The sequence below is a fragment of the Athene noctua genome, chromosome 4, assembly GCF_965140245.1.
Source record: "Athene noctua chromosome 4, bAthNoc1.hap1.1, whole genome shotgun sequence".
Lineage (NCBI taxonomy): Eukaryota > Metazoa > Chordata > Aves > Strigiformes > Strigidae > Athene > Athene noctua.
Genome location: NC_134040.1, coordinates 60,709,187 through 60,775,749, shown reverse-complemented (window position 1 = coordinate 60,775,749; position 66,563 = coordinate 60,709,187). Strand labels below are relative to the sequence as shown.

General features: G+C 44.5%; 4 protein-coding genes across 7 annotated transcripts; 1 reads left to right on the top strand and 3 right to left on the bottom strand.

The window, feature by feature from the left end:
- Window positions 1-7,447: 7,447 nt before the first annotated feature.
- Window positions 7,448-13,423, bottom strand: LOC141959747 (alcohol dehydrogenase 1-like). 3 transcript variants are annotated; one of them, XM_074904005.1, is made up of 9 exons: window positions 13,406-13,423; window positions 12,014-12,115; window positions 11,663-11,804; window positions 10,685-10,772; window positions 10,350-10,569; window positions 9,970-10,230; window positions 9,512-9,660; window positions 8,864-8,989; window positions 7,448-7,472 (listed from the first exon to the last, which is right to left on the bottom strand). In XM_074904005.1, the coding sequence occupies exons 1-9, from the start codon at window positions 13,421-13,423 to the stop codon at window positions 7,448-7,450; spliced, it is 1,131 nt and encodes a 376-aa protein (XP_074760106.1). The 3 variants fall into 3 exon arrangements, with proteins under 3 accessions (XP_074760106.1, XP_074760104.1, XP_074760105.1); XM_074904003.1 differs by having other exon boundaries at window positions 8,864-9,004; window positions 9,527-9,660; XM_074904004.1 differs by having other exon boundaries at window positions 8,864-9,011; window positions 9,534-9,660.
- A 1,240-nt stretch (window positions 13,424-14,663) lies between these two features.
- LOC141959746 (alcohol dehydrogenase 1) lies at window positions 14,664-22,165 on the bottom strand. Its single transcript, XM_074904002.1, has 9 exons — window positions 22,148-22,165; window positions 20,756-20,857; window positions 20,405-20,546; window positions 19,427-19,514; window positions 19,092-19,311; window positions 18,712-18,972; window positions 18,267-18,402; window positions 15,405-15,543; window positions 14,664-14,802 (listed from the first exon to the last, which is right to left on the bottom strand). The coding sequence occupies exons 1-9, from the start codon at window positions 22,163-22,165 to the stop codon at window positions 14,778-14,780; spliced, it is 1,131 nt and encodes a 376-aa protein (XP_074760103.1). The 3' UTR covers window positions 14,664-14,777.
- Window positions 22,166-24,656: 2,491 nt separating this feature from the next.
- LOC141960302 (alcohol dehydrogenase 1) lies at window positions 24,657-53,120 on the bottom strand. 2 transcript variants are annotated; one of them, XM_074905526.1, is made up of 10 exons: window positions 52,642-53,120; window positions 50,749-50,845; window positions 33,588-33,689; window positions 32,330-32,468; window positions 30,186-30,273; window positions 29,861-30,080; window positions 28,896-29,156; window positions 28,257-28,392; window positions 27,320-27,458; window positions 24,657-25,839 (listed from the first exon to the last, which is right to left on the bottom strand). In XM_074905526.1, the coding sequence occupies exons 2-10, from the start codon at window positions 50,749-50,751 to the stop codon at window positions 25,815-25,817; spliced, it is 1,113 nt and encodes a 370-aa protein (XP_074761627.1). In that variant the 5' UTR covers window positions 50,752-50,845; window positions 52,642-53,120; the 3' UTR covers window positions 24,657-25,814. The 2 variants fall into 2 exon arrangements, with proteins under 2 accessions (XP_074761627.1, XP_074761628.1); XM_074905527.1 differs by lacking the exons at window positions 50,749-50,845; window positions 52,642-53,120 and adding an exon at window positions 36,924-36,941.
- A 4,304-nt stretch (window positions 53,121-57,424) lies between these two features.
- On the top strand, window positions 57,425-63,018 carry C4H4orf17 (chromosome 4 C4orf17 homolog). Its single transcript, XM_074904498.1, has 8 exons — window positions 57,425-57,527; window positions 58,531-58,737; window positions 59,375-59,427; window positions 60,469-60,500; window positions 60,782-61,028; window positions 61,568-61,649; window positions 62,060-62,216; window positions 63,000-63,018. Exons 1-8 carry the CDS (start codon window positions 57,425-57,427, stop codon window positions 63,016-63,018), a joined length of 900 nt encoding a protein of 299 aa, XP_074760599.1.
- The last annotated feature ends 3,545 nt before the right edge of the window (window positions 63,019-66,563 follow it).

The following is a 66,563-nucleotide window of genomic DNA, read 5'->3' as shown; positions in this document are numbered from 1 at the left end:
CCCAGGTCCTAATACTTGTGAGGATTTCTGTAAGGGAAGTAGGGGTATTGTACCTGAAAGTGTTAAATGTATGTAATTTCACACTGAAATTGGTGATCATTTTTATATTTCATGCAACTTGTGGATGAAGATAAAAGCGTTCTCACATTTCTGCTATATCTGTGCTGTAAGACCATGTTGTACCATCACATGATACTGCTTTCTTTAAAGACTATTTTTTCCTGGCATATGCTGAGAATTGATGAGAATGTGTACTGATCTGATCAGGAATTTAACTGACATCACTTCATCTTGTTCTTTAAGTGATGTGATCCAGACTAGGACTATAATTTACTTGTTGCTGTCTAAAACAGTAGCAAATATACAAGCCAAGCAGTCTTAACTGTTGCACAAGAAAATCCAACTCAATTAAAAACATTAACAAGAGTTCGGCTGTTACAATTTGACTTATTTGCTGCAGAAGAGTCCAAATCAATGAATTAAACATCAATCGTGTCACCAAGTGTGTTTTTAAATACAAATTTTGGAGAGAGTATCTTAGTATAGTTAGGTAAGTCAGTGTGTAATTGCTCTTAATGCTTTTCTTTCTAATTCTGTTCCTTATGAAGCGTCGCTTGTATGGCAAGGTGCCTGGGTGCTCCCGGTTAGAGCAACCGCAACCTCTGGAGAAAGTCATCTGCACTAGAAGGGTTCATGCAAAATGCTCATTCACAGGTATATTAAGCGGTTGTTGATGGAAGAGTTGCTTCTGCTGATTGTCTAGATGGCTGCTAGGCTTCTTGTTACTTTAGGCTTTGTAAAACTTTAGTCACACAGCAAATACAGAAGGAAGGAAAGGAAGTTAGGAGAAATAAGTATGTGCTTAGTACATTTCCATTCTGAACTCAGAGTAACCAGCAAAGACCTTCATTGTGACACATGGCCCGGAGATGCATCACCCTGCACAGCCGTTCAGGCAGGAGCAAAGCCTGGAACAGCAGCAGATCTCTATATGAGTAATGTACACCAAATTATGTGCCTCAGGGTCTGGATAGATTTCTTACATGAAATGCTCTATTTGAATGCAAGATGAAATTGCAATAAATCTGTGTCTATTCCTTTGCTGCTGTAGAAACTGTATCATGTAGCCCTTACCAGAAACCTGACATGTTCTGTATTAAAAATAAGGGCATTTACTGCTATTAAGTTTTTTAGGATTGTTTGATCTGATTAGTCTTTTAATTTCTAGGCTACTTTTCCCAACTTGTTCCTGTGCAAACAATGCCAGTTACCGCAAAAACTTTTTCCCTTGTTTAGTGTTTTTACCCTTATTTCTGTAGACTGGGTAAGCCACACACATATATTGTGGCTTGCTTTTCTTTGTCCCTGCTAGTAGCATACCTTTGCATCTCCTTCAGTTTTAATGCATTGTCCTTGAACCAACATTAACATGATGGTTATCCAGAATTACTTTACATGTTGTTCATCATGGTGATTTTGTCTTAAATAACTGAAAACTGAAGCTAATGTGTCTGTGCAAGAGATAAATCATTGAAACGTTTTGTTGTTTGGCTGCTTTATGTAATAACTAACCTCAGTAAGTGAGCTGCTTTCTGTATTCTGTGTATTTATCATATTAGCTGTAAACAGTTAATTTCTACAATATGCACCTTCACACCTCACTAAAACCGTGGAAGAAGATATTTTGATGGACCACAGTCTGATCTCACACCAGACTGATAGTGTGGCTAAGACTAGAATCTGGCATTATAGGAAAAGAATAATGCTTCAGTAAAATGTGGTTCATAGTTTTTCCAGAGTAATTGAAAAATGTACTTGCAGTGTGAATTTCTGTTTATTTCTCTTGATTCACTTAAAATACTGGATGCCAATGTCTCTAAATAAAAACTAAAGGGAATTTGCTATTTCTGAGGTTTGAAAAGACATGCTGTCCTTTGTCTCATTGAGTTCAACAAGAGGAAGTACAATGTCCTGAAGGACTTCCTCCTGAAGGAAGAACCCTATACACCAGTACATGATGGGGGCCACCCAGCTGGAAAGCATCTTTGAGAAAAAGACCTGTGGGTGCTAGTGGACACCAAGTCAAACATGAGCCAGCAGTGTGCCCTTGTGGCAAAGAAGGCTAACGGTGTCCTGGGCTACATTAGACAAAGTACTGGCAGCAGATTGAAGGAGGTGATCCTTCCTCTCTGCTCAGCACTGGTGAGGCCACATCTGGAATGCTGGGTCCAGTTCTGACCTCCCCAGTACAAGAGAGACATGGACATAGTGGAGAGAGTCCAGCAAAGGGCCACAAATATGATTAGTGGCCTGGAGCATTTCTCCTATGATGAAAGGCTGAGAGTGCTGGGACTGTTCATCCTGGAGAAGGTTCAGGGGGATCTCATCCATGTGTACAAACACCTGAAGGGAGGGTGAAAAGAGGACAGAGCCAGGCTCTTGTCAGTAGTGCCTGCTGTTGGGCAGTGGGCATAAACTGAAACACAGGAGGTCCATCTGAATATGAGACAGATAGAGCTGTATCTGCAGTCCTGTCAGGAGCTACAACATGAGCTATCCATGCACAGTATAGGCAACTTTGAGATAATTTGCTTCAGTTTTCATACTAATGTTGTTGTTAGTTCTGCCTGGTAATTGTGCTGGGTGAACAAGGGAATTTTTTCTGTCTCTGGGAGATGTTTTTCTGCCAGTCCACCTGGAGCATGAAACTTGCATTTCCAGCCAGGCTTGCCAAGTTGTGTATTTCATAATAGGTATGGCAAAGGGATTCTGCTACCTGCTCTACATAGGAAAAATGTGTTATATACAAAGAAAATGTAAATAATGCTACTGAAAGCTGTACTGATTGAGGTGGGCAGTTCCAAGGATTTATGTTACAAAATAGATGAGATGGATGTTTCTGTGGTACTGTTCTATAAATAATTTCTGTGAAACAGAGATACTGTGTACACATGTAATTATTGACTTCTTAGTTATAACTTGGATGCCCCAAGCAGACTTTTCTTCTGCTGTAGGAGACTCTGAAATGAAATTATGAGACCTAGGAGCTTTCACAAACAAAGATGCTCCAGGATGAGTTTTGAGGATGTCTTGACTCTGATGTTGTGAGCAGCCCTTATCTCTAAAGACAGAACAGGAGGAACAAGGGATAGAGGTGCTAGAAGAAAGAAAGAACAGGGTCAGGCAGCAGTGCTAACTTTGAGGTATGGGAGGGATGTCAGCACCAAAAGAGTTGGAGGATGAACTCAAGTTTTCTCAACCATATACTGCTTATGACATGATTTTACTGTGGAAGGGTGTTTTCTACACATGCATGTGCATATAAACAACTTGCGTTCTGTCTTTGTGCACAGTATACTCATAACCAGGCATGTTTCCCAATCTGGCAATGAAGTAACCAAATTGTTCCAGCCAATGTTTCCATCACAGTGCATGGTGGTGCAAAATCAAGACATGCTTTCCACTAACTTAAATATAGATATGCATAATATATATGTACTAAACATGTACACATTTAAGAATATATCCATACTGCAACTTCACCAAAGTCCCTACTGACTGCTCAGGGTCAACACAGTTATGATAAATCATTTGCTAGTCCAAAAAGGCTTTTATTTTTATTTTCTTTAATACACTGTTGGTTTATAAAGCATGACAAAAAATAGCAGGTTAATTATTTTATCTAAGATTTCCGAGCCTCTAGGAGGAAATCATCATTTCATCTCTACATGTGCACAGAGAAATACAGATGCCCTGGTTCATGGGAGGAATTTGTTTTCTTTCTTCAGTGGATAGACGTATTTATTACTTTTGCTTCCTCATATCACTCTCCAGTTTCAGGGAACAATATTAATTACAGGGACAAGTATTTTAAAAACCTTGATTGTGCTAAAGAGACTGGAAATTCAGTAACAAGATTGTTAGATGGTCTTCAGAACACCAAACTATTGTTGAGCAATCTGCAGTACTCTAGTAATTAGATTGTGGCTAAGCAACAGATTTCCTGAGAAAAGACTTACAATGTGCAGTGTTGCTGTAGAACAGGCCCCCAATGTGATGGGGTTTGTCTGCACTGAGGTTTGGGTTTTTTTCTCCCAGTCTCACTCATAACTGCAGGGTCCTGATGGTCCCCATGGGAGCCATGACAGAAATCTTTCTGGAGAAAAATTGTTTGAATGCTCTGCTGTCCAATCTATGTTGACTCTTTTGCCACTTATCACTAATCCAGTGATCTGGAAATTAAGCACTGGATAGAGGGTCACTGGATTAAGAAAGTGCTGAGTGAGATACAATGGCTAAGTTTTCTCTGGACACTGAAGTTCATGCCACTTCAGCAACATCTGGGGTTTTTGCTGAGGGACTTTGGGATTGCAAGAAAGTATAAGTTTATGCTAGAAAATGTCATTGATCTTATATTTCTGGACAGTATTTTACTGGAACTATTAAAAAAATAAATTCAAGTGTATTCCACAAGGGGACATAACATGGGACAATCTTTCCATTTAAGATATAAATAGAATAGTGGAAAAAGTATTTATTCTTTTTTATTCTGCTGGGCAAATATGAGAAATTCAGTTCACAGTGTATTGGCTAGAACAAAAAAATAGATCAACATCATACTATGAAATGTATCTCCCTAAAGCTGTTGGACACAATCCATAGTAGAGTCACCTCTACTATCTGACTTTCATGTTGGAGTAGAGTACACTCATTAAACGTGCAGATAGCAGGAGGGTTACAAGCACACTGGAAGACAAGATTAGAAAATTATCCTGACAGTTCAGGGGAATGCCTTTAAAGAACTGGGATGCAACTGAGTATAGTGATCAGCATAGGATGGCAAGTGAGAAGACAGAAACAGTTCTGCAGGAAAAATATGTCTGCAAAGAATAGTGGATGACAAAGTGAATGTGAGTCAATGGTATCCTGCTATATGGGCATAGAGGAAAGACAACCATCATAGTGGCAGTGGAAACAGGAATACAGTTGACAAGATGAGAAGTAATGCTTCATGGTGAGAAGAGCAAGGGTAGATATACCCTTCAGGAACATAAGAAGTAGCTATAAGGTTGAACAGGAGATTTAGTCTCTCTGAGGAGACTAACAGTATGATACAGTTTGAAATGGTAATGAAATAGATCATTGTTGGAGGCCTCTGAGCACAAGTTTTTTCTCAGAAATGAAACAGAGTTGATCCTGCATTGGGAAAAAAGCTAATCTACACGGTCTCTCAAGAACCATCTGAGCTCTGTTTTCAGATGAGTTCATTACTTTAATAGTCTTGTTTTGTTATTTTACGCACAGTGGATTGTGGTTTAAAAGAAAAAGTGTAGGATGTTAAAAAAGTACACATTTGATCAGCATTATAAGAGATTTATTTGCTTACCATTTTGTTGATATGAATAGAAGAGCACATCACCATCAATTTCTCTGAAGTGATGGTGTAAATGCAACAATTTTATGATGCATTGGATTTTTATTGGAACTAGGTTGTATTTAAAATATTGATATCCCCTGCGGAAGTATTTGGCATGGCTATCACAGCATTTGTATAAGTCAGAGCTCAGAGTCTTCAACTTAAAATAAACACCAAAGGATTATTCAGATAATATACTACATTCACATAGTGCTAGTTTACAGGGTTCTAGAAGCAAAGATTGATTGACATTTGTGTTTGTGTTACTTCTACAATGTGAAAGACCTGGAAGGGGGACACTTGATGAGAAATGGTGTGTGATTGTCTTCTCTCAAGTATAAGAAAACAGTACAGTCACAAATACTCAAGCAGAAAATAAAAATATTTCAAGCAATGGTCTGTTCAGAGCTGGTTGCTCTCTACATTCACCTCTAACAGTATGTAAGCATCAGCAGAGAACAATGTTTGATACTCCGATGCTTCATGTATATGTTATGGAGCAAACCCATTGGTTTCCTTCCGATTTTTCCTATCTCATATATGGGCTCGTTGCCCATATAAACTGTTTGTTAGGACACAGTAGTAAATATTTTTCTGGGTTAAAATATATCTTGCATAAATCTACTGTTGTTTTATTGATAGTAGTTTTAGACTGCTGAGTCTGCATTTACATTCTAAAAGAGACAGTCTTTTTGTTATTTTGAAGAAACTGAGCAGTAGAATTGATTAAAATAGAGTTGTAGCTGAAATAGATAAGCTAAATAATGGAAACCACTCCAAAGAGTAATGTGTCCTTCCCATCGCTACTCTGGAAAGAAATGTCACACATTAAAATATTGAATGCACATGGCTATTATGTGTAATTTGGCAACCAGCTAGAATCACTAGATATCATATACTCAACTTTAAGCTGCTGCCAAGGAGAGACTGATAAAAGGAACAGATGATGGATGAAAAGGTTGAAAATGGAGATGATATTGTTAAATGCCAGTAAAGAGAATCACTTTTTCCTAGTCACACATGTGAACCTGACCCCAGTGTGTCAAAAATGCCATATATTGATTATAGCTTTGAAATATTGCATTTTCTTAGAAAAAGCAATGAGAGCTCTTTTGAACTTAAAATAAAAATCTTTGCTCAGGTGTGTATCCTTCTTATCTTTAGACCTGTGTTCTCTCCCTATCTCTCTTCTCTATGCTTCCCTTTTTCTTCACCCTTAACTGCTTAGCCCAGCACTAAAAGACAGTTCATCCTTCTGCCAGTCCCTCTCCCATTCCTGGGCCTGCCATGTAAGAACTCATGTTGTATGTAATGAAAGTAAGTTTTCACATGCCTAATTCAGCCGTGGTAACCTTCATGATGCCACCAGCTCTAGCCTAGAAGGAAATGATAGAATAAAAAAGGCCTGTCCACTAGAAAGGAATCTTTCTTCCACGTGGCTGAAAGGACATTTTTATATACCTAAGGAATAGAATAATTTCCTACAAGACTACCAATAACGACATAAACTCCTTCTTGGATCAGGAACCATTTAGAATGTTATATATAGTCAGCAGAACCCAACTCTTAAGCTGCTGAACAAAATGATAGATATACTAATATTTTTAAAGAATCGAAATCTGTTAATGTTAGGATACAAAAAATGCAGCATTCATGAATCAGCATGGCTTTACATTGTAGGCTCATGATTAGGACACCCAGCTCTACAGTTGATTCACATATCCTTCATGCCTGCTATCCTGTCAGTTCACTCAGAAGATTTGGTGGAGCAAAGATGTGGTTCTTCTCCAGGATTAGGTGCTTTCATGTGCTTTGTAATCTTCACCCCACTTTCAAAGTAGACTGATGGTTAAGTGCTTAGATGAAAACAAAAATATTCTTTAAGTTGTTCAGACAGACCCACTTTACACAGCCTTTGGGCCTTATTTTATTGGGTTTTGATTACCATTCCATTTTTTACATTGTGCAAGAGCTGGAGAGCTCAGAGTTGCTGTACTGGTCCCTCCGCTCAGCCTCTTGTGGCTGTGTCCTTCAGAAGAGCAGGACACTGCGAATACTGAAAAGTGGAAAGGAAGGGAGGAGTTAGAGGTGCTGTGGTTCAGGAGCAGGCAGTGGGACAGGCAGGTGTGCCTGAGGACTGGCCACCTTCATTCTCATGCAGAGGACAAATGCTGTATTGCTGATGTCCTATATGGTTGCTAGTGTTTAAAGTTTAAAACAAATACTGTGACCGATAATGAAATAATTCAACTGCTTCCTAGATAACATTCCATATGTATGGTGTATGTTTTCATCTCACACCTAAGGACATAAACGTGAACAGTGCTACATGTACTGATATTTCATGCATCTTAGGACATGTCCAGTCTCTGCTGTTGAGCTTATAGCCTACAAAATGGTTGTAAATAGGTCTTTCAGATGTGTAATATTCTTTTTCCTTAAAACATCCACGTGATGCTCACCTCCCTCAAACTTGCAAACCCAATATTGAAGTGAAGACAACATAGATATCAGAATTGCTGACTGACCTGCTTGCAGTTGTGAAGTGCCATGAGTAGCTGGCATTTCTGCAAAGCATTTGAAATATATGTGAATATGAGGGGAACTGATTCTGAGATCTTGTTGCTGTGCAGCTTTGTGTATACCTTACAAAAGGAGGATTATATTTTCCTTATCCAATTAATAGACGGAAAATAAAATCAATCTTGTATGTCAGTAGGCATGGATTTAATGATTAACTTTTTTAATGACAGATACTGTGTATCTGCATTCAACAATATTTCATATCCTGACTTGCTATACATGTTTACGTATAAGACAAGATCTAATAACTGATCAATTAGGCCAGACGTTTATACAGATAGGCACAGGACTCAAGGTCTTTGTCTTCATCTCGATTGTCAGTGTTCTGGCCCCCTTTGTGTCTTATGTTTGTTTCCTGTCTGTATCAAAGTGGTAGAAAAATGGAAGAATATTTGACAGAAATCACTTTGTGGAATAGACTATGAACTGCACTTACAAGGGCTAAGTACAAATCTTATCTTTTCCACTGCCTGCAGTAGTTCAAACCCTTTGAAAATTTTTAATTAAAAGACAAAGGCATATATTAATGCCTTTACTAATGCCTCACTCAAACTCGGCCCATGCAGTGCATTCAATCAACAGAGGACCCATGTGGCAGGAGGAACTCCAATGCAGCACAGGGGCCGCGGGATCTCTGCTGAGCTGAACTGTGAACAGGAGTCTTCCCTGTGCTGAGCGTGGGCTCTTTGCTCCAGGTGGATTCTCCCAACAGATGGCTCTGGTCCCTGCTTCCTCAAAAGGCTCAAATGCTTTTTGAGAAGGCAGTGTTGCATAATCTCTCTGCCTGCCAGAGTGTTCGGGCTGTTTGAATTTTAGGTGGAGGTGGCATCTGCTGTACCTCTCTCCTGATAGTCAGGGTCTCACCTTTTTCCGGCACGTAACAACTCAAATCCTTCATTTACTTTAGCAATCGGCAGCGTGTGCGTGATCAGTAAGTCTGAGTTGAATTTCTTCTCCAAATAACTGGAAACTAATTTGGGGATAGAATCTTGCATCTTCCAACCCAGAAATGGGAGAAATAACCTGCAGTGAATAATCAGAGAAAAGTTGTTTTGCTAAGGTAATGTTGCTGTGAGGGTCAGGACTGAGTGACCAGTACTGGTGCCTTTATCATGTGAGAAATATTCATCTCCTTCAGAGGAGATTGGGTTAGCGCAGACAGTTGTGTGAATTGAACTGTATGAAGCTGTTACAGGTTTATTATCGTGTTTCATTTCCTATGTATACAGTGGAAAGGCTGTGCTCCTCTTTAGTTGTGTTTTTCTTGAAAACCCTCTCAAACAGGGCTTCTGGGACATTGCCAAGCTTGAAATATTCTGTATGACCAAGAGGTTAGACAATAATGACTTCAAGGAAAAGTGTCATTTGTCCTGCAGCTGAGGACATTGCTCAGATGGCAAAATTGATTTTCAAGGGGAGAGTTATTCATATGCCCTGAAGGGTACCTGTTCCAGAGATATTTGGAAAGTACCATGAAAGGAGAAGGCTGAAAAACACATCTAAAATGTTTTCCTAAGTTTCATACCTCCAAGCACAGTTCCTTTCCATGTACGCCCACACAGCAGAAGCACAGGATCAATGGGAATCACTGAACCAGAAGCTGGTTCCCCAATCATAACGCAGATGCCAGTGCTCATATTGCAGGAAGCCAGGGCAGCAATCTGATGAGACAGACAGGCGAATTGGAGAACGTTCTAATGAGTTTGTCAGAAAAGCGTTCTTTCTGCGCAGTCATCTCCCCTCCCTGATAATCTGAAAACACCTACTGCCTCGTGCAGCAGGCATGGAGAGCTCAGTGCCTGTTTTGAGACTTGTACGTCACTTCCTGCCACAGCCCGTAGACTGCCTTTCTGAGCAAAGATGTGCCCAGCAGTGCAGGCAGCAGGATCTTCCTGCCAGGGTGAATTTTGCCCTGATGGGGGGCTGTGAAGGAGCTGGGAGGGAGGACACGTGCTGAAATGCCACCTTACCATGGTATCCGCTTGCCCGATGACCTCAAAGGAGTAGTCCACACCATGGCCGGTCATCTCAGTGAGCACCTCCTGGATGGGCTTCTTGAAGTCTCGAGGATTGATGCAGTCAGTGGCTCCCAGCTCCTTGGCCTTGGCAAACTTGTCCTTGTTGATGTCAACGGCAATGATGCGGGAAGCTCCGGCCGCCTTGCAGCCCATGACAACAGAGAGGCCAACTCCTCCAAGGCCAAAGACAGCACAGGTGGAGCCTGGTTTTACCTGCACAACATGGGGCCCTGTGAGTCTCCAGCGTGAAGAAGAGGTTTCTGTTGTGCAGGGTTGGTGAGGATGCGAGGGTGGCCGTAGGGTGCTTGTGCTCGACACGCCTGAATACCAACCTTGGCAGTGTTGATGGCAGCCCCATAGCCTGTGGAAAACCCACAGCCGAGCAAACAGACTTTGTCCAGCGGTGCAGCAGCATCTATCTTGGCAACGGTGTACTCTGGGATCACAGTGTATTCTGCAAAGGTGCTGACCCACAGGAAATGGTGGATCTGTTTCCCTTTGCAGGTGAAGCGGCTGGTCTTGTCAGGCAGCAAGTTTTGTGATTCAGAGAAGCTGTTGGGAGGCACAAGCATTTGTTCTGCACCAAGTAAAGCACCCGTGGGGGTGTCAGACTTGCTGAGAGACAGCCAGCCCCATGTAGGTGTAGGGGAGGGTGAGGCAAACTCACTGGGATTTCAGGCAGTAGTTGGATTCGGGATTCAGGCAGAAGCTGCATTCCCCGCAGTGAGGCAGGGGAATGGGGATGACTTTGTCTCCTGCAAAAAAGCAGATCCTGGTTAGGTGCCTCTCACTCAAGCAGGCCCTGAGGGTGGTGGTGCCTGTTGGAGCACCGCTGCTGAGCCTTCCGATGGCAGCACCCTACCATGAACCCTCTGGTTTTCTCTGTCAGCGAGGAATGCTCAGAGCACCACTCGTTGCACAGGGAGTAGACCAGGAACGAGTATGTGACAGTCCAGTGCTACGAGTGTGCACTCACTCAGGTTTTGAGCCCCTGACGCAGGAGCAGGGGGGAATTTCTGAGCTTTGGGCAGCCTCATCTGCTTTGAGAGCTGATTCCTGAGCACGTGTCTGTGTGTGTGTCAGTCCAGGTTTCAGCTGGGATAGTGTTAATTTTCTTCCTAGTATCTGGTACAGTGCTGTGTTTTGGGTTTAGTATGAGATATTGTTGGTAACACACTGATGTTTCAGTTGTTGCTAAGCAGTGTTTATACTAAGTCAAGGACTTACCAGCTTCCTGTGCCCTGACAGCGAGAAGGCTGGAGGGGCACCGGAGGCTGGAGGGGACACAGCCAGGACAGCTGACCCAGACTGGCCAGTGGGATATTCCATACCATATGACATCATGCTCAATATATAATCTAGGGGAAAAATGGCCGAGGCCATTGCTCAGGGAATGGTTCGGCATCGGTTCTCGAGTGGTGAGCAGTTGCATTGTGCATCACTTGTACTGCATATTCTAATGCTATTATTTATTTATTTTCTTTCCCCTTCCTTCTCTGTCCTATTAAACTGTGTTTATCTCAACCCATGGATTTTACTTTTTTTTTTTCCAATTCTCTCCCCCATCATGCTGGTGAGGGAAAAGTGAGCAAATGGCTGGGTGGTTGTTAGCTGCCTGCCAGGTCAAACCATAACTGTGTCTTACCAGGTTTCACAGTGGTCACTCCTTCTCCAACACTTTCCACAATCCCAGCTCCTTCGTGGCCTGGGATAACTGGGAAATCCACATTAGGAAAACAACCTTCCAAAACGTGGTCATCTGTGCGACAGATGCCCGTGGCCACAATCTGTTTGGAGAGGAGAGAGTAGATGATGAGGTTTAGAAATGGCCTGGCCTCTGTTTAACTCTGTTTGTGGAAGGGCTTTTCACAGGGCTTCTCTGGACAGTTAAGGCCTGTTGGCAGACACAGGCCCCTGTCAGGTGTATTCAAGGTATAGCCATAAGAAGAGCAGTTCCCAAAAAGCAGAAAAGAAATAATGAAACGTGTGCGTTTACCTTGATACGGACTTCACCCGCCTTTGGAGGTGCAACCTCCACCTCCTCAACAGAGAGTGGTTTGCCCACAGCCCAGGCAACAGCAGCTCTGCATTTGATAACCTGGAAGCAACAGAGGGGATTATGCTGCTGGGTGGGCATGTTTGCCTTTGGCGCACGGCTGGGGACTGTCACCTGCGATCACCTAGAGTAGAGCTGCACCGTGCGTCTCCGCGCCCTGGAGCACGCGCTGCTGGAGCTACACGGCTGTGCTGTGCGGTTTCCTGGGGGACTTACTGGGTGGGTGGGATGTGGTGGGAGAGCAGAAGTGCAGGAGGGCTCAGCTGTATGTGAAGTCAAGTGATGTTCGGTAAACACAGGCCTAGTGTGAAGTGTGAAATGCAAAGGTGAAGTGACCGGTCGGTAGAGGGCAAGGCTTGTGTTTTCCCTGGGAGTGTGGACCTGGAAAAGCCCGCTTGCCTTGTGTCTGCAGGACGGGGCTCTGGGGGTGACCCCGGGGCCGCAGGGCTGAGCTGCTGCAGCACAGGAGAGGCTGCAGGCCCTGCTGCGGGGGGCATCCTCCAAACAGCACTCGGTGTGTTGCCCTGCCCGGCCTTTGGCTGGTCTGTGCTAAGGGGAAGGCGAAGAGAGCTCTGGCCCCTCTCCTGTTTGCCACCTGAGCACCAAGCGAGTTCCAAGTGGTACGTGATGTGGAGCAAGATCCGTGAGGGGCAGACACTGGTGTACTGGGCAGGTTTGGCAGCAACACATGCACTTCTGTATCTTCAGGCCACAAGGACAGCACGTTCAGTACCGGTGGAAATGCCTGTTAGGAGCTTTGCTGTCGGTGTTGTAAGACATTGGGCTGCAGGTACCTAAGAGGGGTTATGGAGCAATCCCCGTCTGGCCAGCAACTGGATCATTTTTTCCCTTGCCAAAGGGATGATTTGTGTGTGGCATCTCCCAAACCCCAAGCCAATCAACCCGAAGATGTTTTGATGTCAGCAGAAGTCAGCTTGCAGCTTGAAAAGTGTATGGCCAGGGACAAGGTTGGATGTGAGAGAGAAGTGGCCGCAAGGTTGCACCTCTGAAGAACGGTGTTTCCCTGCCAAAGTGGGAGCGTGGAGTGGGGCTGAGCGGGAGGATTTTTTTCATAGCGGTATGATTCGGTATTTTCATTCCTGAGCTGCTGGGCAGAGCAGGAGAGGAAGGCACTGCCTGGCACAGGTACCAACAGGCGCAGTTGTGTGAAAGCAGGAGCTGATGTAATTCAAAGGGGTTTGGATGAGTTGGGGGAGCAAGGTCAGAGGGATGAGGGTGCGCAGTAGAGGTTTGCAGGCTGAGCCATTGGCAGAGTATTTCCCCAAGAGCAGGGCAGCGTGGAAAGGAAGAAAGGAAATGTGTTGTCCTTACTTTTCCAGAAGTGGCCATGTGGTCTTAGCAGAGCTGTAGCTGTCCCTGCAGCAGGCTGGAGGGAAGCTGCCGGCCGTCCGTCCAAATCCCCACGTTGCGAACCAGCCCAGGTGTGGAGCCAGAGCACTCCTGGGCACCCACTGGCCACAGCTGAAGGGGGAGGTAAGGACGTGGTGGGTGTCCTGGCGTGGGACGGTCACTGGAGAGCAGGGAGCTGTGGTTTGTCTGAGTCCAGAGCAGGACGCTGTGGAGCCAATGGGCGGCAGTCAGGTTCCACAGGGAGTGGCACAAGTTCTCCGGGGAGGCTTTTATTGGTGGCTCTGCCTTTGGGCCGTGCCCTGCCCTCTGTGCCTGACAGAGAGGTCTCAAGATATTTCTCCTCTGGTTTCTTCTGGTGGGCGTGGAGGGAGGAGATTTACAGCACTGCCTGGGCTTTCTAGAGGTCCCCCTTGTTGCCAAGGGTTAGCATCTGACCTGGCAGCAGTTCACCTCCAGGTATTTGCAAAAGGATTAAAAAAGGAAAAAGTACATAGCAAACATTTTATGGTGTACAAACGCACCTGCCCTTTTGGAGTGAAGGTTAACTGTCTGTGGTGTTGCAGCTATTTTCACCTGGGTAGTAAGGGGAGAATGTGTCAGAAGGGGGGATTTTCCAGGGACACTTTTGTTTCCCTTGTGTGTAACCAGGTCTGTGAGGGGGGTTCATTCCCCCGGGCTCTCCTGGTTTGCACAGAGGTGCTTTCTGCCAAGGCACCGGGCAAGGTGATTTACAGGAGATTGGATGAGGGGGACCTTGTTGGAGGACCAGACTAAGAGGTGTGACATAATTTCCTCAGTTATGTGTACAGAGGACTGGCTGAGAGGTTTTTGTTTGCACTTGCTGGCCCTGTGATGTGCCAGTGGCTCCAGCTGCATGGAAGTGCTGTTGGGCAGCCTGTTTCCCAGCCTTGCTGGGCAGGCCCACCTTCTGTACGATGAAGGCCAGGGGCTGCCTCGCTCCTGTCATGGGGGTGAGAAGCAGCAGCAGTGGAATTGGCAAAGGCAGTTTCTTGCTGCTGAGACAAGGGCTGTGGTGGAGGGACCTGCAGTATGAGGATGAGCTCCTCCTGCCCCATGGGACCTCTGTTGATTCAATGCACTGCATGGGATGAGTTTGAGTGAAAACCTTTATTGGTCAAAGCATTTTCTCAGGCAAGGCATCCTTTGGGGTCTCAGCCAGGCGCAGGAGTGCTGCGAGCGGCACCGACATTGGCAAGTTGTTCGTTGTCATCTCCTTGTGCCACACAAAGTGAGGTGCTGGGCAAGAAGGGCCTGTGCCAGGAGAGCATCTGCTGTGCTGGTCCCTCCACTCAGCCTCCTGTGGCTGTGTCATTCAGAAGAGCAGGACACTGCGAATACTGAAAATGGAAAGGAAGGGAGTAGTTACAGGTGCTGCGGTTCAGGAGTAGGCAGTGGGGCAGGCAGGTGTGCCTGAGGACCGGCCACCTTCTTTCTCATCTGGCTCTTCCTATCGCAGCTGTGTGAGACATGCAGCAATGGAGCAGCCTTCAAAACCCTGCTGAAGGGAACCCCTGAGGAGCTAAGGCACCTTGTTCCTCCCCAAAGCCCTTGTGCTGTCACATTCTTCTTTCCTTTTGCTTTCATGCTGTTGTCACCAAGGATGCCCCTAACTCCTTGTGCTCCATCACCTGTGTAGTGCTTTCATTACATGAGATGGGGTGTCTGAGGGCCTGTGCTGGCTCCAATGCAGCACAGGGGCCGCGGGATCTCTGCTGAGCTGAACTGTGAACAGGAGTCTTCCCTGTGCTGAGCGTGGGCTCTTCGCTCCAGGTGGATTCTCCCAACAGATGGCTCTGGTCCCTGCTTCCTCAAAAGGCTCAAATGCTTTTTGAGAAGGCAGTGTTGCATAATCTCTCTGCCTGCCAGAGTGTTTGGGCTGTTTGAATTTTAGGTGGAGGTGGCATCTGCTGTACCTCTCTCCTGATAGTCAGGGTCTCACCTTTTTCCGGCACGTAACAACTCAAATCCTTCATTTACTTTAGCAATCGGCAGCGTGTGCGTGATCAGTAAGTCTGAGTTGAATTTCTTCTCCAAATAGCTGGAAACTAATTTGGGCATAGAATCTCTCATTTTCCAACCTAGAAATGGGAGAAATCACCCACAGTGAATAATCAGAGAAATGTTGTTTTGGTAAGGTAATGTTTGTAGAGTTTGCTGGTGCCAACATTGTAGCAGCTCTCCTCTGAGCAGAGTATTAGAGCTGACCAGGGGCTTGTTCCCTCTGCCAGGCTGTGCTGACCTGTAAAATACAGTTGAGGCTGTGCCCTTGTAAAGTGTGATAGCTACTTCTTGGAATACATCAAAATTAATGAGGCTAAAAATGTGAGAGGGTCCCTTGTTTGGGCTGGGAGTATAGCTGGAGGGCATGAAAAGATCTCTGAGGTGCATCTGCCCCTCCTCTGGCAAAAAGACTGAAGCACTTAAATTGTAGTGAAATGCAAGGTGAGATCAGTTGCTTGGGCCTGAGGGGAGTGTGTATGAGAGTGGCTACTCCTGAAAGGTCAGGTAGAGGTTATGTGTGTGATGGAGGGTCAGGGGTGAGAGAAAGCAAGAGGGTGGGAGAGGGAAGAAGAGTCTTATAGTGGAAGAGCAAGGTGCAACAGGAAGGTGTTAGAGGGACTACAAGGAGTTTCCTTCATGTGACACATCTATGATCTTCCTACACATACTGTAGGGTCAGGACTGAGCGACCAGTACGGTTCCACTATCTTGTGATCTTTCCTCTCCTTGGGAGGAGGAGAGTGATTTTGTCCTTGTTTTAGTCTCCAGTTAGCATAGACAGTTTTGTCTGCTGAACTGTATGAAACAGTTGCAGGTTTATTAGCACATTTCATGCCTATATATACAGTGGAAACGCACCACTCCCTTTTTTTCTGGAAAGCCCTCTCAAAGAGGGTTTCTGGGACACTGCCAAGCTTGAAATATTCTTGATGACCAAGTGGTTAGTGAGTAATTAGTATGAGGAAAAGTGTCTTTTATCCTACAGCTGAGGACATTGCTCAGATGACAAAACTAATTTTCAAGGGGAGAGTTATTTACATGCACTGAAGCGTACCTGTTCCACAGACACACTAGTGGCAAGCGACATGGAGAAAGCTGAGGTACTCAACAATTTTTTTGCATCAGTTTTCAGTGGTAATCTCCCTTCGCACATCTCTTGAGTGGGAAGGGACTGTGGGAGTGAAGTCCCTCTCATCAGAAGTGAAGATCAGGTTCAAGACCACCTCAGGAACCTGAACATACCTAAGTCCATGGGACCTGACAAGATGTCTCCTGCAGTCCTGAGAGAACTGGCTGATGTTGCCGTGCCACTCTCCACCACATTTGAAAAATGGTGGCAGTCAGGCAAAGCCCCTAGTGACGGGAGAAAGGGAAACATGACACCTGTTTTTAAAAAGGGTGAAAGAAGGACACTGGCAACTACTGACCAGTAAACCTCACGCCCATGCCTGGTAAGATCACGGAACAGATCCTCCTCTAAGTTATGTTGGAACATATGGAAGACAGAGAGGTGACATGGTGCACCAAGGGCAAATCACGTCTGACAAACCTAGCGGCCTTCTACGATAGAGTGAGTGTATTAGTGGACAAGGGGAGAGCTATAGATGTCATCCACATGGACTTCTGTAAGGCCTTTGACACAGCCCCCCACAACCTTCTTGCTGCTAATTTGGAGGGATACAGGTTTGATGGGTGGACAAGTGGATAAGAAATTGGCTGGATGGACTCATCCAAAGAGTCAATGACTCAATGTCCAAGAGGAAACCAGTAATGAGTGGTGTTCCTCAGGGTTCCGTACTGGGACAAATACTGTTTAATATCCTCATCAGTGACATAGACAGTGGGATTGAGTGCACCCTCAGCAAGTTTGCAGATGACACTGAGTGGCGCAGTTGAGGGAAGGGATGACATTCAGAGGGACCTTGCAAGGCTTGAGGAGTGGGCTCATAGGAACCTCATGAAGTTCAACAAAGCCAAGTGCAAGGTCTGGCACATGGGTGGGGGAAATCCCCAGTATCGGTATTGGGTGGAGGATGAATGGATTGAGAGCAGCCCTGCAGAGGACGTGGGAATAATGGTTGGTGAAAAATTGGATGTGAGCTGGCAATGTGCACGTGCAGGCCTGAAAGCCAATCATGTCCTGGCCTGTGTAAAAAGAAGCATGACCAGTGGGTTGCAGGAGGTGATTCCCCCCTTCTACTCCACTCTTGTTAGAGAGTGTACTGTATCCAGCTCTGGGGCCCTCAACACAAGAAAGACATGGATGTCTTAGAGTGGATCCAGAGGAGGGCCAGGAAAATTATCAAAGGTCTGACACCTCTCCAATGAAGAAAGGATGAGAGAGTTGGGGTTGTTCAGCCTGTGGAGAAGAGAACGCTCTGGGGAGACCTTACAGCGGCCTTTCAATACTTACAGGGGGCTTATAAGAAAGATGGAGAGAGACTTTTTACGAAAGCCTGTAGCGACAGGACAAGAGGTCATGTTTATAAAATGAAATAGGGTACATTTGGACTGATCACAAGGAGGAGGTTTTTTTCAATGAGGGTGGTGAGACACTGGAGAAAGTTGCCCAGAGAGGTTGTGGATGTGCCATCATTGGAAGTATTCAAGCTCAGGTTGGACAAGGCTTTGAGCAACGTGTTCAAGTACAAGATGTCCCGCTGCACAGCAGAAGGGTTTGACTGGATGATCTTCAAAGTTCCCTTCCAAATCAAACCATTCTGTGATTCTATGATTTGGACACTACCATGAAAGGAGAAGGCTGAAAAACACATCTAAAATGTTTTCCTAAGTTTCATACCTCCAAGCACAGTTCCTTTCCATGTACGCCCACACAGCAGAAGCACAGGATCGATGGGAATCACTGAACCAGAAACTGCTACCCCAACCATCACACAGACGCCAGTGCTCATATTGCAGGAAGCCAGGGCAGCAATCTGATGGGACAGACAGGCGAATTGGAGAACGTTCTAATGAGTTTGTCAGAAAAGCGTTCTTTCTGCGCAGTCATCTCCCCTCCCTGATAATCTGAAAACACCTACTGCCTCGTGCAGCAGGCATGGAGAGCTCAGTGCCTGTTTTGAGACTTGTACGTCACTTTCTGCCACAGCCCGTAGACTGCCTTTCTGAGCAAAGATGTGCCCAGCAGTGCAGGCAGCAGGATCTTCCTGCCAGGGTGAATTTTGCCCTGATGGGGGGCTGTGAAGGAGCTGGGAGGGAGGACACGTGCTGAAATGCCACCTTACCATGGTATCCGCTTGCCCGATGACCTCAAAGGAGTAGTCCACACCATGGCCGGTCATCTCAGTGAGCACCTCCTGGATGGGCTTCTTGAAGTCTCGAGGATTGATGCAGTCAGTGGCTCCCAGCTCCTTGGCCTTGGCAAACTTGTCCTTGTTGATGTCAACGGCAATGATGCGGGAAGCTCCGGCCGCCTTGCAGCCCATGACAACAGAGAGGCCAACTCCTCCAAGGCCAAAGACAGCACAGGTGGAGCCTGGTTTTACCTGCACAACATGGGGCCCTGTGAGTCTCCAGCGTGAAGAAGAGGTTTCTGTTGTGCAGGGTTGGTGAGGATGCGAGGGTGGCCGTAGGGTGCTTGTGCTCGACACGCCTGAATACCAACCTTGGCAGTGTTGATGGCAGCCCCATAGCCTGTGGAAAACCCACAGCCGAGCAAACAGACTTTGTCCAGCGGTGCAGCAGCATCTATCTTGGCAACGGTGTACTCTGGGATCACAGTGTATTCTGCAAAGGTGCTGACCCACAGGAAATGGTGGATCTGTTTCCCTTTGCAGGTGAAGCGGCTGGTCTTGTCAGGCAGCAAGTTTTGTGATTCAGAGAAGCTGTTGGGAGGCACAAGCATTTGTTCTGCACCAAGTAAAGCACCCGTGGGGGTGTCAGACTTGCTGAGAGACAGCCAGCCCCATGTAGGTGTAGGGGAGGGTGAGGCAAACTCACTGGGATTTCAGGCAGTAGTTGGATTCGGGATTCAGGCAGAAGCTGCATTCCCCGCAGTGAGGCAGGGGAATGGGGATGACTTTGTCTCCTGCAAAAAAGCAGATCCTGGTTAGGTGCCTCTCACTCAAGCAGGCCCTGAGGGTGGTGGTGCCTGTTGGAGCACCGCTGCTGAGCCTTCCGATGGCAGCACCCTACCATGAACCCTCTGGTTTTCTCTGTCAGCGAGGAATGCTCAGAGCACCACTCGTTGCACAGGGAGTAGACCAGGAACGAGTATGTGACAGTCCAGTGCTACGAGTGTGCACTCACTCAGGTTTTGAGCCCCTGACGCAGGAGCAGGGGGGAATTTCTGAGCTTTGGGCAGCCTCATCTGCTTTGAGAGCTGATTCCTGAGCACGTGTCTGTGTGTGTGTCAGTCCAGGTTTCAGCTGGGATAGTGTTAATTTTCTTCCTAGTATCTGGTACAGTGCTGTGTTTTGGGTTTAGTATGAGATATTGTTGGTAACACACTGATGTTTCAGTTGTTGCTAAGCAGTGTTTATACTAAGTCAAGGACTTACCAGCTTCCTGTGCCCTGACAGCGAGAAGGCTGGAGGGGCACCGGAGGCTGGAGGGGACACAGCCAGGACAGCTGACCCAGACTGGCCAGTGGGATATTCCATACCATATGACATCATGCTCAATATATAATCTAGGGGAAAAATGGCCGAGGCCATTGCTCAGGGAATGGTTCGGCATCGGTTCTCGAGTGGTGAGCAGTTGCATTGTGCATCACTTGTACTGCATATTCTAATGCTATTATTTATTTATTTTCTTTCCCCTTCCTTCTCTGTCCTATTAAACTGTGTTTATCTCAACCCATGGATTTTACTTTTTTTTTTTCCAATTCTCTCCCCCATCATGCTGGTGAGGGAAAAGTGAGCAAATGGCTGGGTGGTTGTTAGCTGCCTGCCAGGTCAAACCATAACTGTGTCTTACCAGGTTTCACAGTGGTCACTCCTTCTCCAACACTTTCCACAATCCCAGCTCCTTCGTGGCCTGGGATAACTGGGAAATCCACATTAGGAAAACAACCTTCCAAAACGTGGTCATCTGTGCGACAGATGCCCGTGGCCACAATCTGTTTGGAGAGGAGAGAGTAGATGATGAGGTTTAGAAATGGCCTGGCCTCTGTTTAACTCTGTTTGTGGAAGGGCTTTTCACAGGGCTTCTCTGGACAGTTAAGGCCTGTTGGCAGACACAGGCCCCTGTCAGGTGTATTCAAGGTATAGCCATAAGAAGAGCAGTTCCCAAAAAGCAGAAAAGAAATAATGAAACGTGTGCGTTTACCTTGATACGGACTTCACCCGCCTTTGGAGGTGCAACCTCCACCTCCTCAACAGAGAGTGGTTTGCCCACGGCCCAGGCAACAGCAGCTCTGCATTTGATAACCTGGAAGCAACAGAGGGGATTATGCTGCTGGGTGGGCATGTTTGCCTTTGGCGCACGGCTGGGGACTGTCACCTGCGATCACCTAGAGTAGAGCTGCACCGTGCGTCTCCGCGCCCTGGAGCACGCGCTGCTGGAGCTACACGGCTGTGCTGTGCGGTTTCCTGGGGGACTTACTGGGTGGGTGGGATGTGGTGGGAGAGCAGAAGTGCAGGAGGGCTCAGCTGTATGTGAAGTCAAGTGATGTTCGGTAAACACAGGCCTAGTGTGAAGTGTGAAATGCAAAGGTGAAGTGACCGGTCGGTAGAGGGCAAGGCTTGTGTTTTCCCTGGGAGTGTGGACCTGGAAAAGCCCGCTTGCCTTGTGTCTGCAGGACGGGGCTCTGGGGGTGACCCCGGGGCCGCAGGGCTGAGCTGCTGCAGCACAGGAGAGGCTGCAGGCCCTGCTGCGGGGGGCATCCTCCAAACAGCACTCGGTGTGTTGCCCTGCCCGGCCTTTGGCTGGTCTGTGCTAAGGGGAAGGCGAAGAGAGCTCTGGCCCCTCTCCTGTTTGCCACCTGAGCACCAAGCGAGTTCCAAGTGGTACGTGATGTGGAGCAAGATCCGTGAGGGGCAGACACTGGTGTACTGGGCAGGTTTGGCAGCAACACATGCACTTCTGTATCTTCAGGCCACAAGGACAGCACGTTCAGTACCGGTGGAAATGCCTGTTAGGAGCTTTGCTGTCGGTGTTGTAAGACATTGGGCTGCAGGTACCTAAGAGGGGTTATGGAGCAATCCCCGTCTGGCCAGCAACTGGATCATTTTTTCCCTTGCCAAAGGGATGATTTGTGTGTGGCATCTCCCAAACCCCAAGCCAATCAACCCGAAGATGTTTTGATGTCAGCAGAAGTCAGCTTGCAGCTTGAAAAGTGTATGGCCAGGGACAAGGTTGGATGTGAGAGAGAAGTGGCCGCAAGGTTGCACCTCTGAAGAACGGTGTTTCCCTGCCAAAGTGGGAGCGTGGAGTGGGGCTGAGCGGGAGGATTTTTTTCATAGCGGTATGATTCGGTATTTTCATTCCTGAGCTGCTGGGCAGAGCAGGAGAGGAAGGCACTGCCTGGCACAGGTACCAACAGGCGCAGTTGTGTGAAAGCAGGAGCTGATGTAATTCAAAGGGGTTTGGATGAGTTGGGGGAGCAAGGTCAGAGGGATGAGGGTGCGCAGTAGAGGTTTGCAGGCTGAGCCATTGGCAGAGTATTTCCCCAAGAGCAGGGCAGCGTGGAAAGGAAGAAAGGAAATGTGTTGTCCTTACTTTTCCAGAAGTGGCCATGTGGTCTTAGCAGAGCCGTAGCTGTCCCTGCAGCAGGCTGGAGGGAAGCTGCCGTCCGTCCGTCCGAATCCCCACGTTGCGAACCAGCCCAGGTGTGGAGCCAGAGCACTCCTGGGCACCCACTGGCCACAGCTGAAGGGGGAGGTAAGGACGTGGTGGGTGTCCTGGCGTGGGACGGTCACTGGAGAGCAGGGAGCTGTGGTTTGTCTGAGTCCAGAGCAGGACGCTGTGGAGCCAATGGGCGGCAGTCAGGTTCCACAGGGAGTGGCACAAGTTCTCCGGGGAGGCTTTTATTGGTGGCTCTGCCTTTGGGCCGTGCCCTGCCCTCTGTGCCTGACAGAGAGGTCTCAAGATATTTCTCCTCTGGTTTCTTCTGGTGGGCGTGGAGGGAGGAGATTTACAGCACTGCCTGGGCTTTCTAGAGGTCCCCTTGTTGCCAAGGGTTAGCATCTGACCTGGCAGCAGTTCACCTCCAGGTATTTGCAAAAGGATTAAAAAAGGAAAAAGTACATAGCAAACATTTTATGGTGTACAAACGCACCTGCCCTTTTGGAGTGAAGGTTAACTGTCTGTGGTGTTGCTGCTATTTTCACCTGGGTAGTAAGGGGAGAATGTGTCAGAAGGGGGGATTTTCCAGGGACACTTTTGTTTCCCTTGTGTGTAACCAGGTCTGTGAGGGGGGTTCATTCCCCCGGGCTCTCCTGGTTTGCACAGAGGTGCTTTCTGCCAAGGCATCAGGCAAGGTGATTTACAGGAGATTGGATGAGGGGGACCTTGTTGGAGGACCAGACTAAGAGGTGTGACTAAATTTCCCATTCTGTGTACAGAGGACTGCTTGAGTGGTTTGTGTTGGTGTTCATTTCTGTATGCCCCAGCCCTTTTTCATGGGGTGAGGGGGAAGGTCAGCAGTGGCAGCAGAACTTGCTATTGGCAGGCTGAACCCCCAGCTCTCCAACCCTCTTGGCCCACCTCCAGCTTCACAGATGTGAACTGGCAACTCTACAGTGCCCCAGCACAGTTATTGCCCAGGACATGGTGGCCCTGGGGTGTGCCAGTGGCTCCAGCTGCATGGAAGTGCTGCTGGGCAGCCTGTTCCCAGCCTTGCTCGTCAGGCCCAACCGCTGTGTGATGAAGGCCAGGGGCTGCCACGCTCCTGTCGTGGGAGTGAGCACCTGGCACTAGGGCGGCCATGCACCTGTGGGGCATTTGACTGGCATTTCATGTGCACAGGGACATTTATCCGTTTTTCCCAGGAAACTTCTACTTTTTCCTGCTTACTTTGCACACCTTTGGTTGCCTCCGTCAGACTGTGAGTGCTGGTGATGTATCATTTCCCAAGAGTAAGGAATTTTAGAATGAACTTTTTAAGGTTTTCAGTATTCAACCTGGTCTGCCTGCTGCATTTAAAAAAGAAAGGAAGAAAAAAAAGCCTATCCTGACTTGTGATACGATTTGTGTTTCTTGCAAGAGAAAAGTTTGTTTCATTTGTCCTGAGCAGCCGTAGATATGGCAGCCCTTGAATGCAACATTAGCCTGTCATCTCCCAGTGCTCTGTGCAGCACAGTGGATTTATTACTGAGCTCTGTGCTCCGCATCTGATAACCTGGAAGCAACGGAGGGGAATATGCTGCATGGGAATGATCATTTGCCTGTGATGCAGAGTCAGGGAGGGTGGTCTTAGAGGCTTGTAAAAATAGAACTGCAGAGCACCTGTCTGTGCCCTGGAGCATGCGCTGCTGTAGATTCACAACTGTCCTGTGCTGTTTCCTGGGGGACTTGCTGGGTGGGTGGGTGGGATGTAGTGGGAGAGCAAAAACACAGGAGTGCTCAGCTGTATGTGAAGCCAAGTGATGTGCAGTGAACACGGGTGTAATTTGAGGTCTGAGGGCACACTATTTGTGCTTTGTCAGACAAAGAGTTTGTCTCCTGGGAAATTACTGGATTTTTCATGGCTTTTGTGGCTTTTTCATAGTGTCCTCATGTGCTAATGGCCAGGTTGTGCTCTGATGGGCAGCGTGGACCCTACTCATTCACAGGAAGCTCCTAAATGGAGGCTCACACAGAGCCGCTGCATATGGCCCTGAACCCACCCTGCAGTACCCACGAGTCAGAGAGCCACTGGGCAGGTCTGTCAGAAACACATGTCCAGAGCTGTGCAGTCACACAGACACATTAATCTTCAGCTGAGTGTGGATGGGGATGTGCAGGGAGAGGTACTCCACGACAGCATGAACTGTTTGTTGTTCTCCTATCAGAAGCCACTTCATTCCTCCATGCAAAGACAGAACTAGATTGCCGCCTCACATAAGAGATCAGAACTCTTCAGCTGAACTGCAACTGGAAAGAATGATTTTATGGCCCACCAAAAGTCTTCAGAGCCAACTGCACAGGTAACCCCACAGAAACAAATGATTGAATTTTGGATCTTAATTGCTGTGTAAACTGTGTTTATTATACATGCACACATTTAAGAATCTTCTTCTGTTAAAGTCTAATCTCTTGGTAAACATCCTCAAATCATTAACCCAGCGGGCTGCTCAAGGACTCTTTCTGCTGACACAAACAAGGCATCATGAGGACACAGTCCCCTTACTTCGCAAGTTCTTCTACCTGGCTACTGTGCCTGCAAGCTCTGATCAATACTTTCAAAAGGTAGGCCAATGCTGACCATGTTTGCCAGGACAGAAATAGCCTCTGTTCTGGTTTCCATGTTACAGATACAGAAAGCAGACAAATGCTTTATGTTTGATTTCTTGCAAAGTGTTACCAGTCACCTATTTCCTCCCATTTACTCTGTGTTCACACTTAAAGGTTAAGACACCTCCCCTTTATTTAATGGAAACAAATAACGATACTTGATGCACATTTGTATTTCTTCACATTGTTTCCCAAACATCACATGCACATGCGTAAATTGGCCAAAGATCTAAAACCATACCGATGAAAGAACTAAACCATCCCCAAGAAAGAGGTGCAAAGGTACAAAAACCCCAAACCACAACACAGGCCACCACCACAGCAAATTTATATAAAATGCTTGGAAGGGTTAATGAGGTAAAATATCCAGTGGTGAAACATTCTGCAGTACCAAAGTCTATGATTTACTTATCCTTTACTGAAATTATTAATTCAAACACATAGTCACCTTAAATTTTAATCTCTGCAGTAATGTCCTTGCCTTCAGGTAGCAAAATGCTGAAATCATTCAGGTTGGATATGTAGTTCTGACCTAGAGTTTTACTGTGCTGAGCTGCATGCACAAAGCCATTAATCTTGCAGTGTTATGAAGAAACAGTTTCCTTCAATTTTAAAAGATTGCCTATTAAAAGCCATTTTAGAAAATCCAAACCTTTCTCAACAGCTGTGACAGCAGCAAGTCCTGTAATTCATAATTGGCTATTAAAAGAAAACTGCAGCACAATACAGAGGATTTAAAGCAAGAATCAGGAGGAAGAGGTAGGAGGAAAAACAGTGTTTCACTTATAAACACTGTGCTTGAAGTCTGGGCTTTGTGCTTGATCCTTTCATTAAAGAGTGGTGGTGGTAGACCGTTCAGAAATGTCTTGGTTTGTATTCCATATCAGTTGTATTGGAGGACAATGAAGTTTGTGCTGGTGCTGAGCCGTCTGCTACATAACAACTGGGAATCCTAAAACACCAGGACACTGCGAATACTGCAATGTAAAATGACAAGTTAGTGACTGCAAAAGAGCCTCTGCACTAACATCAGCAAAACACTGCTGTTTTCTCTGAAAATCTAGGCCACTGTTGTTAACTAGGGTCTCCCTCCCTGCTCCTGCCCGTGCCCCCAGCCCAGCTTGCAGCAAAATGACGATCAGAGGTGCAAACCTTACTGCAGATGCAGAGAACAAAACTCATACAAGACTGCAAAGCCTTCACTTGGGAAGCTCGGGGCTCCTGGCAATTAATCACCCAGTATAACCTGGGAGGTCCTTGGAGGGGGGCTTATCACATCTTTCCAGTGACAAATGGCTCTAAGGGTAACCTCTGAATGGAACAGTTTATTCTGGGCTGAAGCACTGAAGTGTTTCACTTAGCAAAGATGGTCAGCTGCACCATGGCTTCTGTCTTCAGGTTGACTGTCAGTATTTTAGCAAAGCTGATGGTGTCTCTGTCCTCACCGCTTTCCCCTGTTTGTTACACTAAAATCTAAAACTAATGTTTACAGCACATCTAAGCTAAGGACAGTCAAAAAATGAGGTGCGTGCTGCATAGTCAGAAGCTGAGAACAAACCTCAGGGGCTCAATTCTTCTGTTACGTGCTTCTTATATTTAGAGAAAGGAACACTAAAATAACTGCTAGCAAATGTCAATGAAAATAAAACATGAATGTAACTCTCCAGACTGTGTAACTTACAAAGAGCTAGAACTTTCCAAAAGGCAGTCCCCACACATACTAAGATACACAAATACATTTCCTACTTCTGCCAAGGGGAATTTTCAGTTATTCCCGTGGTGAATCTTGCCAAATGTCTCTGGCAAACAATATTTCCAGTTTCGACACCTTATGAAAATAGAGTCTGAGCTGAAATCTCACAATATTTGAGGAATGCACGAAAGCTAAATTTTGAGGTTGCAATATATATATACACTGAGTAATTTCCTTTCTGAAAAGCTCTGAAGTTTAAGGTAAACTGACTTGAGGACTAGCTGCCCTGGGACTCTGTTCCCTAACTCACAAGAGGAGTGGCGAGTTGCTCTTCCAGTAAACACAGCCTATTGCTTGTTCCTCCTGCTCCCCATCCTAAATCATTTCTTGGAATGCGATGTAGCTAACCCCTGGCACTCTGCATCCTGGCATTCCCGGGCTCCCTTGGTTGTGTGCTGTTTTCCAGTGGGTAGTGGGCAGAGACTTCCTCATTTGTGTTGTCTTTCTCCCTCTGCCACCCAGAGTCTTTGCTCAAACCAGAATCTGAAGGTTCCTCTGTAAGGAAAGACAGGGCTCGCTGCATTTCAAAAGCTAAAGCTTTGCTGGCTTTAGTACTACAGCTGCCACCCGTGGACATACACTGGGCAATACTGAGGGACATAGTGGTTTCCTTCCCCATCCTCTGCTGGGAAGACATACTCTGTGTTACTGTACAGCTCCTTTAGCTTATTTATATAGAACCTTTACAATTAACCAACGATTACCTCTTCCCTGCCCTTAGCAGATCAAATCCCTCATTGATTTTAGTGAAAGGAAGCGTGTGGGTTATTAATGGATCCAGAACAAATTTTTTCTTCATGTAGTCAGCAACCAGTTTAGGGACTGAATCTTTACTCTTCCAGCCTGAAAAAACACACAGACAATGGATAATGAAACATTAAATGCTTGCGAAAATAGACAAAGCCCATGGCAGCTTAAACTTTCCGATAAACTTTCTCAGTTTTCTCAGAGCTCAGAAAACAGAAAGAACTGGCAGGGACTGACAGCCACTGGCAAGCAGCAGATCTGGGGTCTGACCTATGTGGAAATCAGGTTGTTCTGACCCCCATGTCCTTTAGGGTCTTGACTCTCCATCTCGCACTCTCTCTTTTTATTCCCACTCTTTCTGTCTTTTCATGCCTTTCATTCTCCTTTTTGCTCTTGCTCTTTTTCTCCCCTTCTGTCTCTCTCCTCTCCCCCCCACCTGCCCTTATTTTTTCCTTATTTGCCTTTTTCTCCTTTTATCTTAACTTTTCCTTATCTCTTTTTCTCTTCTCTATTTTAATCTCTTCTACTTCCTCCCTCCTTTCTTCATTCTTCTACCTTACTCTCTCCCCCTTTTTTTTTCTCATTTTTTTCTCTTATTTTCTTTCTCCTCTTTTCCCACCTTCTTCTCTATTTTTTCTTTTTATGTCTTCCTTTCTTTCTCTGCTGCTTCTTCTCTCCCCTTTCTTTCCCCCTCCATCCCTCTTTTTCTCTCCATTCACTGTTAACTAACAGTTCCCATAATTGATTCCCTTTGTGCTTCCTTGTCAGCAAAACAGCCATCAATATTACTTCCAACAGGACAACCTAAGCAATGAATTTAGATATAGTCTATTTCATTCAAGATGATCTACAAGCTTCCCAAGCCAGCTAAATCACATCTTTCCAAGGCCTTACCTCCAAAGACAGACCCTTTCCAGTTGCGACCAGTGAAGAGGAGCATGGGGTCAAAAGTGATCTTTTGTGCTGCAGGAGGCACTCCCACGATCACACTGACTCCATAGTTGTACTGGCAACAGGCCAGGGCTGAAACCTGCATTTGAAACACAGGGACACCCCAGAGTCATGCAACATCTACCGGTAGGGCACAGAAGTTTGAATTCCTCCTCCTCCTCTCAGAACTCAGCTTGCAATTCATTTTTTGTAACTGAAACTACATCAAACAATTTCTGTTGTAGCTGGTCACACCACTGTATCTATCTGCTGTCATGGGTTAAGTATGTCTTAGCTTTGTTCTCCTTCCCCATTTTGTCTTAGTCATTACTGATAAGCCACTGTTGGAAAGCACATAGTGGGCTATGTGAAATTCAGCCACCCTGGTTAGGCCAGGGGACTACACTGAAGTTTCATTTCCTAAGTTTTTGAGCATGCTTCTGTCTCTGCAGCTCAGCGGCAGACAGCTGGATTTAACAGGTCTGAAGTGAGCTTGATACTTTGCCAGTGGCTCTCAGCTCCTCACCCTTGGTGTTCAGTGGATTAGCAAAGAGAGAGCTAACAAGCTAATGCCTCATTTGACCACATCTTTTGGTTGCATACCATGGTTTCAGTACGGCCGATGGCCTCAAAGGAGTAGTCCACACCTTGGCCGGTCATTTCAAACAACACTTCATGAACAGGCTTCTTGAAATCTTTAGGGTTGATGCAGTCAGTGGCTCCCAGCTCCTTGGCCTTGGCAAATTTGTCACTATTGATGTCAACAGCAATGATGCGGGAAGCTCCAGCTGCCTTGCAGCCCATGACAACAGAGAGGCCAACTCCTCCAAGGCCAAAGATAGCGCAAGTGGAGCCTGGTTCCACCTGTAATAACCATGTAAACATGTGATACTGTTACAGTCTAGGTAAAGTACAATGCACGTTTTTATTATCAACATGTTTTCACTTAAGCCACTTCTTCTAATTTAGAGATTACCTGCTGGGAAGGAATTTGCACACACATAACTACTAGTGCAGTAGCCAGCTATACTGTTATAATCCCACATGTGACTAAGATAAATTGTCCCTAAAATACATTTCTGAGACCAGGTTTTCATTACATGTCTCATCTTCAGATTTAGAGACACATGTTTTAATGATGCTTTATATTCCAGTGATGTTAAGATCTGTAGTGTCACTCCACTGGAGACAGTGTCAGCTGTAAAAGTCACATTCATGTACTGCTACAAATTATGAGTTGCATATATAAGCTTCCATGTATTCCTAGACTTAAGTTACTTTAGGTGATGAATCAAATAACCTCTGTTGTAATATTTTATTAGAGGTGATAAAGCTATGAGAGAAAACTTAATAGATAGTAGTAAGTATTTTTACTGGATTTTGAATTGAAGACTTCTTGGTACCTTAGAGACAGAGAAACTGAAGTAGGCAAAGAACTAATATCTTCTTTCCACCCTGAACTCAACAGAGTCTATACCTCCTGGCTGCCATTCTGATGACCTGCTTTCAGGCCACGCAGTCCTGAACAGACCACATGAGATACCAGAAACACCCACCATGATACTTACCTTGGCAGTCTGCACAGCAGCCCCATAACCAGTTGAAAATCCACAGCCAATTAGACAAACTTTTTCCAGAGGAGCAGCAGAATCGATTTTGGCTACAGCAGATTCATCCACTACTGTGTATTCAGTGAAGGTACTTGTACCAACAAAATGGTGAATTGTTTTTCCTTTGCAGGTGAATCTACTGGTGCCATCAGGCATTAATCCAACAGCTGAACCAATGCTGTTTGAAAGATCAGAAATAATGGCAAGTGAAATCTGTTGAATGTGATCATTTTTGTATAAATAAAAATCGGGTAAGGGTTGTAGGTAACCCAGGAAAACTCACTCATTTTTATTGCACAGATTACCCTTGGTGCTTAAGCAATTGCTGCACTCCCCACACTGTGGAGCAAAGAGTGGAATAACCTTGTCTCCTAGAAAAAGAACAGTAATGACAGAGAATTAAAAACGGCAAACAAGAAGTATGCAGGTAAAAACATAAAGCAGGTGTATTTAATCCCTAGACAAATGTGCACTAGGAGTGAAGTGCTGGTTTTATTTCCTTCTGCTGCCCTTGGAAGGTAAACCATCTCTCTGTTATAAAGGACATCATTAGGGCAAAGTTATTACAACTAATTTCAATATGCAAAATTCCTGGTGTCTTTCATAGAACTGACTCTGCGCCACATTATAAAACTGTGTTAGCTACTCATGTTCCTGAAGTACTCATTCAGCAGTTTATTGCATCTTCTTCTTAAAAGGAAAATACTAATACACAGAAAAAGAAACTGAGATAAAAATTGACATCCACTAGGACAAGCGTCAAGATAACAGGGCTGTAAACTGCGCATACAAAGGATGGAAATTAAGCATTAATTTGCTATCCCTCTTGTGTCTCTTTCCTATTTGCAGTCCTGCTACTGTTGCACCGGAGTAAAGGTAGGTAAAATATTTGTCAGAGAAGCAGTGACACACAGAGGCTAAGACCACATTTCTAATTCTTTAGCACAATTATATGAATAACAAAGAAGCATACAGCTTCCCAGTGCAATTTTTTACTGCTATGCATTTTCCACAGCAATGATGTATGGTAAATCCCTAATAATCTAAACAGGTAACCCCTAACACAGATTGATTTGTTATGTGGCAGTTCTAAAATGTGGCTAAACCCTGACATGTTGAAAGTCAAGGGAAATCTTTGATTTCCACTACAAAATGGAAAACGCCTACAGAACATGAAATGCCCCCATTACCCTGACCCTCAGTTAATTTCGAACTGTGTCATGGGCTTAGTAATCATTCAGCTAAAGAAACTTTACGCATCTTGGAGCTTTTTTAAAGCTCAAGAACATCTGAGAAATGTGATTTTGTGCATGCGTGTGTTCAGGCCTGCTGTTTCAGCTCACCTGGAAACACTTGGCAGTCAGAATTAGACCACAGAGTGATTTATGAACCCAGACATCATAGAAAAAGCAGTTAGAGCTATCACTGAAATTTACAATATACAGATCTGTTTGGAGTTAAAGCAGATATTGCTAATAAAACTTTTTCGTGTCATACATACCAACCTGTGTTAGACAGACTTCATACTTGTTGCCAGTATGAACAAGGACACTGGAAGTACAGAGGTGTTAAAAGTGGACTACTTAGGTATTGTAACAAACTGCCTGGATAAAATTGAACATTTCTATGCAGATTTTGTTCACTGCGTATTTTGTCTTAATAATTTAGCCCTTGTTAGAATTTGTTCGGTCCCATAAACGTGGATAGAAATCCCATATCATCTTGCAGCATTTGGAGGAAACTCAGCATTTTTCACTGACTTCCCTACCTACCAGTTGTGGTTCAAAGGGAGTGCAGCAAGAGGAGCAGCTGATCCCAGTAAGCGTCCTCAGAGCGGTCCAGCCGTAGTGAGCAGCGCTGCCTCACTGGCGCTGGTGCTGCAGCCAGCAGAGCCCGCAGCAGGGTGGGCACCCAAGTCATGCCCTGATACTTTTAAAGTGAAGTAATTGAACACACAGACTTAAGTTCTGGCCTACTGAGGTCAGTGGATTACTTAGCTTTTAGGAGAATTTAAAGAAAGTGCTTTGACATGTAGTCTCGTGCATTGCTTTGCCTTATTCTTGAGAGAGATCAGCTGTGTAAACTGTATTTAAAGAACTTGCAGTTAATACCTGATTTCCTATAACTAGCAGAAAAGAATCTATGTTCTTAATTCCATGACCGGAAAAGGGCTATGCAGGTGGAAAGCAAGCTGCAGATGTTTTTGTGAAATCCAAAAGAAATTGAATAGAAAATCTGAAAAGAAATAGAGATTGGGAACACAAAAAAAATGCAAACAGCATGTAGTGTCCTTTAAGGTATCCTTGAAAGAACTCAAAGTTGGAATATTTTCCTCTGCAATACAAGTACTCACACATATAATCATCTTTGACTTAAACAGGAGTCTGGAAACTCAGCACAGTGTTTGTGTTCACTGCTGATTCATACCTGGTTTGACTGAAGTTACTCCCTGCCCAACACTCTCCACAACACCAGCTGCTTCATGTCCAAGAATTATTGGGAAAGGCATAACCAGTGCACCAGTTACCACATGGTCATCAGAGCGACAGATCCCTGTGGCCATGATCTGATTTAGAGGAAAGACAAGAGTATTTCAGCATTTAACTATGTCATATGCGGAAGTGAAATTATATTATATATTTGGTCAAGTCACTTGCTTCCCTCCAAAATCATCTATACATGCAATAAATCTACAGGTAAAACACTTTCGGGTTGTGTGATTCATGATTTTAATGGTTTGTATTAGTCTTTAATCTACAAAGTAACTGCGCACTACTGAGCAATATAGGGAGTCTCACTGATTATCTGGCAGAACCAATGTTCTAGCAATATAATTACATATGAAGAACAGAATAAAATAAATTATTCCTAATATGCATATATAAATACATAGAGTTTTTAATATAGAAATATTACAAAATTATGTAAACATAAATTAACTCACATATTTATAAACCTTGAAATATCATGTTTTAGATTCCTTATATTTAGATTATATTATAATATATCATATAATATATATAAAATATGTATTATACAATAATTATTGATATATTTAAAATATATGTATATGTTATATATACAAAAAATTAGGCTACACATAGTATTTTAGATCATATTTTGCCCTTTCTTGCAGGTAGCACAGTAGTATTTCTTCTGAAACAAGCAGGTATAACTTTACAACTTCTATTCTGACAAATGGAGTCATCAAGCCCATGTGAGGGCTCTCCTCACTTGGGTAACACTTGAAAGTTCTCTAAAATGAAAACAGGTGTTGAATTCCACTAAGCAATTTTCTGAAATGTAACAGATGCTCAATACTCAGTTAAAAAAGGAAGCTTCCAGTCCTACTGAGCTATTTCTTAGCACAGATTCAAACAGGGAAAAAGATAATTTCTTGCTACAGGAGATTCAGATTTTTGCCTTGTACTGTAATTTTTTCAGCCTATTAGAAGCACAGGCATCTTAGTAAACAAAAAACCCAGCCCTAAAAAACTTTTTTAAAAAAAGAACCTCATGATCAAATTTAGGACTTGAAGCATGTTTCATAGGAGCTCACTGAATGGTAACTACTCACCGAGTGAATTTTTTTCTGACTAGATCCTACAATTCTATAGAAATAATTCTGATAAACAGCAAGATAGAATTCAAGTCATAATAGTTGTTTTCAATTTTTTTTTAGTACCTTTATGCGAACTTCATGTGCTTTTGGTGGGGCAACCTCCACTTCCTCAATAGAAAATGGTTTATTGGCTTCCCACATTACTGCTGCTTTGCACTTAATAACCTGCAAACAGCAAAGAGAAAGGGAATGGCATTTGCATTTCAAGTCACCACGCAAACAAATTCTTACATTTCTGCATATGAAAATCCAGCTCATATTTTGGGGAGGAGAGGGAAAACTACAGGAAAAAAGACCCCAACCCCAAACCCCAACAAAAAAGCCAACACCAAAGCGCAGTGTAAGCCCATTCTTTTCCCCCACCAAGATCAATTGTCTGACTTAGTTCATATTTCTGTCATACAGAGTTTTCAGCAATAACATGTATAATAGTCTCCTAGGATAACTGGATACTTTATCCATCCTCATTGCTCCTTCTCTGTTTCTAACTTCCTTGGAGGAGTATTTTTGCTGTGTTGGATTACTGGTGTATATTTGTGTCTTCTTGGAGATGGCACACTAAATGGTGCCATGTATCAGGTTGCAACTAAGTCTGTATTGCCTAGAACTACCTGTGTCAGGAACTGACAAAATTGTTAAAAATGGAATTCAGAGCCTAATACAGGTGTATTATTTTATTACAGCCCAAGTTCAGCTATGAGGTGATGGCTGAGAGGACATTTATGTAAAATGACATAGTACTATGCAGAGGTAATCTTGAAGAAGCAACAGTCCCTTTAGTGGAAGATTACCCATGCTAAAGTACCTTGCTTCTCAAAGGGATATTTAACTCTGCTGGGGTTACTCCCAATACCCAAGACGTTTTTTTTGTCTGTTAGACTAAAGTTTGTGCATTAGCTCCGCAGGCTTTGTCCAGGTGCTGACTGGCCTCTGGGCTCCTCTGATCATCTGCCACTGAGAGAAAAATGCACTCAGAAGAGAGAGAAGTGTTGTCCACTTCCCATCCCAGGCTCTCAGACAGCAGACTTCCCGCCTGCAAGCTCACTCCTAGTGTATTCAAAGGTCGTGGTCCTCTCTGTCCCCATATTCATTCCTGTTCTTACTTGGTAGTCTGCCCATCTCAAAACGACTCCATGCCCTGGAATATGATTTATAATATGATCTATAATATAGTCTATTAAGTCCTCAGTCACTCAAGTCCTACTGACTGCAAGTATTCAGGTAGCATTATCTTGAGAAGGAAATGGAGGCAAATCAAGTCCATGATGCAAGAAGTTCAGCACATGTGTAAGTATCCTTATGGGACCCTGGGACTGGGACAGCTTAACACCAGTATGCTGCAGAGTTCTCAGGGGAAAACAAATAAAGCAACTTTTTAGTATCAAAGCTTTTGAAGTAGAAGTAGAAACAATGTCTATCAACAAATTGTCAATTGGTAACAAAGAAAATCATTACTAGGAAATATTAAACATTTGAAATAAAATAGCACACTTTCAGCAGCCAGACCCAAAGTGGGAATGAGCACAATGCTTTGAAAAAGACAGACTCCGGAGAAGTTTGCACTAAAGTTAATGTCAAATGCAAGCGTTATTAGTAAAAAATTCATAAGTGAGGCCAAAGATCACATTTTAAAGGGCCACATTTTCTAGGAAACATACTTTAAAAAAAGGCTTATGTGTTTATTATTATGTAATTTATAAAATCACAATACTGATTTCACAACTTGAACATGCAAAGCACACATAGTGTTTGTAAGAGCAAAGGTAGCAAGAATTGTGGATTGCCAAGAACAAATAAATCCCTCCCACAATTAGACATTGGTTAACTATGTATTGTTCTGATGGTTAGACATTGGTTAACTATGTATTGGACTGATGGAGTCTCTGTGAACTTTTACCAACTGTAACAGGATCCCACAGATGCACACTACCACCCATTTAATCTATTAAGGTAAGGACTAGTTGGAGTCACAGGGTTTTTCTCTGCTGTGTTCTACCAGCCATACCAGTTACTGCAACAGGGGGAGGGTAGGTGTAGAAACACACCCTTTTACAGAGCATAAGGATTATGCTGCTTGGTCATGTAAACTGCACAGTAACTCACATATTACTCCAAGATAAACACAGTGAAAACAAGGCAGTTTAGTTACATCACAGCACTTCATTTACCATGCTCAGTCCAAGGCTGGGTGGAGGACTGAACTTGGTGAATTTACCAAGTGAGCTACAGTTAATTTTGCACTTGTGGTATCTCAGTTAAATGAGAGCATTTGTTTTTCTCGTTTGGTTTTAGAATAGTGAAGACAGCTCACAGTAACAGCAAACAATCCTGGTACTTTCTTAAGGCGCATTCCAGCAATGTATGTGCCTTCAGTAGTTTTCCATCTCTGGGTCCTGTCCATCCACCTCTCTTGCATGTCTCTGGGTGTATGGAGCAGATCATCTTGAGTGCCATCATGCAGCACATACAGGGCAACCAGGTGATGAGGCCCAGTCAGCATGGGTTTATGAAAGGCAGGTCCTGCTTGACTAACCTGACCTCCTCCTATGACAAGGTGACCGGCTTAGTGGATGAGGGAAAGGCTGTGGATGTGGCACTTAAGGACGTGGTTTAGTGGTGGACTTGGCAGTGCCAGGTTAACAGTTGGACTCAATGATCTTAAAGGTCTTTTCCAATGTAAATGATTCTATGATTCTATGTTAGCATCTCTCAGGTAGCACAAGAAGCAACATATACTGTCTTCAGCAGTGGTATTAACCTACATCTCTTGTCACTTACTTTCTAGCAAAGATGTAAATACCCATTTCAGTCCCAGCTCAGTACTGCATTGCATGTGATATTTTTGTTCTTCATTAACATAAGCTCAAGATTTGTTATACACATATTCAAATTTAATGACTGTCCTAACTTCAGCATAATTACACCCTGAAATTTAACACAATATTAACTATGTCTCTTTTTTTTACAAAACAAATTGATATGAATGATAGAGAAACTAAAAATTGTTTAAACTACTGTGGGATCTCAGAATGGAAACTGACAGAGCTGATAAATACATTGATCTGAACACTTAATACACTGCATCATATTTTAAGCTGTCCAATCAGAGATTAAAAATAGTTTGCTAACCCTGGGAGAAGGTTATTCTGGTGCTGTTACCTTATGTTTCCTTGGTGTTTAAAAAAATAAACAAATTATTGCCTTGAAGAATGTAACAACCATTTCCTAGGAGAGTACAGTAGCCTGCAAGTAAAGGCAGCTCTTCTGTACCAGCTTCCTCCTAAACTCTTATCTGTGCTATACCACCCAGACTTATGGTGTCTCTGAAAAGAAACTTCATTTAAAAATGCATTACTTAGCTGCAGTGAAGAAACTTTTCTAATATAAACTTTTGCTTACTTTGCCTGCTGTGCTCATGTTGACCGGTGCGTCTGTTTTGAATCTTGCCACCACTGATTTCTTGCGCCAAGAATTCAGTCAGCTGCAAAGCAGTCGGGTTGCTGATACTACAAGTCCTGACAAACACACTGGAAGCCAATCTTGTGAAGTGCTCCAGCAAATACACTGCTCTGACCTTTTAGCCAAGCCTCCCAGCTCAGAGTCCCACCCCTTCATCAGCCAAAGCGCTACAATGAAAATAAACCACCCATCTGCTGAAACCTCACACTTCACAGTGCTTCTGTCTTCCCCATTCCTTTGTCATGCTCTTCCACACCCTTTTCACAGCCCTCAACATGACAGGAAGAAAGCAAAACCCCTGGCTGGAAGCTGTCCCCTCTTCCCACCTCCCTGGGAGGCTGCTCTCCAAACCCACTGCTCTCAGAGGCACTTAGGTGCACAGAGGAAAGGGGAGAGTGGCTTCTGAATTCACAGCAGCAGGGATGCTTGGCTGAATTACTTTGGGGACACTCGTAAGAGCCCAGCTGATATATTAAAACATGCTGTTGTGCAAGCAGCTTAAGAAACACAGTCTGGCTGCAGACTGTACCTGCTCCCGATTCCTTAGTTTTACAGTCTGTCTACTCATTAATTGTTGGAATGGCTTTCAGTGAACAGTGATCAAGGACAACGTGCCAATCATGCTGACAGGAAAACAAAAATCACTAAGTCAGCAAATGCGGTGAGAGGATGCGTGTTCCTTATCACGTGCAACACCTGCTCGATTTGCGAGTGGCTGCCTGACCCATGGGTTCCATCAACGCCCACAAGCACAGGCCCCATCACTGCTGATGTGCCCACATACTTACTCTCTTCTTGCACAACGTCCTGGTGCAAGGGATCAGGTGGAGTTCAGCACTGCATGCCTTTGCTGTGGATTTCAAGCCTCATCTATCTTCAAACTATGCTCAACATTCTGAAATCAAGGTTTTTCCTTCAGAAAAAAGCACAAAAGAGATAAAATACTGCGCATCACCTGACTAGTAATTACTAAATACAGCACTCTCTCAGGTTTGCCTGTATGACTGTAATTAATTTAAGAAGCAGGTAGATGTATGTAACCTCAGGCAGGTACTTCAGGGACGCTGTCTCATGGCCTCAGAAACGCAATTCCAGCCTGCCGGGACAAAAGCTGTGTTTAGCCAGGGCTAGAACAAAGAGCAAGAGCCTCTGCTAAACAATTTCAAAAAAGGAGAGTCTGGCTGGAGGCTTCCCATGGAAAAAGGCTAACAGTCCTGGCTTGGATCTGGGGAACGGCAGGCCTCAGGGTATTCATCCATACAGTCTGCTCTGCTCTTTTGAAACACAGCTCCTCTCCCCCGTGTCACACCCCACCTGCGGGGAGGGTGGTAGGTGACTCAGAGTCACAAATTCCCTTCAGTGTGGACTGAAGTGAGACAACACTTGAGGCCCATATGTAAGTATCTGCTTTAATGGAAACACGTACTCTGTGAGCGTTGGCACTTCCACAACTACATCTATCTAAGCTACGCGGCGTTATGGGAAATCAAGATCCACCCTGTGTTACATAACAATTTTAACTGTTAGTAGCTTTAAGATTACTTAGAAGAGAAGGGGGAGGGGGGTGGGGGGGGAGGGGTGGGGGGAGAGAGAAAGAGCGAGAGAGCACGCACCAGTCCCGGATCCAGTGTTGGACCTGCCAACGGGGATGTTCGGTGTGGAGAGTCCCTGAGAGTGGGAGTCCTCTATAGCCCCCGTTCCTGGATTTCTGGAACCTTCTCTGTCCCCAGTCTCAGGACTGGCTGAGACACCAGTCAATCATGACCAATGACACCAGGGCCACTCACTGCAAGTTCCATTTTGTCTCTCTGAAACCATTTTGTGTCTCTGCTCAGGGTGGGGAAGGGGGCTCACAGTGCAGTGACCTCAGTCAGTTGGGGCTCATCCCTTACACCCATCCATCCAAAACTTTTCATAGAATCATTTAGGTTGGAAAAGACCTTTAAGATCATTGAGTACAACTGTAAACCTAACACTGCCAAGTCCACCACTAAACCATGTCCCTTAAGTGCCACATCTGCGCATCTTTTAAATACCTCCAGGAGTGGTGACTCAACCACTCCCCTGGGCAGCCTGTTCCAATGCTTGACAACCCTTTAAGTGAAGACATTTTTCCTAATATCCAATCTAAATCTCCTCTGTCATGACCTGAGGACACTAGCTCTTGTCCTATCACTTGTTACTTAGTTACTCATCCCCAGCTCTCTGCACCCTCCTTTCAGGTAGCTGTAGAGGGCGATGAGGTCTCCCCTCAGCCTCCTCTTCTCCAGACTAAACACCCCCAGTTCCCTCAGCCGCTCCCCGTACGACCTGTGCTCCAGACCCTGAACCAGCTCCGTTGCCCTTCTCTGGACACGCTCGAGTCATTCAATGTCCTTTTTGTAGTGAGGGGCCCAAAACTGAACACAGGAATCGAGTGCCGAGTACAGGGGTCAGATCCCTTCCCTGTCCCTGCTGGCCACACTATTGCTGACACAAGCCAGGATGCCATTGGCCTTCTTGGCCACCTGGGCACACTGCTGGCTCCTGTTCATCGGGCTGTCAATCAGCACCCCCAGGTCCCTCTCTGACTGGCAGCTCTCCAGCCGTTCCTCCCCAAGCCTGTAGCGCTGCTGGGGGTTGTTGTGGCCCAAGGGCAGCCCTCGGCATTTGGCCTTATTGAAACTCCCCCAGTTGGCCTCAGCCCATGGCTCCAGCCTGTCCTGGTCTCTCTGCAGAGCCTCCCTACCCTCGAGCAGACCAACACTCCCACCCAACTGGGTGTCAGCTGAAAACTGACTGAGGGTGCACTCAATCCCTTCGTCTAGATCATTGATAAAGATATTAAACAGAACTGGTTCCTATACTGAGCTCTGGGGAACACCACTTGGGACCAGCCACCAACTGCATTTAACTCCACTCACGACTCTTTGGGCCTGGCCATCCAGACAGTTTTTTCATGCAGTGAAGGGAACACCCATCAAAGTCATAAGCAGCCAGTTTCTCCAGGAGAATGCTGTGGGAAATGGTGTTAAAGACTTTACTAAAGTCTGGGTAGACAACATCCACAGCCTTTTGCTCATCCACTAAGCGGGTCACCTTGTCATAGGAGGAGGTCAGGTTAGTCAAACAGGACCTGCCTTTCATAAACCCATGCTGACTGGGCCTCATCACCTGGTTGCCCCGTACATGCCATGTGATGTCACTCGAGATGATCTGATCCATAACCTTCCCCTGCAGTGAGGTCAGACTGACAGGCCTGTAGTTCCCTGGACCCTCCTTCTGGCCCTTCCTGTAGATGGGCATCACATTTTCTAACCTCCAGTCAACTGGGGACTCCCCAGTTAGCCAGGACTGCTGGTAAATGATGGAAAGTGGCTGGGTGAGCACTTCCATCAGCTCCCTCCGTACCCTTGGGTAGGTCGCATCTGGCCCCACAGACCTGTGTGTGTCTAAGCGGTAGATAAGGTTGCTAACCATTTCCCCTTCAATTATAGGGGCTTCATTCTGCTTCCTGTCCCCATCTTCCAGCTCAGTGGGCTGGGTACCCCAAGAACAACTGGTCTTACTATTAAAGGCTGAGGCAAAGAAGGCATTAAGTACCCCAGCCTTTTCCTCATCCTTTGTCACTATGTTTTCCCCCTGCATCCAATGAAGGATGGAGATTTTCCTTAGCCCTCCTTTTGTTAATTAATTTATAGAAACATTTTTTATTGTCTTTTACTACAATAGCCAGACTAAGATCTAGTTGGGCTTTGGCCCTTCTAACTCCCTGTATAACCTCATGACATCCTTGTAGTCCTCCCGAGTTGCCTGCCCCTTCTTCCAAAGGTCATAAACTCTCATTTTTTTTCTGAGTTCCAGACAAAGATCTCTGTTCAGCCAGGCTGGTTTTCTTCCCCACGGGTTTGACTTTCAGCACACAGGGGCAGCCTGTTCCTGTGCCTTAACATTTTCTTCCTGAAGAATGTCCAGCCTTCCTGGACTCCTTTGCCCTTCAGGATGGCTTCCCAAGGGTCTCTGTTAACCAAGCTCCTAAACAGGCCAAACTCTGCCCTCCAGGAGTCCAAGGTGGCAGTTCTGCTGATCCCCCTCCTTACTTCTCCAAGAATTGAAAACTGTATCTCATTACCACTATGCCCAAGATGGCCTCCAGCCATCACATCACGCAGTGTAATACAGCACATTACAGTGTAGTAACATATTTTTGCTCATATAGCAGTGGTCATAATTAATCTCTCTTGCTGCTTCTTGAGAGTACAGAGCTACAGATGCCACAGAAATTTTGCCTGCTAAGGTCATCTCAAAGTGCATAGGGAAAATAATTTCATAAATTTATAGATTTATGATAATGCTGCAGATAAGCTATGACTGCTTGCAGTATAGCAGATACTACATGTGCTTAAAAACCTTCTGAACTGTATAGTCTTTGTGGTACATCTAGGGCAGAGGAATCTCAGATAAGTGCTGTGTTGTCCAAGCTCACACATGGACACTATGATTCTAACCGCATAGATTTTATCTAGATGGAAGTAAGAAATGATTTCTCCTGCATACCGTTTACAGTAATGAGCTGACAAAATATAGTTTGGTTATATAAAATTGGCCAGTTTAACCTGTATTCTCCCTCAAGAAACTGCTTGAACATGGGCTTGTAACCACCTGCTCTGTGCCCCTTTTCCCACCAGTTGGCCAGCTAAGAGCTCATGCTACAACCCTGACACATCAGTTGGGAAAGACCACACATATGGATGGCCAACCTCAAAAAGCAAAAGAGACTCATTCACAGCTAGAGGAGAATTTCTTCCCTGACTCCCTGCACACCCCATACACCCATACATCTGTGATCTGAGAGTGGAGTGATGGCTAAAGACCTCATAGCAGAAGGCTGGGCATCTCTGGCAAAGTGTAGGCAGTACCACTATCACAGAAGATGCCTTGTCATGTCAAGTAGAAAATTTGTTAGGTGTGCTGCAATTAAAAGATTAATAGTGTAACACAAAACATCAAGACAAAAATAATGTCTACAAACCCCCCTCTAAATTCTCCCAGTAAGGCCTTCAAGGTAGAAGACACATTCTGTGTACTCTGCATCAAAATACACCCAAACCAACATGACCCACCTCCCTGTAATGTGCTGACAGTTCTCCAAAGCCTTAGGAGGTAAGACCTAGTGACATACACTTTCTAGAAAAACTAGTCTATTTCTTGACAGTTATCTTTCTCCTTCCATCCCTTCTGCTAAAGTTCCCATCCCTTTTCCTTATCGGTCTCTTCTCTGATCCCTTTATGTTTCCTTTCCCCTCAAAACTCCTCTCATCTCTAGCTATTTCATTTCTATATTTCAAGTCCATGAAATGTTTCTATCAGGGAATGGAGCTGAGGCCATCTGGAAATCATCTCCTTTGGCCAGAGTGGGTGCCTCCAGCTGGGAACACGGGGCACTGGATCCCATCTGCAGCCCATGCAGGGGTATGCGGCATGGTCTTTAGGAAGAAGGTGGCAAGAACAAGGACCGCACATGGTGCCAGTGAAACATGAGCCAGCTTGCATAACTATGTTGCAGAAGCTGCTTTATTTGCATTGCTCTGCCAGATTGCTCAAGATGCCAAGTGTGGGGCCCAGGCTCGAGGTGTACAGCAGCCCTGGCATGCACGGAAACTACAGTGCCGCCCCTTTACAACTTGCTGGCACAGGCCTTCAGGCTCAATGTTTTGCTCTGGTACTTGCTAGAAAATACTTAACTGATCCCTAGACCCCACCCTCTCCCCTTTTAGGGCAGTTGACTATGAAGAGAACTCTCCTTTGTTTATCTATGTGTTGTATTCCTTCTTACACAGTTAAAATATGATTCATATTCCTTTATCAGCTTTTTATCTCACTTTGTCCAACTGGACATGCAGCACTAATATTCTCTCTCCCATGATTTATTAACTGCAGCAGATCCCAGTGAAATGTAATGACAGGCAGAAGAGAAAGAACAGGGAGTTGTTAATGGCTGGTGAGCTTGCACATGAAAGAAGTCAGGAGCAGCAAACAGGCCTGTTCATGCAACTCCAGGTGATCTTTACTTGGGGACTATAACTTCAGCAAAGGACATGAAACTTTGACCATGCTCTGCAGACTGTAGCCATAGCTACAGCTTTTGTCTATAAGCACTTGTTGTGGAAGGTGGTTTTTCTTTACTTCCACTTCACAGGCAGTACAACCTGATTTCCCACTCCTCTCTCCTACCAGAGCTGAGCAGCCTTGCATCACTTGTTTTCCTGAATCAATGCATGAAGTTGACTCCAGGTAGAGCGAGCTAGCACTTTCTGAAACAGCTGTCTTTTAACAAAAACAAAATTAGTTCTTCTGCACTAAAACTCACTCAATTTAACAGGAGAATATTACAATCACAGCTCAAGTGACTTAAGTCTTTACAGCGAAAAGCTTTTAAGGGCAGTTGTGCATCACAGTTTTTAGCAGCAACTAGACATTCTGCTCTACAAATAATAAAATTCATATTAGCTTTAGCTAATACTTAAGCATTTTTAAAAATAGGTTACTTTTTCCTGCATCTACATGGTTTATTTTTTAAGCTTACCATGGTACATATTTGTGTCTTTTCAGAGATTTAGCTCTTAAAAGATAAATAAGCAAATTAGTTTTGGCATTCTGGAGGGTCTTTAAGTTGAAAATTCAGCATTTCTTCCTACTGTGGATAGCAATTTCCAAGTTACTCTTTTATAAGTCACTTCTTATTCTTCAGAACTTGATAAGCACAAAAGACTCAGCTCTGGGCTCCAGAGGTTAGTGGTAGATAAAAAAAAAAAAAGCAACAATTCTGAAGTTCCACCCTACACAGTACAAAAGCTGTGACTGCTCAACCTCTTTGTATTTTTCCACCTGCACATTTAAGGATGTTGTGCTGGTTTTGGTTGGGATAATTTTCTTCATAGTAGCTAGTAACCAGGCTATGTTTGGATTTGTGCTGGAAACAGTGTTGATAATTCAGGGATGTTTTAGATCCTGCTGAGCAGTGCTCACACAGAGTCAAGGCCTTTTCTGCTCCTCACACCACCCCACCAGCGAGGAGGCTGGGGGTGCACAAGAAGTTGGGAGGGGACACAGCTGGGACAGCTGACCCCAGCTGACCAACGGGATGTCCCTGACCACATGACATCATGCTCAGTGCATAAAGTTGGGGGAAGAAGAAGGAAGGGGGGATGTTCGGAGCAATGGTGCTTGTCTCCCCAAGTCACCATTACACATGACAGAGCCCTGCTTTCCTGGAGATGGCTGAACACCTGCCTGCCAATGGGAAGTGGTGAACGAATCCCTTATTTTACTTTGCTTGTGTGCGCGGCTTTTGCTTTACCCATTAAACTGTCATATTCCAGCCCATGAGTTTTCTCACTTTTACTCTTCTGATTCTTTCCCCCATCCCACCGGTGGGGAGAGAGCAAGTGGCTCTGTGGTGCTTAGTTGCTGACTGGGGTTAAACCACAACAGATGCCCAAAGGACTAGATACACAAAAAACCTGCACAAACATTAAAACATTAGCATTAAGTGCAGAGATAAAATAGAGAAGCAGGTAGGATTCAGAGCTAGCATGCAGGGCAGGTCAAATTAAACCAGTTCAAACAGCTTGGGGACCATATCTGAAGATTATACAAAGGCAATGGAGCTGAATTAAGCAAGCATGGGATAATGACATCCAGTTTTGTGAGAACATAAACAAAGACTTCCAAAAGTAAACACCAATACCTTCCCAGAACATAGAAAATAAATCAGTTGTTCATGGGACAATGCCTTATTCATTTTAGTAACCTGAAGAACAAAAGCTGAAGGTGGAAGCTGCAAATTAGCTAAACACCAGTTCTGAAAGTTTGCGGGTTTACAGCAAGTATTAAAAGAATTTGAAGAGGAAAATCATATCTAAGGGGAGTACTGAATCAAGTATGAACACCCCCTTTTCAAATAATGCCTTTTATCTTCATTTTAAGACTCTGAAAAGTCACAGCTAAGTGACAAACAAGAAGAACAAAGATGCAGTTGGCAGTCAAAATGCCCCAGGACTGCCTTGAGCTGAGGTGCTGACATAGGTTTTTGGAATAACTGGTCAGCATGGATCCCCTTGGCCAGCCACACCCCTGCGCAGCCACCATCAGTGGCCAACCTCCTGATTGTAAGCCCCTAAGATGGGAGTATTCAGAAAGGGTCTTTTCCACTCAGTTCATTCATATGCCCTCCTGCAGAGCTGAGTCTAGAAGCAAACATCATTGCTCCATAGCAAGCATAGGGTCAATGAGCAAATATGACATGGGACAGGAGTCTATGTGGAAATCAAATCGAAGATAAATTGACCTGAATCCAGGAAAAGGACAAGCAGGGGGCTAGTACACTAGCCTACAGTAGTACAGTGTTGGGGAAATTGCCACAACAGATGCAGATGAACGCTGCTGGGGTCCCTGACTTCAGAAATGTGGCGGATCCATCACATCCCACCCATAACCAGGAGGGCTGAGTCTCAGTGGCAAGGGAACGAGACAACAGACTTATTTACAACACCTTGCTGTGACCTCCCTGCTGCAGGCTGCTAAAAGATAGTTTACCCATTTCAGCCAGAAGGCTTGACTTTCTGCCATATCCCCTTCATATTTCCTGCTTCTGAGACTTTCTTACCAGGTCCATTGAGCCATACCTTCTTCATTGACTTTCTAATGTTTTATTAGACAGGTGTGACGATCTCTGGATGTATTCACTGTTCAGCAGCTGCTCAGGATTGTTGAGTAATAGTTCTGGCAGTACCTGAAACCTTACAAAGCTCAGTGATGAAAATCACAGCTTTCCTAAGCAGAGCAATGGTACCTGGTGGTGAAACAGTGATCATATTCTTCTAGAGCTTCTGTGCAGCTTTTCTTTGTAATGTTCTGTTCTCCATCTCCATGGTGGCCAGGGGAAAAATTGACTTAAACTGAAACAAGGAAGATTCAATTTACACTTTGGAAAAAAACTTCCTCTGGGCATGGATAGCAAAAAAGGTAGATTGCTTGGAGATGGAGTGGCACCATCATCTTGGAGGTCTGTAAGACCTGGTTAGACAAGCATGCCAGAGCTGATCTTGCCTGGGGACAGCAGGGTGAAGCAGAGAACTTCCCTGCCTATTTTTCTACAGTTTTGTTACATTTGTGCAGCTGAACCTGGGATTCAAAGAAAGATCTTTTTTTAAGAAATGCCTGAGAGCACTGCATGTAAATATTTCTGTTATCAGAAACTTATTCCTTGTCTTTTCCTACTATAAACCACCACAGTGATCCATCTCTGCTTCCAGTGCAATGCTTTAGTGGGCCACACCTAGAATATGCAAATGTGTCCACCTTGAAAATTTTGAGAATAATGCAGCCTGTAGATTGCAAACAAAGAATAAATGGGCTTTCTTAAATAACGTGCCACAAGCCACCAGAGTGCCAACCAGCAACTTGCATGCAATATGTAAACCCAAAATGCAAAAAAATTAAAAGTACATTTAGTGACTTCCAAATCCAGTGGTATGTGCTGCCTGTAGAGCTCTGTTGGCTCTCCTTTTCAGTCCCACCTCACCTTTTCTGTGCACATCACTGTACCAGGGGAGGTGGAGGAAGCTTTATGTCCACCACCAGGGTATCTCTGGATCAGAAATGCAATTATCTTTGTCAGGTATTGGTAAGATAAATAGGTGGAAAGAAAAATCTCAGAGGAGCAAAGCAATTTACTGCCTGATTTTAGCCTGAAATCAGAACCAAGAGGAGCACTTAACCACTGAGTAAATGTTCCTACTTGTTAAATAATCATATCTGGCATTATTGAACACATTAAATCCATTCCTAAAAGAACTGATAAAATCATGGGATTCAGCCAGGAGGAAGGAAGTTCCAATTGATAGTAAGCACTGATAATAACCACCTTGCCTGTCCTCAACTAGCAATTCATGAAAGGATACAGAGCTTAAAATGTTACAGCAGCCTTTCCCCTCACACTCTGGAGATATTTGAACATGGAAAGATCAGACTTTTCTCAAATTTGCTTTTATCCACCATTTCTATTTGTTTTGTTGTTATTTAGTCACAGTTGCTATTTATTGTCCCAGCCTGTAAACTGATTTTGGCTAGCAACTGCCACGAATGCGATCAAAACCAGAGATGGTATTTCTTTTGCCTGAAGAACATCTGGCACTTAGTATCTCCACAGTATGATCCTGAATGCTCCTTTCTGTATCACTACAGGGCTGGAGTTAGGAACTGTAGGAATGGGAACAACAAAGTGGTTCATGGTTTTACTTTACTGTAGATCTTTATGTAGGTCATAATCCTCTGAACTGCATAGGGAATTGCACAGGACTGCTACTAGGAGTGTAGCTAAAGCTGCTTACTCTATAATCTACTTTTTTTAATCAAAAAGTTGGATGCTACTTTGGAACAGATATTGTGTCTCTCCAGCTTTGACTAGAAGTCTTTCAGAAGCACCTTCCCACAGACACAAAGATACCCTCTCCCAAGAACCACTGCTTTAAGAACCATAAACAAATTTTGAAACCAAAGGAAATTGTTGGACTCACCCAGCAACCCAGACTTCTTTCAATTATCTTTCACTGAGACTTTTATCAAAAACTCCCAAGGCATTTCCAGCGGGTTTTTTATTTCAAGATTTCAGTTTCCATTTGATCCAAAGTTGACAGAAATCTGTAATGCTCTGCTGTATCTGCCCCTATCTTTCTCAAGTTGTAAGCTCTAGATGGATGCAAGATCTAATGTACCTTTAAAATGTAATCATCCAGCTCAGTTTTACACTTCTACAGAACATCTTACTTGTTTTTTATACAGATGGGCATTGCATAAATTCATGGATTTGATATTCTGCACATGCAAATCCTCAAATCTAGTTTTCCTCACCTAGCTTATGGGCCTAATCTTTCTTGGTTTCCATGAGACTTAGGCTTTCAAAAACAGGACTGAACTTCACACTGAACCCAGACTACTGGGGAGCAGTCCAAGGTAAAGATGGTATAGATAACTGATGTGAACAGATAGAAAATAATAAGTTTCAAGATTAAATTAAGATCCTTCATTATGTCTAAACTGGTGGACTCAGGCACAATTTCAACCTCTTTTTTTTTTTTTCAATTTCAATCTCAATTAACATTTGGAAAAGGTTTTGCATAAGGCAACAAAATACATGTCTAAAAGAGCTATTCTTTTTAAAACTGAAAAATCTTCTTAGTATTTTTATAGCACTATAGTGGAAGAAATATGGTTCAGCTCAGGGGAAAGGAAAGTGTGGAAAACCAAAGTGCCAGAATTACTGGCAGATTCTGATACCTTAATAATACTTAATCCGTTCACCTTCCACTGAAGTCAACAGGCTGATCTGAACTAGGGAACCATACAGTATCCAAACTTCACAGAACACATAACAAACTAACACTACTGCCCTTCACCTGACTCCATTCATTCTCCCTTTACCCTTTCAGATATATAATCTCTTTAATGCTTAAAACATTATGAATTATTGTCTTGCAGCATCAGCAGTAGCACCTTTCCATAGGCATCCTAGTCAAAGATCTAGATTGAATTTCCCAGTCAATTAATCTATCCCTCTGCTTTGTAAAAAACAAAAGTTTTCCCAAATGGTCCCTTTCATCAATTTACCAAATAAGGTTAAGCTCCTTGTACTGCATCTCAGGAAAATGTTGTTCCAGAACCTCACTTTCATTTGCTGTATTTGGACAAAGACAATACTGCATTATGTGAGATCATAATGGCAGCTTCCTTTGAACGAGTTCAGCTGGCTACTTGCTTAGGTTGCTTTTATAGCAACTACTTGTAAATCTCAAATAATCATAAAAAGCTGCAGTACGCTGGAAAAATAAGGTTTACAGCTTGCACTCTGTTCTGTAGGCAGACTGTCATGGTCCCCAGGAAGCCATTTTGTTGTTGTAGTTTACTTGAAAATTAACTGAACACCAGTATGAAAGACTTCTGCAGTCCCTTCCACATCCTTTGGCTTACTTGAATTCCTCCTTCCAACAATGCCCTGCTGTCTCTTACATAGAGCAAAGGTGCAGGTATTTTCTGTTAACTCTGGCTCTCTGTGCTCTTCCCCTGTCTGCAGACACAGAGGATTCATGAAGAAGTAAATCCACAACTTCATGCCAACCTTTTTGGCTTTATTTAAAAAAAAAAAAAAGATAAAAGTGCTTTCAGAAACAAAATAAACATCTTAACGTGCGCTTTGTGTCCCCGAGTGTGACAACTCAAAATCAGACTGTGCTTCATGCTACCTCTGTGCCTTCATGATAACAGCCTCTAGCAAACAGCAACAGGCCACTATGGGCTGAGGATCAGAAGCTAGCAGCTGCATGGACCCCTTCTTAGAACTTCTGCTTTCAGCTGCCTTCTTTTCTTGAAAAGACTCAAAAGCATCTTAGCCTGTACGTTATCCAAACATTTGTCATAACGACAAAGAGTCACACCAGTCACATTCCTCTTTTTCCCCTCCAAGTGTAAAAAAATCTCCCCACACTTCTTCCATTTTTTGCCTTTCTCCAGCTTCTTGTGGAAAATGCCATATACTCCTACTTCTGGTGAGCACAAAATGAAAGACAGCGTGCCCCATTTTTCTGCAAAAGACCTTAAAATCACAACTTAAATCTAGTTTATTGTTGACCTCAGAGACAAAGCTTTTACCCTCCTTTTAGATGGCTCACAAAACCAAGAAAAAATTAAATGAGTAGCAGTCACTCACAGGTACAATGTCCTGAAATAGTTGCGCCTGGAGACCACAAGCCAGTGGACTGCTATGGCCCCCAGTGGGAACAAAAGCACCGATTCTGGTCCACCATCTCAGAGAGGGAAAAGTCATCTGTGATAGCTGTGCTTTCTGGAATATGAGCAGTGGTAAGGAAATAAGAGCCTGTGAAACTGAGACACACAAAATATCCTGTGACTTAGTGTCTGAGTCTATATAATAATGCTTGTAAACTTGGAGGATTTCTGAGGAGACCTGAAAAGTGCACTTGAGTTGCAACCTCAGTTTAGCAGGAATCTTAGTGGGCAAAGCACCATTGGCAACATCTCCGGCAGTAACCAGTGGCCATGATGCAATATAGATGTCTAGATTTTCTTTCTGTTACTAGATTCAAATGGCGATCGCCTGACTACATTTAAGATCCTTACTGGTCAATGCCTGAAAATCCATTTTTACGCTTACTCATTTAATCCCTTTAACCCTACTTGATGATGACAATTTCACCTGTTGAAACTATGTAGCACTGCACTTAAACTCTAGAAAAAAATAATTCCTAAAATTTTGTCCAATTGTGTGAATTTTCTTGAACACAAACCCCCAAGGTCAGGTGATTTTGTAGTCCTGTGCATAGCCTTTTTTTTCTGTGTCTACATGCAAATATTAATTCCCTACAGAAATCGATTATTTCTGGTCATGAACATTCATATGTTAAAGAGGAAGAGTGATAAAAACTTAAAGGACAAACTGGAAGTACACAGGCTCTTCCCTCTGCTAATGGCAGGCAAAAGATGCGGCTGTGCTGCTGCCATGGCAGCGCGCAGCTCGGAAACGTCAACAGAAGTGGTTCTAGGGTGTCCCCGCATCACCAGCCCTGCGCCCAGCGCAGTTGCTTGGCAGAGCAGACAAGCTGGGCTGCTGCTTGCTCAGCTGAAGAGTCCTACCTGAGGAAAGGTGTGAATCCCTGCTACAGGGGGAACGTTACCTGCTGCCGGTAGCAAAAACGTGCTGCCGACTTACCATCCTGCCAAGAAGGAGGCCCTGTACAGCGCTGCTTCTCAGGTAGTTGGTACTTTCTGTTCATTACACCATCACTTACGCACTTTCTGGGTATAGACTGAAAAATCAATAAATGATGAAAGTTACATTTTTTCTCAAGAGTCCATTAATACAGTCAGATATAAGACTATTGTAAATAACTGCTCTACTCATCCTTTGTAAGGAAATGGGAAGCCTTTAAGTATTTTTGAATACTGCAATGATAATATTTTGGGTGTGATTTTATCTACAATGTAAAAATGACAGTGTTGACATTGTTCTGTCAAATGTCCAATTGCCTGTGGTATCGCTGTATTTAATTTTACTAATTTAAATATTAACAACGTTCTAAGTTGCTATTTTGGTATAGTAACACCCTAAACATATTGTACCGGCCAGTCTGAAGTTGCTAAAGAACTAGTAAGATTCTAAAAGTATGTTTCACAAGACAGTTTAGGTTACAAAAAAAATCCACTGAATAATTTAGCAAAGAAGAGAACCCTCCCACATGAACTTAATTTTTAAAAAGTTCAGTTAGATTTAGTTAGTCCTTTATAGGTAGACAACATAATGAGTAGGATTATGTAGAAAGACAGAAGCCCCAGAAAAGAGGAAGTATTTTCTGCTCCTACAAGTTAATTTATACACTATTTTTAGTAAGCATTTAATCTTAAGCATATGGAGAGAATATTTTATGGTAAGTATTACACGTTTTAAAAAATTATAGAGCTTTGGAAAAGCTAATCTCCCAATTAATTATTTTCTTTTAATCAAAATTATAAGAGTTGGCTGAGAAACACAAATGCAATCAGGATGTTAAACAATATAGCTATTTTTATAATGTCAATTACTCAATCAATCCACTGCAAGCAAAATCAGAAGACCTGTATTTTCACCTTTCCTATCAGGAGATACAGGTATTTTAAATTTGAAAAAAAAAAAAAGAATTAGCTTGCCATAAGCTACAAACCACTCCTATGAACCACAGCTTCCACCCTGCCTCCTTGTGCACCGAAATGTGATGATTTATAGGAGAGAGACGCTGGCCTTGCCTCGGTTGGCTTGAGGATGACCTCAGCTCAAGACCTTCAACTCTGGAATTTATACTTTTTGTTTTTGGATGGGCAAGCCTCCTTATGTCTGTTGACCTTCTGTGCACATTGTAAGATCTGTCAGTTCACTGGAGTTTTTCCTCTGGTCAGATGTAGTTATGGAATAAAAATGTAACCTTGCAAAACATTAAGAGTTACTTAAAAAAAATGGCCTGTCCTTTCCCAAGCCTCTTGTCTCCACATAGTCCTTAAAATATGCTGCTTTCTGACCCCAACAGATAACTGACAAATGCTTATTCCATTCTCAACCCATTTAGGCTCTTAAAGCCAGCAGCTCTTACAGATTAATTTCTTGTTTGAATCATAGAATGAATCACAGAATGGTTTGGGTTGGAAGGGACCTTAAAGATCATCTAGTTCCACCCCCCCTGCCATGGGCAGGGACACCTTCCACTAGCCCAGGTTGCTCAAAGCCCCGTCCAACCTGGCCTTGAACACTGCCAGGGAGGGGGCAGCCACAGCTTCTCTGGGCAACCTGTGCCAGTGTCTCACCAACCTCATCATGAAAAAATTCCTTCTTGTGTCCAATCCAAATCTACCCTCTTTCAGTTTAAACCATTACCCCTTGTCCTATCACTTCATGCCCTTGTAAAAGGTCCCACCCCATCTTTCCTGCAGCCCCCTTGCAGTACTGGAAGGCCGCTATAAGGTCTCCCCAGAGCCTTCTCCTCTCTGGGCTGAACAACCCCAACTCTCTCAGCCTGTCCTCACAGGGGAGGTGCTCCAGCCCCCTGATCATCTTTGTGGCCTCCTCTGGACTCACCTGAGTAGGTCCGTGTTCTTCTTATGTTGGGGCGACATAGCACTCAAGATGGGGTCTCAAAAGAGTGGAGTAGAAGGGGAGAATCCCTTCCCTCGACCTGCTGGCCACATTTCTCTTGATGCAGCCCAGGACATGGTTGGCTTTCTGGGCTGCAAGTGCACATTGCTGAGTCACGTTGAGCTTCTCATCAACCAACTCGGCCAAGTCCTTCTCCACAGGGCTGTTCTCCATCCACTCTTTACACAGCCAGTATTTGTGCTTGGGATTGCCCTGACCCATGTGCAGGACCTGGCACTTTGCCTTGTTGAACTTCACAAGGTTTGCACGGGTCCACCTCTCAAGCCTGTCCAGGTCCCTCTGGAAGGCACATCCCTTCCCTCCAGCGTGTAGACTGTACCACACAGCTTGGTGTCATCAGCAAACTGGCTGAGGGTACACTCAATCCCACTGTCCATGTCACCAACAAAGATGTTAAACAGCGCCAGTCTCAACACCGACCCCTGAGGAACACCACTTGTCACTGCTCTCCACTTGGACATCGAGCCATTGACTGCAGCTCTGAGTGTGACCATCCAGCCAATTCCTTATCCACCAAGTGGTCCATCCATCAATTCTGTGTCTCTCCAATTTAGAGATGAGGATGTCATTTGACACAGTGTCAGAGGCTTTGCACAAGTCCAGGTGGATGATGTCAGCTGCTCTCCACTTATCCACCAACGCTGTAACCCCATTGTAGAAGGCCACCAGATTTGTCAGGCATGATTTGCCCTTAGTGAAGCCACGTTGGCTGTCACCAATCACCTCTGTATTTTCCATGTTTCTTAGCATAGTTTCCAGGAGGATCTGCTTCATGATCTTGCCAGGTATGGAGGTGAGACTGACTGGCCTGTAGTTCCCTGGGTCTTCCTTTTTTCCCCTTTTTAAAAATGGGGGTTTTGTTTCCCTTTTTCCAGTCAGCAGGAACGTCACTGGACTACCACAACTTCCTAAATATGATGAATAGTGGCTTAGCCATTTCATCCACCAGTTCCCTCAGGACCCGTGGATGCATCTCATCAGGTTCCATGGACTCGTGCACCTTCAGGTTCCTTAGATGGTCTCTAACCTGATCTTCTCCTACAGTCGGCGGTTCTTCATTCTCCCAGTCCCCATCTTTACCTTCTGTGAATTGGGTGGTGTGGCTGGAGCACTTGCTGGTAAAGACTGAGGAAAAAAAGCCATTGAATACTTCAGCTTTCTCCAGATCCCAGGTAACCAGGTCTCCTGTTTCCTTCCAGAGAGGGCCCACATTTTCACTAGTCTTCCTTTTATCACCAATGTACCTACAGAAGCTTTTCTTGTTGCCCTTTATGTCCATGGCCAGATTTCATTCTATCGGGACCTTGGCTATCCTAACCTGATCCCTGACAACTTCTCCGTATTTCTCCCAGGCTACCTGTCCTTGCTTCCACCCTCTGTAGGCTTCCTTTTTGTGTTTGAGCTTGTCCAGGAGCTCCTCGTTCATCCATGCAGGCCTCCTGGCATTTTTGCCTGACTTTTGTTGGGACACATTGCTCCTGAGCTTGGAGGAGATGATCCCTAAATATTAACCAGCTTTATTGGGCCCCTCTTCCCTCCAGGGTCTTATCCCATGGTACTCAGTCAAGTAGATCCCTGAAGAGGCCAAAGTCTGCTCTCCTGAAGTCCAGGGTACTAAGCTTGCTGTGTTCCCCTCTCACTGCTTTAAGGTTCTTGAACTCCACCATTTCATGGTCAATGTAGCCAAGGCTGCCCTTGAGCTTCACATTCCTCACCAGCCCCACCTTGCTGGTGAGAACAAAATCCAGCATAGCACCTCTCCTGATTGGCTCCTCAGTCACTCGGAGAAGGAAGATATCATGAATGTATACCAGGAACCTCCTGGATTGCTTATGCAGTGCTGTGTTGTCCCTCCAACAGATGGTCACTGAAGTCCCCCATGAGGACCAGGGCTTGTGCATGTGAGACTGCTCCTATCTGTCTACAGAGGGACTCATCTGCTCAGTCTTCCTGGTTGGGCGGCCTGTAGCAGACTCCCACTATAACATCACCTGTCACTGCCCCCCCTTTAATCCTGACCCATCAGCTCTTGGTCGGCTCCTTATCCATCCCCAGGCAGAGCTCCATGCACTCCACCTGGTCATTGACATGGAGGACGACCCCCCTCTCCTCATCTCCCCTGCCTGTCCTTTCTAAAGAGTCTGTATCCTTCCATTCCAAGACTCCAGTCATAGGAGCCATCCCACCCCATCTCTGTGATCCCAATAAGATCATAGCCCCGCAACCATGTGCATTTCTCTAACTCCTCTTGTTTATTCCCTGTACTACGTGTGTTTGTATGGAGGCATTTAAGTTGGGCCCCCGATGAAGCTGACTGACTTGCTGGAGTGGCTGGAATTCCTCTGTGCTGCTCTTCAGGTGCTCTCCTGCTGACCTGTGATCCCTCTCCAGGCTCTGGGCATCTAATGCCAGTACAGGCATCAAACTGGTAGGAGTGGGATGGAGTGAGGTTCCCCTCCCCCTGCAACTTAGAGTGTAAAGCCCTCTTCACCAGCTTGGCAAGCCTGTGACTGAAGATGCTCTTCCCCTTCCCTGGCAGATGGACACCACCAGCCCCCAGTAGACCAGGCTTCTCAAAGCGAGTCTAAGTAGCTGAACCCCCAGCTGTGGCACCAGTCCTTTTGATCTGCCAGATTTGACTGGCCCTTTCAAACCCCTTCCCTTTGACCCGGGGGGATTGATGAATCAACTGCCTGTGCTCCAGAGTCCCTTACTGCTGCTCCCAGGGCTCTGTAACCCTTCTTGATACCCCTCAGACTGCTCCTGGCTGTATCCCTGGTGCCCACCTGAAACAGCAGCAGTGGACAACAGTCAGTGGACCGTACGAGGCTCATTAGTCTCTTGGTGACACTGCTGACATGAGCCCCCGATGAGCAGCACCCCTCTCTAGAGCGTGTGTCAGGCTGGCCGATGGTGCCTCTGTACCTCTCGGAAGAGTCACCTGCTACTGGCACCCGTCGCCTTTTCTCAGTTGCGCTGGGTGTCACATAGGGAGCAGACCGGGCTGCCTTACTCAGCTCCAACATCTCTCCTGATGCGACGGGTCTTTCCTCTTCAGTCTGCAGAGCGGTGAAGCGGTTCTGCCAGGGCACCTCAGGCTTTGGGGGAAGTCTCTTCTTCCTGCAGGTCCTTGCCGTGCCAAGCTTCCGTTCTTCTGCATTATTGGTTCCCCTCCTTTGCTGTGTGCCAGTGGGGGAGTTTTTGGCTGTTTGGCCGTGGGCAGTGGCTCCACTGCAGACTGTGCTTGGAACCAGCTATCTCACTCCTCCTCAGCCTCCCCGATGTTACGCAGCCTTCTCGACGCCTCCGGCAGCTCAGCACCTGCTGCAGGAGGTCCCTCACCTGGACCCATCTTTTGCAGGCAGGTCTGCCGCCTGTCCCTGCTCTGGGAGAAAGGTCTGAGCACGTCCTGCAGCCTGAGGCCTGCACGGCAGCCTCCCCCTTCAGCAGCTCCATCTGGGTGGAGGCATCGGCCACCGCTGGGGTGGATGGTGCAGACCCTCCAGCCAGAGCTGCAGCCTTTGCTCTCAGACGAGTGCCTGCCTCCCTGCCCTGAGGGTCTGGTAGGATGAGAGCCCTTGGCCTGTGCAAATGGTCACAGAACGGTGCCCTGTTGCTGGGTTATGGGGACTTCAGGTCTCTCCACTCCGCCAGTGGAATGTCCCTCCTTCAAAGAGGTGTCCTCCTGCGCAAACTGCCGCGCCATGTCCTGGTGGCCAGCGCTGCCTGGGGCTGCCCGTTGTGGGAGTGGGGGGTGGCCGTTGTTATTCCTGGCTCTGCCCATGCCTTATCAGCCACTCGCTCTCGTGAGAGCTGCCAGCTCCTACCAGGTCTCTGAGCTCCCCTGGATTTCCCTGGCTTAGAAAACTCCCCCTGTACACTGCGATCCCCGTCTCCGCTGCAGAATGTGCCTGCACCAGAGCTGATTGCCATGAAATAGATTAGCTAATCCCTCTGTCTGACATTTGCAAGGTGCCTTCAATAAACCACCATTCTTAGAATGTTCCCAGTCTCAGACTTTATGGTACTGAGTACTGTGGCTTAGTGCCAGAGGTAAAGAACACGGTGAACATTAGTGACTGCTACTACAGGAAAAGAAAACCTCCAAGTTAATGGTAATAACAGCTACTAGTCTATTACTCACACTCTAAACTCAAAATCTAGAACACATACCAAATATTAAGAGACATGGAACTGCCTCTCTACATACACAACCCTTATTAAAGATAGAAACCAAAAAGGCCTGGACTTCTCGTCACAAGCCAGAAAGCAATTCACTCCTCCTGCTTCATTAGTCTGTTACTACATAAAGGTGTCTCAGATACTCATGGCAAGAAGTGGCTGAGCTCCAAAGCAGAAACTGCAAGGAAACAAAAGCAGTTAGAAAGTGTCCACAAGCAGCATTGGTTGCCTGAGGTAATTACTTGGGAGTGGAGCAGTAGGTAGCTTGCTTCCACCCTCCAGTGCTTAAAGCCTCTCCAAGTTTTATACAGAAGAGACAGAAATAACAAGAAAAACATTAACTGAAGTTTCTGCGACCTTTCAGTCTGTGTGTTCATGTTCTTTACTTCACCTCCAGCATCTGGCCTCAGGCGATCAGAAGTGCCAACCTGCTCTGCAGAAAGACACTCCGCAAGAGAATAAGAAACGTTACACAACAAATACCAGTTTCATGTCAGTGTATGAACCTCGGTTCAACCACAACATGCAGAAGTGCAACCAGTGTTACTCTCAGTCTAGCAGCTCTGAGAGAAAGTACTACTTCTCCAGGAACATTCCCCACCCTAGGATGGTCTGTCACATGCCAGGTAAGAGTTGCTGAGGGACCACAGATAGCCTGGACAACTGCTCTGGCAGGACCAAATCAGTTCTGAATAAAACTGAACTTTTTGCATCTCAGAAGAGATGCCTTTGAAGGAACAAACCATGATTCCTCCTTTCAGATTGACAACCCAGCATATAATGTACACAATTCTGTGTCTGTGCATGCACATGTATACATATATATATATATAAAAAAATCTACTTAAACTAGAAATATAGAACACATGCAAAATTTGTGTGTGTATTCTTCTAGAACCTGGTAAAAAAGACAAGTTGACCACAGCCAGCAAAGACCAAAGTCTTACATGGCTTAGTCAGATTAACATGGTGGATATCTTTGTACTCTCCGCAGAGTAATGTTTAGCTGTGATTACATTCTGCTTATTATTTGTCTTATGTCACACACTACACAGAATCAAAGTTCTGAAAATCCTCATTAATTACTTAATAGCACTGCTTCTTTGCCATGTTAAATCCTATTTGACTTACTTTAATGATAATAATAGTGGTTGTTTATTAAATTCCTTTTACCCTGGCTAAGAAAGGAGGATTCTAGCTCTTCATTAAATGTTGTGACTCTCGTTGAAAGCCACAAGCTTTTTAAGGCAGGTGCAAGAATGATAGTTGTCTCCTGATTGCTAAATGAGTGTGCTTCACCCTACCTGGCCACTCTCCAAATTTTATGTGGAACATCATCACTGTTGAGTTAATGGTTGATCACACTGTCCTCTGTAGCAGGCTGCTAACTACTCTCTGCCATCTATTCAAGCATGCCAAGTTTATTCACTGTTTACACAGCATTCCATAAGCCCTGCATTATTAGATACAAATTTCAGGTTTGATACCTCTGCTTTCCATTCTTCCAGCACAGACTCTCCCTGGAGATCACTTGTTAACTGGGCATGTTTATCACGTAGTAAAGACCGTATCCTTTGTTGTTTTGGGGTTTGGGTTTTTTTGGTTTGTTTGTTTGTTTTTTTCCCACAGGATTAAACAACGCTCTTATCTGTGTTGTAAGAAACAGCTTTTCAAGAGAACACCCATCCACTGGCAACACAGTTGTCCTCGAGCAAGAAGTTAATCAAGAACATGTGATAACTGGGAGTGCCAAAAGCAACACATCTGCCAACTGCTACCTTCCAAAGCTGGAGGGTTTCATGCAAAGGGAGCTAGGCACTTCACAGTTCGTGACAGGTGAGTAGAGGCAGCAGAGGAATCTGAGCTGTTAAAGGTGCAGCTGGGTCTCAGCCAGCTCAGGTCCAGGTAAAGGGAACATAGGGCAATTAATGTACAATTAAAAAGCAAGTATTGCTTCCCTTCTCTATGTGTTTGTCTCACATATTACAAGATTTCTCCCCACTAACTACCCTTGAATCTTTATAGTTTTTAGAGATTATATGCTCACCAGACATCTAATAATGTCACAATTACCAGGAATTATTCTGTAGTAGTAGTTACACAGCACTATAAGCATACATCTATGAAATACACTTTCCAGGATTTTCTTCAATTTCTTAGGCATCTCAGTAAATAACTGCATTAATGTATTATGTGAGGTAGTAAAAGCAAACATAAAAGGAAAGAAATACACCTCTGCCTTGAGCAACCTTGTCCAGTGGAAGGTGTCCCTGCCCATAACAGGGGAGTTGGAACTAGATGATCTTTAAGGTCCCTTCCAAGCCAAAACATTCCATGATTCTAGGATTCTGTGATTCTATATCTAAAATATGGCTTGTGCATTTTTGTAAATAAAAATGCGCCCCACCCTAATAGTGTATCTTATGGCCTTTATTTTTCAACTTGAGAAAACACTCTGCCTGTTGATTTCCAGGACATGCAGAAGTTCCTGAGAGGATTAAAACCAGCCCTACTTCATCTGAAAAGGTAAGGAGAAAAAAGGACACAGCTCTTTATTTTGGTACTCTCCCTCTATCACTTCTCAACACTGTAACCTGAATTGACAGTCTCAGATAGCTCAGACAGGAGGACAGTGCAGAACCAAAAAGAGGGATGTGAGGATCCCATGTGTAGGACACAAGAACTTGGAAGGGATGGTGTCAAATAGAGTGATAACTAAGCTCTATCTGTATCACTTTCAGCTCTGTAACGTTACTGTGCTTTGCTGGCAAGAAAAATGGTCAAACCCAATGAAGATGGGAATAAAATTCACTTTGTTTCAAACTGCTGGGGAAAAAACGTCACACAACAAATAAGCACAAAAAAAGCCTCCTCCCCTCACCACACAAAGATTCTTTAGGTTACTTACTGCTAACATCTTTACTTTTGCTGACATTGTTTTGTAGAAGTATCACACTGGGGTTTAGATTCAACTTTGCAGCTGTATTCATAAATTCCAGTAAAACATTTTTTTTGCAATAACTCTTTAGTCTCAAGGTGCAGGCTACCTAGTTACTCATCTCCTCCACTGTGACTGTACGGGAGCTGAGAGCTAAGTTAATACTCCATTACAAACGGTATCACAAGGAGGTGCACACTCTTGAGAAAACGGAAATCTAAGTGTTGCTGCACTGGTACCGGACAGCAGAGGGCATTACGAAGACGTTTTGCAGTAAAGATCCTAAAAATAAAGCCTAACTTTTCTATTTTAACTGGGGGGCGGGGGGAGGCGGATGTGGAGTTGTGTGTGTATGTCTGTCTAAATGTTGCTCTTTGGTTCCTGAGCTGGGTATTAGTAAAGACCATGCTTAACTTTTACTGTTCACTTATACATGTAGAACACAGTTCTTCAAACTGTATTTATGGTGGTTTGGCTGCAAAATAACTATATAATGGACAGTTAATGCCATACAGCCACACTCAGTAAACTACTGTTTCTTAATAGATGTTAGCTGCCTTTTGTTTTTCCTCTGTATTTACAAACAGAACTTTCTGCCAATCACATTTTGATTTTTGGCCCTTTAATAGACTGGTGGAGACTGCATGCAGAGAAATGAAGAGTAGCGGCTCAGCAGCACACTGCAAACCCATGATGGAAGAGCAAACAGATCACAGAGGCCCAGATTTAATCCCTTTCTCATCTGATTTCCATCAGTAGTTACCCAGTATCACTTGCATTCTCATCCAATGTTACACATTATGCCATGGCTATCTATTATTCTTCTTGGTGACTGTATATTAGAAGCTGTAACAATTAACCTACGCAGTTAACCTACAGGTGGTCATATTCAACTGAGTAACAGTTTTAGATGTGTTTTCTGCTGCACACCCTTTCTGTTAGCCATATACTTCACATTGCCTTTAACTGCTGCTTAAATAGAGTCAAGCCATTCCTTTACACACTGTTTTCTATTTTGGAAAAGCTTTTGAAAAAAGAATTCCAAGCCTTCGCACAACCTGCAGATAGAGAGAGAATCCATGTCACGCCTCTCACCCAGCCTTCCTCTCCATTCAACAACAACTCGCATTACAGTCCGTGCACCCAGAACAGGAATTCTGACCTGAGCTACCTGGATCAGAAAATAGAAGTAAGACATGAGTGCTACAGTGTATGCTTTCCTATGATGTTACACATTTTTATTTCTTTGGAGGATGGTGTGGAACTTTATTGATCAGATGCCCTCCCCCCTGCTGCCTCAGTGTTGTGGAGTCTAGGGACTTCTGTATTTAGCATTTACTCTTGAGCTGCTTTCACCTAACTGGAAGCTGCTATTTGCAGTCACTGGGGAAACAATGCAGCTGGTTCACAGGCTGAAACTTGTTGCCTAAAAAACAGCCTGCAAATATTAAATGTCACACGCAGGGGGCTTTATATGTAGCAAACACTGCTTAGGATTGCCTTCCTGTGTCTCTGAAGTGCTGTGTACACAGCACTTGCTCAACATCACCTTCTGCAGACTGGTGTCTTTAGCTCACACTGTGGCAAAACTGATGGGACATATTAGGCTAAGCAATTTGCACAGCTGTAAAACTGCACTCACACAGCTGCAACTAAACTAAAACAGGCAAAAAACTGATGTCAGTCAGCTGCTCTTCCTTCACAGTAACTATCTTGTACATCTTCCAGGTGCTGGAAAAACTCAGCAAAATTTTGCAGACAGATTCGCTTATTGAGATCAAAAAATGGCTCACAAGGGCAAGTAAAAAAGGTAACAAACATATGCATCTGCATCCCTTTCTGAAAAGCACACGCTCTTGTAAATTCGCATAAACCCCTGCAGTTCTCACAGACCTGAACTGAGTGGGGTTGCTGAGGTAGAAGGAACTGGATCCAGTGAAGGGTGCGTGGCCCAGCTGTGGCTGTGCTGAGCAGTTAGGTGACAGTACACTAAAATTTGTCACTCAGATCTCAGCGCACTAATGTTTGGTGCAAGGTGGAAAAAGGGGCTCTCCCAGTGGGGCTCTGGGCTGCTGTGGGAAGGCAGAAAGCAAATGAAACATGTCTCTCATGTCCTTAGGCCCTCTGTAAATGAGGTAAGGGAACTCCTGAATGCAGCCCTAAACACCCAGATCAGCAAATGGGAACTTTAGTAAAATTTCTGCTCCTTTCACATTTCAGAGAAAGACTTCATGTCCAGTCTGATTGATTCAGAACTGAGTGACAAAGGTGTGCTGAATTCTGAGGAAGATACAGCAGAGCACACGAATAGCCTGAGTCTGCCACAGCTTCCCTCTCCTCTTCAGAGAGGTCCAGAAGCGGAAATTAATCAGTCCAGGTAAAATCTGCAGTAAGCTTGCTAGGATTAGGGATAAACTAAACCTCATAATCAGAAATTTTTGTTTTCTCCTCCCATGAAAAGTGCAACTTTGTGATTCAAGTTTATCACGCACAGCCTTAATCAAAAATGCGCCTAACTACAAACCACCCCACAGTCTTTGAAACATAATTAATTATTACAGGAACATCACAAAGTTTTAGGATCACTTGAAACCCCTCTGAGAAAAACCTGTATTTTGCAGTGCACAGTTTATGTCAATTGTAATGTTAGACATTCATTCTTTTTCACTCAGGTCTTCGTCTAAACAATCAGTGGCGAGTCGAAACATGAAACAGAGTAAGTAATGGAAATTATAAATGTTAAGACACCATGTGCCTAGTATGGTAGTCACCAAACAGCACAATGACTGTGAACATTCAGAGGCTCTAACTATTGTTTTTGCAGCAGGACCCAAATTATAATAATAGAATTCAGTGACAATATGAGAAATTACATTAAAAACCTGAATTTAAATTCTCTAAGAGCTAGATAACCAACACCACCTATTCTTGTGGCTACTCAATTGGTTTATCTTGATACGACATTCACGTAAATCTTCTCCTATGTGGTGCAACTCAGAAATAGAGATGTGTACAACTGCATCTGCCTCTTCCTAGAAAGAACATAGGAGCAAGAGGTACTGTCTTCATCTCTTCACTAAAATCCGTGAAGCTGAAACCTCTTCTAGTAATGAACTTTGGGATTCACCCTAACCTAACTTACCTCCCTCGCTCTTTGCAGGCAAAACCGGGCTTTCTGACTTTTTCAGCTCCCAAAGCCCACTTTTGAATACCCAGTCAGGGCAAGCCAACAATACTGGCACTCCCAAGAAACACCACTATTACCTCTTTGTGCCCCTTCTGAAGCACACAGAGGCAACAAAAATCAGTCCCAGGGTATGTTATCATTTTAACAAAGCCATTCATGCCAGCTCTAATGCTACCAGCATTTACTATTGTTTGTAACTCTACTGGAGGAGTGGGTGAAGAGTAATCTTACATTAGAACAAGAAGGAAAAAGAAGCAGCCTCCAAAGCAACAATCTCTGCTTTTCAAAATGGTATCCAGGGAGGCTTCTTTGCTAAAGGGTGGATGTGCTTCTACACTTTCAGCTGTGTATAGAACAAAGCCAAACCAGTCTAACATAATCCTACATGTAGCCTGCTTTCTTTTTCAAACTGTTTTCCAGAAAGGGAAAGAATGTCTTTGCCCTCAGTGCTGAGAACGGGTCAACTCAGGCAAACACAGTTCCCAGGGGGAAACTGCAACTGAGAAAGTGCTATTGAAACAAGAGGCCATCCCGCCATCACAGTCAGAAGTCTCATGTGTGCCACAGCCACCCCTCTACAACAGATATCCCCTTTCCAGTCATGGCCCCTCTATTCAGAGCCATTGAAGCCTCTCCCAGTCATGTTCACATACAGATGTCATCTTAACACTTATTATAAAGTTATCTGTTCAGACTCCCTATTAAAGTAATTTTATGCTCATTATATTTAGTCCTCAAATGATTCAACCAAACCATGCTGCATAGGTACACGAGAAGTCAGCTAAATGAAAAAAAGGACAGGCAACATTTTTTGGCATCAGATTCATCTCTCTGCATGACTCAGCCAGGCCTGCACAAATTGCTCTTGCGTGCAGATTTGACTCTATGGTCACAGAAATACTGGGGTAAGAAGAGGAGCACACCCCGCACACATTATTTGCAGAGATGCACATCAAGCCCTGGACACTGGGGAAAAAAAAGACCCTGGATTTTCAAAATCTGGCCTGCAGACTGACTGCAGATATCTGCCTCACAGCAAGCTAGAATTTGCTTCCATAGATCTCATTATGAGCAGAGAAGCATCACATATATTAGTATCCAGTTGAGGAGGGGGAGGAGGGGGGACACCAACAGGATGACACAACACCAAACAAACACTAAAACCACCATGCAAACCTCAACCTGTTGAAATAGAGGCCAACAATGACAGAAACGTATCTGGCCCTTTTTCAGGCCTTGTGGGTGAACTGTAAAAACAGAAGAATTGGCGTTTATCTGTTTTAAACATACCTGTGTCGATTTATTCTCACAAAACGAAAGGTGATAAATTGACCCTACTTCCTATAGGCAGGCTCATTCAAAACATCTGGCTGTTTGAGGGGGGAGGAGAGAAATCCTGCTAGCACAGCATTAAGGAAAGGAGCTTAGCTCAGCGCAGAGCTCAATGTACTCTTTCCAAGAGCCCCTGCCCTCACTCCAAATCATGTCTACTGTAGTAGCAACTACCTCTTTTCCCATTTCCCACTGCGGGAGAGGAGTATGCTAAGACCTGAGGGACAATCTCAGCTCAGCTTTCTTTTGGTGCTTGCTCACTGCTGCACGTGCCCAGCTGTGCTAGAGCACCGGGTGAAGCAGGCTGGTGGGCATGAAGTAACCTGTAGCCACAGATCAATGACCAGAGTGTTTGTGAACACACCAGAGCGGTCATTACTCAGGTCCGCTTGCCAACTTGGACCACAGATGCAAAAACTCATTTGTACACAAGTATTTAAATCAGTATGAATTTCCCTGATATGTATGCGCCTGCAGGCCACAGTAAAAGGGAGTGGAGAGGACCTAGCAGCGCTTTGAAACTTCCCTTGTGTCTTAGATGTAAACACTACAAATTCAGCTGGAAACCAACCTGGAAACCAAGTGAACTGGAAACCAAACAGCAGGGTGGACTACACACTGACTGAGCTGTGGTAATGACTTCTTGAATGGGCTAGATACTTGACCAAATGCTTTTGGGCCATACTCAGATTGCTTTAATTCCATATAAATCTCTGTCCTGAGTGTTTCTTATCAGCTGTCTCCCAGCATCATGCTGTGTTAGCTGAGCTTGAAAAACTTAAGTCTCAGAGGCTCACTAGTGAACAGCATCAAAATGAAAGCAACAATGTTAACATAGTCTTTCAACAGCATGGTTACATTTCCTCCATTAAGTCAGCTGGTTACTGAGCAAACATGTTAGAGTAAGAAGGGCAATAGCTTGCAAGGACAGTTACAATCAATTGCATCTTCCAAATCATCTGATACTATATTTGCTAGATGTCTGAAAACAAAGCTCCCTCAAGGGCACTTCACCCATCCTAGTAGTAAAGGAAGAACAAGGTTATGTTCAATGTGTGAATCTCAAGATCAGAATGAAGCTGGTCTATGTCAGGAAGCCTCAGATACATAGTAACCTGCCGATCCAGCTTGAACTTTGCCATTCCTCAATACAGATGTTGCCCATTCAAGTTTTCATCCTAAACTTAAGTTGGGCATGTGTCCTCCAACACCCTCCTCGATCCCACCTGCCTGCTTTACCAGTGACCTGGATTCTCTAGCAGGAGAAGCTGAAGCAGATTCTTACAATCACGTCAGGGTGCAGCAGGAATGAAGAAACTCTTAAGACTACTCTGGCAAGGCAGCTGCATTTCTATGTCTTCTAATAAAATTAGATGCCCCATGTTCTGAACTATCATTTGTCCCTACCCCCAGCAGCTGGGAGTCTGCAGTCTTTATGAGCTGTCTGCTGTTAATGAGAAGGTTCAGACAGTGCAGCAATTTAAATGGTTATGCATCCACGTCAAGTATTTAGAAATACTGTGAAGTGCCCAGCTTGCAAACCAATATTCCTCTGCAAGTATTTATCGTTCTTCAGAGAGGTTATCCTGTTACTGCAGATCTGGCCCATTCAATAAATATGTAAAATCTTTGCATTGTGCAGTGAATGGAGAAGTAAGTATGGGTTATACGCTTTATCATAACTAAACATGGGCAAGTTTTTAGAGCTTTCAGAAAAAAACCAAAGAGCTGAGGTAGCTCTGCTGCCATTTAAAACAATTTCATTAAGCAGTTAGAAAAAGAATAAAATGCATTAGAATAACACTGACTACTGTCAACTCAAATGTGTTAACTTATTCACTATAGGTAAGTAAAGTAACACTTTAATTCTATCTGACAACAGCAGGAAGCCAAGAGAAAAACACTAACAGCGTCCTCCAAAGAAAATAAATCATGTCACACACCTGGACTGCACAATTTAATCAGGGTGAACTGTCTTCCCCAACCTGCCCTCACTAGTTTTATATTAAACACCAGAAAAAAATATACAACAGATACTCCCTGCATCAAGATAAGAAGAGATTAAAAATTCTGAAAAGCAAAGGCCAGATGCAGGATGCCTAGAGGCCCCTCACTACAGTTAAATGAACTTGAAAGCCACACTCAGACTCCCGTGATTTCTCACAAATCCCACGATACAGATTTCTGGTCACTTGACTGTTTTCA

Excerpts from the sequence above, each read along its gene's own strand:
- LOC141960302 (XM_074905527.1), bottom strand. Across the intron at positions 28,393-28,895 it reads TCGGCCGTACTGAAACCATG|GTTTCAGCCCTGGCCTGTTG; the intron begins GTATGCAACCAA and ends TTTCAAATGCAG. Across the intron at positions 25,840-27,319 it reads CTGCTAAGGGCAGGGAAGAG|TATTCGCAGTGTCCTGGTGT; the intron begins GTAATCGTTGGT and ends TTTACATTGCAG.
- LOC141959747 (XM_074904005.1), bottom strand. Across the intron at positions 9,661-9,969 it reads TCGGGCAAGCGGATACCATG|ATTGCTGCCCTGGCTTCCTG; the intron begins GTAAGGTGGCAT and ends CTGTCTCATCAG. Across the intron at positions 7,473-8,863 it reads TTGTTACGTGCCGGAAAAAG|TATTCGCAGTGTCCTGCTCT; the intron begins GTGAGACCCTGA and ends TCCACTTTTCAG.
- LOC141959746 (XM_074904002.1), bottom strand. Across the intron at positions 20,547-20,755 it reads CGGGTGAAGTCCGTATCAAG|ATTGTGGCCACGGGCATCTG; the intron begins GTAAACGCACAC and ends CTCTCCAAACAG. Across the intron at positions 18,403-18,711 it reads TCGGGCAAGCGGATACCATG|ATTGCTGCCCTGGCTTCCTG; the intron begins GTAAGGTGGCAT and ends CTGTCCCATCAG.
- C4H4orf17 (XM_074904498.1), top strand. The coding sequence starts at position 57,425 with ATGCAGAAGTGCAACCAGTGTTACTCTCAGTCTAGCAGCTCTGAGAGA. Across the intron at positions 57,528-58,530 it reads GATGGTCTGTCACATGCCAG|GATTAAACAACGCTCTTATC; the intron begins GTAAGAGTTGCT and ends TTTTTCCCACAG. Across the intron at positions 59,428-60,468 it reads GCCCTACTTCATCTGAAAAG|ACTGGTGGAGACTGCATGCA; the intron begins GTAAGGAGAAAA and ends GCCCTTTAATAG.